This window comes from Vulpes vulpes, chromosome 1 (assembly GCF_048418805.1).
Source record: "Vulpes vulpes isolate BD-2025 chromosome 1, VulVul3, whole genome shotgun sequence".
In the NCBI taxonomy this organism is placed as follows: Eukaryota; Metazoa; Chordata; class Mammalia; order Carnivora; family Canidae; genus Vulpes; species Vulpes vulpes.
In genome coordinates this window covers 159,551,030-159,623,118 of record NC_132780.1, presented here as the reverse complement: position 1 = coordinate 159,623,118, position 72,089 = coordinate 159,551,030, and positions in this window count along the sequence as shown.

Genomic DNA, 72,089 nt, shown 5'->3' with positions numbered 1-72,089 from the left:
GAATAAATGTGTTCCTCCTATGGAGGAAAACACACACACACACACACACCTCTACCATGAAGTGAAAAACAAAAAGTTGATTTACTCCTGGAACTGTAAGGATTTCAGAATGGTGGAAGCAGAGAGACTAAGGATCTGGTGTACTGGTTGGGAATTAGGAAGGTGGGAAAAGCCACATGATTACAAAATTTTAACTGTTCTGTAAGAGGTTAGTGTATGCGTGTCTGTGTGTGTGTGTGTGTGTGTGTGTGTGTGTGTGTGTGTTTTGTTTGTTTGTTTCTATAGGCCTTAGGAAACCTACAATTGTTTTTAGTAGCTAATGGGCCGGAACACATTTCCTTCAAGGAACTTACCAGTCTGTAGTGAGATGAGGAATGCATTGAAATTAATGACCAACTGGGAGTGAAGGAAGAGTCACAAAAAAGAAAATTAGATAATTCTAGATTTGTGGCTGACATGATATGGTATATATGTCCAGAGGACAGGAGTATTATGTGTCTCAACTTTAGGAAAAAGATTTATGATATCAGCCTATATGTGGTAATTTCAGTAAAGGGAATGGATAAAGCTACCCATAGAAAACACATAGAATAAGATGAGAAGAGGCAAAATAATAGATCCATAGGGAAGTATCTAATTAAAACACATGGGGGTGATGCTGATGTTAGGTATATTTTATTTGCACAATAATTTACATATATGGGAATCCCTGGGTGGACCAGTGGTTTAGTGCCTGCCTTTGGCCCAGGGCGCGAACCTAGAGTCCCGGGATCAGATCCCACATCCGGCTCCTGGCTGGAGCCTGCTTCTCCCTCCTCCTGTGTCTCTGCCTCTCTCTCTCTCTCTGTCTCTCTCTCTATGTCTATCATGAATAAATAAATAAATATTTAAAAATTACATATATTTAAATTAAAAGTATATGATTTCATTATATTTTAATAAAATATATTCACAAAATTATTATTATTTTAAATAATGAATTATGGAATGGTATAATCCTTTGCTGTCTTACTAGTTGTAAACTTTGTTTTTGAGAAGGTATAGAGACATCCTAGATTGATGCCTCTAAACATTTTCATAATAACAAAACTTTTTACTTATTTGTACAATCCTGCTTTATGTCAACCAACTCCATCCAGAATGCCCAGCCAGGGCTGATGCTGAGTTTACTCATAGCATGTACTAGAAACTGCTTCTCCTTTCACGTGTTCTTCACACGAAAGCTACTGCAATCCATTTTTTCAGGTTGTGTAGTACCCTCTCACTTCTCCTTGGGCACTGCTGCTCAGACTCTCAGGGATATCTATATTTCCCCTTCAAAAAGAAGCTACTTCAAGAACTCAAAAGTGGTTTGCTCTCTTTCAGATGATTAGAGAGATTTCTTAGTGTAGAGTGAAACAAAAATAAACAAACCGAAAGGACAACCACATGTTTAATCTCTGGCAGACTCTAAGAAACTCAGCTGATCTAAAATGTCCTATGTTTTAGTCATCAGACTTGGAACCAAATGTAGAGTTTGATTGAAATAACTTTCTTAAATTCTCTGAACCACAGTTTACTTATGTATCACTAACTGCTCAACTTACGTCACACCATTCAAGTATTCCCTGACATATTTCTATGATGGTACTTTGTAACAAACAGATCACTTCTAAAATATTGGGAATTATTATTATTAAACTAAGTATTTTATATTCTAGCTCCTACAGCTCTATCAGTACTTAGCATACTCTTCATTTTCTCATTAAAAGAAATGTGTAGGAGCATGACACTCTTTAATGAAACTGGATTCTTATGGATAGTTAGCCACTTTTAATTTATTCTACAAAACTTGAGTCTTTATAATAAAATCCTATTTTTAATTTTATGATGTTGTGACAGTATCTGTATTTCAGATGCTATTCATATTCATGAATCAATTTGCATACCATTTAATATTCTCCTGCTATGCTACACTTGTTGTGATATGCTATCTAAATTACCAGCTCAATTTTCAAAGAGTATTGTAAGTGTGTAGTTAGAGGCAATGATATGCAGTAGCACTTATACAAAGAAATCAAAATATTTTCAGAGACACAGTTGAAGCATCTCATGCTAAGGGATTTGTAATGCTTTCATATCTAAGTCAGTTTCCTTCCACTGTAGGTGTTATGCAAAATCAGATTGCCTAATAATTTGGAAATAATGCTTAGTATTGCTCTTTCACAATGCCTGACTCTCTCTATTCAGTCCCCTTTAACTTTTGTTCTCATTAGTATGGTCTAAGCAGATTTTAAAATCTTTTCTCAATCTATTCTAAAACTGCTTTATTGAATATAGAAGATTAGTGAAGAGAGAAAGTGTATTCTAAAAATACAGTGCCCCCAAATCTTTGACAAGAAAGCATCTTTAATTTTTAAATTTTCAGTTATATTCTTTTTTATAGGACATCTCTTTCATTGTTTGATACTATCATGTACAACTCCAGAAGCTCAAAGATCAAGTCATTATTTGTTCTCTATCCTAATCTGCTTTTTCCTATCATGATGGATATCACCCAGGCACCTGGGGCAAAATCATGAGTTAGTGACTTCCCTTTCCCGCATTGCCCTGACCTCTGTGATCCAATCTAATCCTACATGATACTGATCGCACATATAAATAGCTCCCAAGTCATTCCCTTTTCTCCATTTCTGTTACCTTCACTCTAGCTTGAACTTTAATTTTTTTTAAATTTACATTAATGCTATCAATTGCTGTCATGGCCTTCAGTCTTGCAAACTTTTTTTTTTTTTTGAAAATTTTTTTTTTAATTTTAGATTCACAGAAAAATTGGCCAAAAGTATAGAGTTCCCATACCCCACCACCTCCACCCCATGGTTTCCCCTATTAGTAATATCTTGCATTGATGTGGCACATTTGATATAATTTATGAACCAATGTTGATATGTTATTATTAGCTAAATTACATAGTTTACATTAGTGTTCTTTCTTGCTTTCTTTCAGATTTTATTTACTTATTCATGAGAGACACACAGAGAGAGGCAGATACATAGGCAGGGAGAAGCAGGTGCCCTGTAGGAAGCCTGAGGCGGGACTGATCCCAGGATCCTGGGATCATGACCTGAGCCAAAGGCAGATGCTCAACCACTTAGCCACGCAGATGCCCCTAGTGGTCACTCTTTCTGTTGAATTATTTTTGTTTTTGTTTTTGGCAAATGCGTAATGTCATTTATCTACTATTACAGTATCATAAGGAATAATTTTGCTGCCCTACAACTCCACTGCACTCTTTATTCATTTCTCCTTCCTTTATTTCCAGGCCCTGACAACAAGTGTTTTTTTATACTATCTCTGTAATTTTACCTTTTCTAGGATATTGTATACTTGAAATCATACAGTATGTAGCCTTTTCAGATTGGCTTTTTTTTTCACTTACTAATATGCATTTAATGGTTCCTCCTTGTATTTTTGTGGTTTCATAGCAAGTGTTCTCACCCATTTTGATTTCATTTTGTTTACTTTAACATTGAATAATATTCCATTGTATATAGGTGTACCACAGTTTGTTTGTCCATCCACCAATAAAGGACATCTTTGTTACTTCTAAGTTTTGGCAATTATCAATGAAGCTTCCACAAGTGTTTGGGTTCAGTTTTTATGTGAACATAAGTTTTCAGCTCATTTGGGTAAATACTTAGGGGGTTAATCTCATGATTTAAATTCCTGTTACTTAGGCTTTCTGTTACATGAAAGAGATGTCCTAGGATCGTTAGATCATATGGTAATAATATGTTTCATTTTCTAAGAAATTTCCAATCTAACTTCCATAGTAGTTGTACCATTTTTTATTTCCACCAGCAACATATGAGAGTTGCTACTTTCCATATTCTTATTAGTATTTGATGATGTCAGTGCTTTAAATGTTAGCCATTCAAATATGTATATAGTAGTATCTCGTTGTTTTAGTTTGCAGTTCCCTAATGGAATATGATATTGAGCATCATTTTGTATGATTGTTGATTATTTACTTCCATGTGGTGTTTATTAAGATCTTTACCCATGTTTTAATTGTTTGTTTTATTATTGTTGAATTTTGTTTTATTTTTTCTTTTTTAATTTAAATTCAATTTGCCAACATGTAGTATGACATCCATGCCCTCCTTAATGCTGGTCACCCAGTTATTGTTGAATTTTAAAATTTCTTTGTATATTTTTGATACAAGCCCTTTATCAGATATCTAGTCACAGTTCGTGGCTAGTCTTTTTATTTTTTTAACAATATTTTTAAACAGCAGAAGTTTTTAATTTTAGTGAAGTTCCATTTGTCAGTTGTCTCTTTAATGGATCTTGCTCTTTGTATTGTTTTTAAAAGTAAATTGCTATGGTTTTATTGGAATTAAAAGTAAGTAAATAAAATGAATAACAAGATCATCACATCTGCCATGCTGATATCTGGCTTAAAAAACAAAAATACAACATTGACAAACCTATGTTATCTTCTTTTTTTTAATAATTTTTTTTAATTTTTATTTATTTATGATAGTCACACACACACACACACAGAGTCAGAGACATTGGCAGAGGGAGAAGCAGGCTCCATGCACCGGGAGCCCGATGTGGGATTCAATCCCGCGTCTCCAGGATCGGGCCCTGGGCCAAAGGCAGGCGCCAAACCGCTGCGCCACCCAGGGATGGATCCCCCTATGTTATCTTCTAACATTTTATAGTTTTGCTTTTTACAACTAAGTCTATCATCCATTTGGAATTAATTATCATGAAAAGAATAAGGTAAATGTCTAGATTTATTTTTTGCATGTGACTGCTCAATTTTTCCAGCAATATTTGTTAAAAATATTATCATTTTCCATTTTATTGACTTTGCTTATGAAAAATGAGTTGACAATATTTGTGTACCTCCATCTCTGTGCCCTCTATTTTGTTCTATTGGCCTATTTGTGTATTCTTTCACTAATACCACAATGACCGTCTGGATTACTGTAGCTTTATAGTAAGTTTTGAAATCAAGCAGTATCATTCCCTAGACTTTGTTCTTTAATATTGGGATGGCTATTTTTTTAAGATTTTATTTATTCATTCATGAAAGACACAGAGAATGAGAGGCAGAGACATAGGTAGAGGGAGAAGCAGGATCCGTGAAAGAAGCCCAATGTGGGACTCGATTTCGGGACTGCTGGATCATGCCCTGAGCTGAAGACAGATGCTTAACTGCTGAGTCACCCAGGCATCCCTGTATGGCTTTTTTGGACCTTTATCCTTTCCCTAGAAACATTAAAGTCAATTTGTCAATATCCACAAAGTAACTAGCTGAGATTTTCATTGAGCTTGCATTGAATCTATAGATCAACTTAGAAGAACTGACATCATAATAATATTAAGTCTCCCTGTCCATGAACATGGAATAGCTCTCCATTTATTTAGAAAACTTTGATATCTCTGACTTATTTTTCAATCTTCACACTAACATCTTAGTGTGCCTCTGAAATTTTATATATGATGATACTATTTCAAGTTCCTTTCTGGTTACCCCTGATCGTAAACAGAGTTTGAGTGTCTCTCAAATTCTGAAATTTGTTGCTTTCCAGCAACAAATACAATACTCTTCTCTTTTTAGTTCCTTGCCCAACAGTGCTGATATGTTTAATTTTCCTTAATGTACTGTTGGTAGATGCTTTGAAATGCTCTGAACAATTTTATAACTCTTTACTCTTGACTATCATTTATTAAAAGGCTGAAAAAATTAGTTTTATTCACTGATTTTTATGATCCTAAAAATAACAATATCATTCAGATATGCATAATACACTTAATTGGAAATTTACTGAAGTTCCTGTGAAAAATGTCTACTTCCTAATAAAAGATAATGAAAGTCTCACAGGAAAAAAAATGGATATGATGTCTGGAGCTGTGGTAGCCATCTTACAACCATGACAGGAATACTAAAACAATAATAAATAAACTAATCAAACGCCCTAAATTCATAGAGTTACTGAACCAACTGTATAACTACTTGTATTTCTTTATCCAAATAGTAAATAATCTCATGATTTAAATTCCTGTTACTTAGGCTTTCTGTTACATATAGCTGAAAGAACTCCTAAGTGATTCATGCACTATTTTGTTTGTGAATTTGTGGATATTATAATCTCTGCCTACAATGCAATTCTGTTTGTCTTTCCTAAGAAATTGAACCTATCTCAAAATTCAACTTAGTTGTCATGTTGTTTATGAAATTCTCTCTAATTCTCCTACAACACGGAGAGAATGAATCATTTCCTATCATTTCTTGCTTCTTTTATAGTTCTTTGTTTACATGCAAATCTATCATCTTAGAATTCTTTGTATGCAGGGATCTATTTTATTCATTTTTGAATCATCTCTTCTAGAATAATATGATGTATAAAAATGTTATTTGTCAGTGTTTGTGTCAAAGCATATTGTTCTTAATGGAACTTATTTAGACTTCCAACTTTAGAGCAAAATCAACTAAATGAATAAGTTTATGTTTGATATTTTCCAAGAATAATTACTGGAATCTTGATTCATATTTCTTAGATCTTAATAAACTCTGAATCTTATACATATTTTAGATATTCATGTTTTAAAATGTTTCAAGATTTTAAGTAATGACTCAATTTCTTCAAATAGAAACATATAGGGATCCCTGGGTGGCGCAGTGGTTTGGCGCCTGCCTTTGGCCCAGGGCGCGATCCTGGAGACCCGGGATCGAATCCCATATCGGGCTCCCGGTGCATGGAGCCTGCTTCTCCCTCCGCCTGTGTCTCTGCCTCTCTCTCTCTCTCTGTGACTATCATAAATAAATAAAAAATTAAAAAAAAAAGAAACATATAAAATAAAATGATAAAAAATACATAAAATAAAATACATGATAAGATTCCATTAAGTTTTAGTTTTAGCTCAAAAAATTATGTATTTAATTTAACCTGATTAGAACACAACTGAAACTAAATGATTACCCTGAATTAAGAAAAGGATACCTCAAAAGTTAAAAAAAAAAACTTTTTAGTATCAACTTTTTACTTATAAAAAAAACATTGTATAAAACTTAGAAAATACAGACAAAGGAATTTTAAAAAAGCACTTACATTTCCATATTATCAAGAGAATAATTGAAAACATATTGCTCTAATTATTCTATAGAATCATTGGTCTGCTTATTTCTGGTTTTTAATGCAGAGATTTATTTTTTTAAACAAATACAGCACCATCCTGTACATATTCTATAACCTGCATAATTATGCTTAAAAATGTATATGATGAGCGGAGCTCGTGGCTAACTTAGTTGGTTGGGCATCCAACTCTTGATTTCAGCTCAGTTCATTATCTCAAGGTCAGGAGATCAAGCCCTGCATCAGGCTCTGCACTTGAGTCAGCTTGAGATTCTCTGCCTTACCCTCAGTCCTTCTTCCCAGTCAAGCTCTCCTAATTAATTAATTAATTAATTGTTACAAAAAATCTATTTGATAAGCATATTTCCATATCATTATGTATTTTTTCAAAAGATTTAAATAACTTTCTATTTTTAAAAAATATATGACTTACTGAAAAGTTGCAAAAATAGTACAGAAAAACGCCATATAACTTGATGGGATGAGCACTGGGTGTTATGCCATATGTTGGCAAATTGAACACCAATAATAAATAAATAAATAAATAAATAAATAAATAAATAAATAATAAATAAATGCCATATATACTTCAACCACCTTCCTCTGATGTTGTATTGCCACAGTAAGGTTACTAATACTAATGAATTAATATTGACTAATCCTGTTAAATAAATCATATTGACTAATCTCGTTAAATAAATCACAAGCTTTCTTCAGATTTTACCAATTTTAGTTTTTAGATTTCACCAGTTTTTCTCACCAATATTCTTTTTTGTTGTTTCAAAGTCCGATCTGGGATTTCACCTTGCATTTAGTTGGTACAGGCATGTTTTTAACATTGCCTTCAGTGTTTTCCACTTCATGGCCCAATATGGTAAGGGATAATAACAAGAGATTGTCTTTATTTAATACTTTCTATGGTTCAGATACTTTTTACATACAATGATTTCATTTTGTAATTGAGGTCCCGAGGCACAGAAAGACCATACATATGATCAAAAATCATGGAGCCGAAAATTCTCAGAGCCAGTATTTGAACCCAAGTGATCTAATCTTCAAATCCATGCTCCTTGTTACTTCCTGATAATAGTTATATATATATGTAAGTTTCCCCAGCGTGAAGAATACAGCCATTCACAATCTGCACCTAAATATTTATATATCATTGATTATTTGCCCATCATAAACTCCCAGAAGCAGAATTTCTAAGTCAATTTCAATGTGACAAAGTTTCAGATTTTTTTTGTTTTTGTAAAATAAATAATTGATAATACTATTTCCCAAAGTGCTATTTGAACTCTACATCTCTCAAATTCAGGAGAATGATAATGATTTCAAAAGCAGGAATTACCCTGACCTAGTTTCTTTGAAGGTATAAAGGCCTACACATTTACAAACTTTACCTAAATATCCTGACCATCTACAACATAGGTTTCAGATAAATTAATTTACCTAATTTCATACCCTGGACTTTCATAGTTCACAACCTAGTGCTTTTCACTCAGGCATGTATGTATCTCTGTTTTATGAAAATTTTAACTGAAGGGCAAAATTAATGACTTAGTATCAGAATAAGATATTTTATAATATATTTTATAGCATCTTGAAAGGGTAAGCATAGTAGTGAATATTCCAAATACTATGAAATGGGTATTATTATCAATTTTTAAAGACCATTTCTTCTGTCCCTTTCTCCTACTCTGGCTACCAACCAGCCAATTGAATTATCATTCTAATACAAAACTTGTTCAAAAAATTGTTTTTCCTTTACATTATCAGGTTCAGTTTACTGCAGTAGAGCATTCACTCCTGACTCACAAGCATGAGTGCCCTCCTGCTGAACCAGTTCTGTTCACCTCTTTTTACTCTTCATTCTTGACATCTTTCCTACATGTGAAAACTAAAATCTTCCTTCTTGGCTGTAGGATTTCTTTCCATTTATGCTATCTGCCCATCTCTCCTTGCTTGCTCTTTCTCAGAAGCAACCATTGATTTATTCACTTTATTTGAAAAAATTCAAATGCATGTGAAAGAGTACAATATAACTCTTTATCTCACTACTCATGTCCCAAAATATATCAACATTTTGCTATACTTGATTTATCTATTTTGATTATCCATTTTTCATCTTGTTAAAATATGTTAAAACAAATTCAAGACATATAACTGTAACCTATGCATTTCAGTATATATCTTTGAGACATACGGACATTTCAATATCATTAAAGCACATAACATTTTCTTATATAACCAAGTTCAATATAACCTAGTTAACAGTGTCTAGATCTTTCTCAAATCTTCCCTTTGCTATTATTGTCTGTATGTTTGTGTCACCTCAAAATTTATAAACTAAAATTCTAACTCCCAAAGGTAATAACATTTGTAGATCGGGCATTTAGGGCCATTAGGTCATGAGGGTGGAACTGTCATGAATGGGATTAGTACTTTTATAGAAGACCCCACAGAGCTCCCTGACCCCTTACCCCCTTATGAGGATACAAGGAGAAGTCTACAACGGAAGAGGACCCTTATCTAACTAATCATGCTAGGACCATGATCTGGGGCTTGGAAGTCTCTCAGAACTATGAGAAATAAATTTCTGTTGCTTATATGCTTCACAATCTCTTCATTAGACACTGTGCAGAGACTGTGGTTTTCCTTTTGCCTCTAGAGCTGCATTATCCAATATAATACCTATGAGTCACAAGTGACTGTTGATCACTTCAGATATGATCACCACATGTACATATTCTAATCTAAATTCATTTGTTCTGTAAGTGTAAAATACATAACATATTTTAAAATCAATATAAAAATTAATGTAAACAAGCTCATTAATTTTTCATCGATAACATTCACAAATATTATTATTTTGGTTGTATTAGATAAATTAAATATTAATGTAATGTAACCACTTTATTCTTACTTTTTTAGTGTGGCTTTTAGAACATTTTAAATTATTATTACATGTTTTGCATTATATTTCTGGTGGACAGCATATTTTTAGAATAAACTCAACTTATTTCCATTTTGGACACTTTTCTTTTTCTTTCTGGTTGCCTTTTCTTTTGAATATTCTTCCATCAGATTTTTCACTTGATTGTTTATTATCTTTCAGATTTCAGTTCAAATTATCTCTGAAAGTGCCTTTGTTTAATCAGCCTAGGTAAAAGCTTTCAGTTCCCCAGCTCCACCTTATTTAATCTTTTTAATATTTCTTATTTTATTTAATTCTTAGCCCTTATGATCCTTTGATATTATTATTACCACTATTAAATTCTTCGAAGAGAGGAGCATTGTTTATATTGTTAGACAGAACTGTGAGAAATGAATTTCTATTATCTACAAACTAGTCAGTCTGTAACATATTTTGTTATAGCATCCTAAACAGACTAAGACCCCCTTTTATTCAAAAATGTCTTTTTATTATAGATTGGTTGAATCAAAACTCAACTAAGAATCACTCATTAAATTTAAATTTTCAATCTAGGACAGTGTATCCTCCTTTTTTTCTCTGACACCTAAGAGGTCAGGCTAATTGTCTTATAGAATCTCCCATCTTAATAAATTATGGTTTCCTGTATAGTTGTCTTGCTTATTGCTATAACATAATGATGATCTCTAAAGGCTTGATTATAATTTGTTTAGGAGGAGTGGATTAGGTAGGAATCCTTCACTGATATTGCTATGAAATGAATACTGTGCCACATATGTATTTGGTTTTAAATTTAAGTGAAGGTAAAAATAGTAAGTACATTCAGGTAATCAAGGCCTGATCCTTGCATTGTAAGTTTTCTGTTATTTTAGCTTGTGATAGCAAAATTCAGAATTTGGAATGATGACTTGGGTTGAGGTAGTTTATTTGGTAGGTAATCTAAGGGAATAAGAGTGAAGGGAAAGGAGCAGTGAAGTGGTCAAGGGAGAAAGCCACAATAAGGACCATTATCAGTGTTGCTACTGTGAGCAAAGATGCTAAATTCTGACAGACCTCTGAAAAGTACAGAATGCACTCAGAATGACCTGTTGAAATATGTAGTCACTGAGGCATTTATTCCCAATACTCTTTTATTTTATTGAAGTTTGCTTCTAGTGATTTTAACTCTCACTTATGTTCACTATTCACTCAATTACTCCCAGGAAGTATGATGTGATTTTTTTTTATAAACTTGCTGCTAAAAAGAAGACCTAAGATGTGTAATTGTATTTGAGGTGGGATGCTAATTGACATGCATGAGTTTTCTTGCCAGTATTATCAACAGTAAAACTACTCAGTAGACTTGAGGATTTCTAATTAAATTGTTCTTATTTTTCTCCAATGGTTAGTAAATTTCCTTCTATTGTTTTATTAACAGATAATGCCACAATTAATAATCTTATGCATAAAGATTTTCACATTTTTTCCAGGTGTTTTTGGACTCCATTTCTGAAAGTGCATACATATATATATATATATATATATATATATATATATATATGTATAAGTTTGCTATCTATCTTGCTATATAGCCCTTTGGTTTTATTCTTTTTGCATATTCATAGCAAAGTGTAAACTTTTCCCAATTTCACCAGCAGAGAATGCTGTTCAAATTTTTATCAATCTAATAAGTAAGAAATGACATGACATTTAAACATTAAGTTTTCATATTTTTAAGGTTTTTTAAATTACTTATCTACTCATGCAAGACACAGAGAGAGGCAGAGACATAGGCAGAAGGGAGAAGCAGGCTCCCCGTGGGGACCCTGATGTGGGACTTGATTCTAGGACCACAGGATCATGCCCTGAGCTGAAGGCAGACACTCAACCACTGAGCTACTCAAGCATCCCAAATTTTCATATTTTTAAAAGCCTTTCACCCCATGATCCCTCTCATCATGTTGGCTATCTTCATATCGTATGTCTTTTTCTTTTCATTTTAAGAGCCATTTTCTTTTGTTAGTGATAGTTTCCTATTCGTTGTCATTTACTATTTGCTATATATAGTATCTCCTGCTTTATAGAAGTTTACACATGGTATTATTTATTATATTCTTGTATAACTCTAATTTATTGTGTATTTCTTTAAGCTTATGGATTTTTTAGTTATTCTTAGAAATTACTATAGGTTGAATTGTTTTACCAAAAAAAGATACATTGAAGTCCTAACCCCTGTACTGCAGAATGTGACCCTATTTCTGGACTGGAGCTTTACAGAGATAATCAAGTTAAAATGAGGTCATTATATGGGCCCTACTCTGATATGACTGGTGTCCTTATAAAAGGGGAAATTCAACACAGAGACAGGCATACCTGGAGGGAAGAGGACATGAAGAGACACCACTAAGTTTGTGATATTTTGTTACAGCAATTCTACAAAACTAAAACAAATAAATCTTTTTCCTCTTGTAAAGTTTTAAACAACTTTGCTTCTATTTTCTATTTCTGCTTTAGTGGTTTTTGAGAATTCTTATTTTTTTATAATTATTTAGATTACTCACATTTTTATAGTGGGATATATTCTATAGAAGTACAAATTTAATTTTATCCCTTTCTTCAAATATCTTTTTCCTACATTATTTATTAGCAAGTCTCTCTCTCTTTTTAAACAGATTTGAGATGTATTTTTTTTTTACTTTTTAGTGAATTTCACACTAAACTCTTGGATCCATTTCTATAATTTCTATTACCTAGTCATGCATCAATTTCATATTCTTTAGTTATGGAGCCTTTGTAATATGCTTTAATATCTGACACACCAGCCTCACTCACTCTTACCTCTCTAGCACACACACACACACACACATATATTTTGCTTTTCTTTATAATAATATTTATTTAGAAATTTTGCCTTTTTCTTCCTTTTTCCATAGTAACTTTTTTTATTTATCTATTTTTTCTATATTAACTTTTAAATGAAATTTCTGCCTACTGAATAAAAGAGAAACATTTTTAGGACAATCGTATAACATTTCTGATTAATTTAGAAAGCATTGATAACTTTTAAATGTTGAATAATTTTTTATCCATGGGAATAGTACGCCTTTCTTTTTGTTCAAATCAATCTTTTTGTTTTTCAGGAATAACTACATTTCTCTTTTTATTTTATTTTTTGTGTCATATACAAAACCACAAACCTTCTTAGGTTTATGTGTAAGCATATTATTTTATATTTTGTAACTATTTGTCTCTTATTTTTTTAAATATTTTTAAATCTTTATTTACTTGAGAAAGAAAGAGAACATGAGTGGGGGGGAGGGGCAGAGGGAGAAGGAGACAGAATTCTCAAGCAGTCTCCCTGCTCAGCCCCAAGCCTGACAGAGGGCTTGACTTGAGATCATAACTGAGATCATGAGCCAAAATCAAGAGTTGGTCGTTTAACCAACTGAGACACCCAGGCACCTCTTATATATATATATATTTTTAATTTTTATATATTTATTTTTAAATTTAATTTTTTTCTTTCAAGTCTTTATTTAAATTCTGATTAGTTAACATATAGTGTAATACTGGTTTCATGAGTAGAATTTAGTGATTTGTAACTTGCTGTTTAAAATGGTATCTTTATAGCCATCCTATTATTCAGCTGGGTAATATTTATACATTTGAAGGATATTAATATTTGTACTAATTTTATATCTTACTATTTTATTAAATTATCTTATTTCTTAGAATGTATCTTACATTTTTTCTTAGGGAGAATTTTGCATCTTTTCTAATTTTTATGATTCTATTGCTTTGTTTGATTACATTTACAGATATATCCAAAACATTGCTAGTGATAGTTGTCAATCGTATCTTTTCCTTGACATTAGTAGAAATGACCTTAGAATTTCTCTCTTATGTAAAATTCTGAATTTTGGGCTGCTATCTACATAAGCATATATACCTATTTACTATGTTCTTTTAATATCCATTAAATATACATATTTAAATTTGTTTAACCAGGATTTTGTCAGTTTTTTTTTTCGAAAAGTCTTTGGGTATTTATAGAGATTAGCATGTGATTTTTTTCCTTAGATCCATCATATGATACATTACAGTGATTTCTTTCTTTCTTTCTTTCTTTCTTTCTTTCTTTCTTTCTTTCTTTTTCTTTTCTTTTTCTCTCTTTCCTTTTTAAGATTTATTTGAGAAAGAGAGAGAGCAAGCAGGGGGAGGGGCAAAAGGAAATGATATCAAGCAGACTTCTCACTGAACATGGACTCTGACTCAATTTGATCTTACAACCCTGAGATCATGACCTGAGCTGAGGTCAAGAGTTGGATGTTTAATTAAATGAGTCATCCAGGCTCCCCCATCTATTATTTGTGTGTGTGTGAAATTACAGTTGTTGATATCAAAGTTAAATTTCTTTATAAAATGAAATTGAAAGTGTTGTTCCTTCTGAAGTTTAACTTCAATAAGGACTACTATGATTTATAATGTTTTATACAAAGTTAACAGAAAATATTGTTACTGTTAGCTTTGTTAAACTATTCCATATGTACTTCAGATATAAAAGATTTTATTTTTCTTAAGATTTTATTTATTTATTCATGAGAGACAAAGAAAGAGAGAGTCAGAGACATAGGCAGAGGGAGAAGCAAGCTCCATGCAAGGAGCCAATGCAGGACTTAATTCCAGAACTCCAGGATCATTCCCCAAGCTGAAGGCAGACGCTCAACCACTGAGCCACCTAGGCATCCCTAGATATAAAAGATTTTAGTTGTTAACTTTCAGATGGTATCTGCTGATATCATATGACATTCATATCATATTATATTATGATATATTTATATATCATCATATGATATAAATTATATTTATGATATTTATAAATGAATGAATGAATTGCTATATATATTTGTTACTACAAATTAAGATCTTCCATGACCTAAGCATTTTGATGTTTTGCTCAATGGAAGCATTAAAAATAAAGTAGTCTCTATCCTTGTCTTGAGTTAAAAAATGAAATTACCTATCACTTAAAACTTTTAAGACTGCTGGCTAATAATAGGTATAAAACTGGCAAGCATTATCTCTTAAAAATATCTCCAATAGCATTATCTCTTAAAAATATCTCCAATGGACTACTTTCCATAAAATCCTAAATCACATTGCCTTGTAAGACAAAGCTCCTAAACACTCCTAGGATGAGGAGGATATAAATAATTAATAAATATATAGATTCACACATTCATAAATAAAATTGTAAAAATACTGAAGGGCTAATTAATTTTGAAGTAGAGATAACCACCTCCTGTAATGTACAGCAAAGGTTTCTCTCCAGAGACAACTCCATTCCCTACTGTATTAATTAACTAGGGAGAAAGTGTCTCAGATGAAACTTTTAGCTCAACAAGATATAAGATATTCATCAGTATATGAAGCATGACATCCTGTTGACAGATGGAGAGTCTGTGATCCTTTGAACCATTAAGATGAAAACTTTAAAGTAGCATTAGCCTGTGTAGTAGCGCCAACCAAAAACTGAACATCACTATATTTTTTATACATTGGAATCAGTGGCTTTGAATCAGTTTCAACGTTTGTCTTCAATCCATTTTCCAGTTGTATAATATGATGGTATGTATTTTGTTACTCAAGATTTTATTTTTTGAGGAAAATATAACCTTCCCTGAGGCTTTTAGCTTTTGTTTTCTGTTTTAATTCTTCAGTGATAGTAAAACAGAAGAAAAAAGTATTTTTAATCAGATTAATTTGGATGTGTGCATGGTGCAATTTCAAGAAAATTTAATAGTTAATAGCTTTTATTACTTATTATCGTTTTTTGCATGCAGTTAATGCTTATATTCTGTTGCATAAGGGCTTTGTACGTAAAGAAATTTTAATAAATTTATAGTGTAAAATAAAACATTTGCTTATGAATCCTTTTCTTTATTTCTTTCTCAAGAGATATGAAATTGTGTTCATTTAGTTCATTTCCTCTGTTGATCCCAATGAAAAGACCCTGTGAGCTTGCCATTATAGTCACACATTTTAAATTCTCTGCATTTTCTCTGCTATTATGTTGACTTAATCTGTGATTTAAATGATTAAGCCATGCAACAGTTTCTGCTTTTCCTCTCTCCAATGTTTGTCTCCAGCTGCTCCCTGTTGAAGGTTTTGTTCTCTTTTCAACAGGAAGGAATATCCACCCACACCAGCTTGAAGTGCTTTATTAATGTCAACCAAAGATGTAAAACAAAGTTTCAGTATCGGTTGCAGATGTAAAATTCTCAATATCAAGCACTTTTTTTAAAAGAAAATGAAGGTAGATTGGAGATGTTAGATACTATGCATTAAGTGACTTCTGTGAGTCTTACACTTTTAAATGAATTATCTCATTTAATTCTCATAACATATTGTCACATGATGTGCAATAGTGTTTACATGGGTGTCTACCTGTGGGAAAAATAATAGCCATAAAATTTTAGTATACTGAATTACCATGTAGATAGGAATTTCCCCATTTGGAATGCACACCACCTTATATATCTTCAGAATACATGCTCTTTCATTTATCTTATCACGATAGATATAGTGGGTATTTATTAGTTTGGGACACCCTGCATTTAAACTTCTGCTTCCGGAATACAACACTGTGCTCTGCCTTCCATTGACTGGAAAGTTCAAATACTTGCTATCTATAACCCTTAACAGCTGAATCAGAGTCCATGACCTAGAACTGGCACATCCAATATACCAGCTTGAAGCATTGACTCATCAATGAGTGGCACAAAGAAGCAGGAGAAGTTCAGTTATTTCTGGGGTGGCAACACTGCCATCCAGTGTCTAAAAAGTCCATGGTTGTCACTGGAGCAGTAGTAGCAACAAGTATCTAGGCTTCTGGCTGCTTCACCTCCTTGTTTCTCTGATTTTTCAGTGTCCAGTTCTCTAAACTATCACTTTAGTCACTTTTCCACCAATTTGATGGGCTACTCAAAATACACTCTTTGAATCTCTGTTCTGTTTTGTTATACAGAGTTGATGTTTATATTTTGCAACCAAGAATCTGGATTAATATCTGATAATAAATAAGAGTCTTAGTGGTTAGTGCCAATAGTAGATCAAAGGGTTATAATAAATAAAAGTGACATTATTACCTCAATTCCTAATGCTCAGAGTGTTTAGTATAGTGTCACAGTTATTAGAAAAAATGAAAAATGTTATATTTATATCAATAGATCATTTTCCTGGATATATTTATGCTTAGAAATTCAACATGTATGGCTTAGCAGCATCAATACCAGCGTACATTTACTCATGGTAATTCTTACAGGTTTATTCTTCTGAGCTAGTTATGGTCCTCATTTAATAATTTTATTTTATTTTTTATTTAGTAATTTTAAATTAAAATTTTAATTTCTTTTTTAAAGGTTGCTTACTTGTATTTATTCAGGAGTAATAAGAGTTGTCTTTTTCTTGAATAATAGGCTTCATTCTCTCTCTAAAAGACTAGCATATTAAAAAAAAAAAACAGTTCTAATTTTCTCTGTCCTGATTCTTTGCTTTCTAATCTCATTTTAATGTGAGTTTTAAGACTCTTAAGATAGTTAATTGGAATAGGAGTCAACAAATCCAATCCCCTCACTTAATAAGCACATAAATTGCTGGAGAGATTATATATCTGGCTATGACCAGCACCTCTTAGGGGTGAGTTCAAATCTCTATTTTGTTTATTTGTTAAATACTTACTATGTGTTAAGAATTGCCCTTACGCTGGGAACTGGTCTATATATAAGCACATATAATGCTATAATTATTAACTTTAATATTTCTAACAATAAAATAGGTACTATCATTATATCAACTGTAAGATAAGACAACTGAGGCATATTAGGATGCCTGGGTGGCTCAGTCAGTTGAGCATCTGCCTTCCACTCAGGTGATGATCTTAGGGTCTAGGATCCAGCACTGCATCAAGGTCCCTCCTCAGCTGTGACTCTGCTTCTCCCTCTGCCCCTCCCCACTGAATGTGTCCTCTGTCTCTCTGTCTTTCTCTCCTCTCTTTGTCTGTCTCTCAAATAAATAAATAAAATCTTCAAAAAAAAAAAAAAAAAGGAAACTGAGGCATATGAAGGTTGGGCAACTCGTCCAAGTCATTCAGCTAGCATGTGTTGGAACTAGTATTCACACACAGGGAGCCTGGCTTCACACTCTGCTCTCTCAGTAACTGGATTCTACTGCCTCACAGATTTTTTGGGTGCTTTCCAAAAGAGCAAACTAAATTATTTGGCCACATATTTATTAGACTTCTTTTTCTTTTTTATTCCCCAACGATATGTCTTATCCTCTTTGATTTTATGTCACATTTCAAAATATAATCTCCAAGATTGATTTTAAGGATGGCATATTTTAAACAAATTAGGATTTATGTCTTTGAAAAGGCATTACCTTATAGCCCTCAAAGTAGCCAATTAAGCCACAGATACTCCTTTGCTTAAGATATATATGAATTGTGGGCCACCTGGGTGGCTCAGTTGGTTAAGCATCACAACTCCAGGTCATAAGATAAAACCCCACGTTGAGCTCTGTGCTGGGTGTGGAAGCTGCTTGGGATTCCCTCTCTCTCTCTGCCTGTCTCCTTCTGACCCTCCCTCTTCCCCACAGTCTCACTTCCTTAAAAAAAAAATAATTATGTATATATATATATATATATATATATGAATTGCTATTAGAAACTCTTTATTCTTTGAGATTAAATTTCGTTTTTGCAAAGGAACATTTTTCAAAAGTAATTCATTTGTTGAGGTGATGTCAATATACATAATAGTATTATAGACAGATTATATTTAGAGTGATAAGATTCTATTTATTGTGTTTGGATGTGATCTGGAAGGCATTACAAAGGTGAAGTTCTCTAGATGTTTTGAAACATCATTTGAGATATCATTTTGCCATTAGTGGATATTGTTCCAATTTATGACACTGAAAATGACAAACTTTGTCCTTTGGAGACCATCAGTTATATGTATACTGATAGTATATTATAGTGCACTGAATATGAACCTTCTCTCAGCCTTCAACCACATCTTCTTCATTTGTTCTATACTTCCAATGTTATAGATGTGGAGTATGTGACACAAAATAATTCAGTCCATTTTTGGTAGATTAAGACATTGGAAGGAGTGTATAGTATACCAGGAGATACAAACAATAAGAGAAAACATGTTTGATTACCTTTATTTTTACTTCTTTAGCCTAAAATAGGCAATAAAGTGATTAATGCAAAATTATACTATTTTTACTAATGGTTCTTATGCTCAAAGATTTTGACTGAATTTTTTGGAAATTCGTGCTTTAAGCCTTTCCAAGAACACATTTACCTTTACACTAGTAGTCTGTGAAAAGAAATGTGGTTTTCTAAGTATATTTACAAATAGAATCTCTTCAAAATCAGGAAATAAAGTAAAAGTGTGGCTAGGTAAAAAAAAAGAAAAACTTTACAAAATATCTATTTAAATGGGGCAAATTTTAAGAAATGCAAAGTACTAGTGACTATTGTGAAATAATGACACACTTGGACAAGAATACATTTTCCATGACTTTTCAGCCGATTCCAGAGTCCATTTCATCCACCTTTATTATCTAATTGAGTTTAGGACCACTGGTCAAACCAGAAAAAAAATTATGATTCTGTTACAAGGAGAAAGGGGCTTATGTGAAATGTCCAGGTACATTTGAACATAAATATGATAAACTTATTTTATGTGATTTAGAAATCATTACCAAAATGAATGCTCTAGGTATAACAAAAGTCTAAAATACTCAAGTAACTTTCCTTAAGTTATAAAAACAAAAACCTAACAAACCTTTATGGGGAATTTACTTTTTGTTACACTATCACTTTTCTTCCTATTTCTGTTCCTTAGAAAATCTAGTACATCTCATTAAATGAGGTCATCCTGAGCTTGCTTATTATGGTCAAATATTTCATTTGCTTCACAAGCAAAAGTGTGAAAAAGATAACTCATTCACTGCAGCATATGAATTCATGTTTCCCAAGTCATATAAAAGTTTGTAAACTTCTTTGGAATTTATAGTCTAGTATGTTGTGGTAGCTCTAAGAATACCTTTTATATAGTGCCCTACAGAATAAACTTAATAACCCATGGTTTAGTGTTTTGAATAATTTCAAAAAAAGAATAATTTTAGAGTGATTAACTTCGTGGACATGACATCACTTTGTTCCTTTGCAGCTGTGTTCATATACTGATTTTGCATCTACTGGATTTAATTTCCCAAATGTTTTGTGGAATGTGTTCACATTCAGGGGACTGACAAGATCCCTGAAACTACTATATACTGAAAGAATTTTAGAAAACTTTTATCATTTATAGACATTAATTTGCATACAGCAAATAATTTCAACAGATATTTCAGAATGTATCTCTCAAGATCTGTCCAATTATACTTTCTTCTGATTAATCATTCTTTATATGAGGGTTTTTCTTATATATCTTAAAGTGATACATTTTGTTTCAAATTATTCTAAAAGACACTTATTGAGCAGTTAATAGTCCAAATTGCCGTGACCAGGCAAGGACTTGCTTCTTTCTTGGGGCCAGGGGTAGTGGGGGCAATGTTTTAGGGCTTTGAGATGCTATTGCTACATTCCATCCAAGTCCAAATTATTCTTCTGCTACTTCCCTCTAAACAGTGACTTTCTAAAGTAGCCTTTCTTTCAGCCAGCTGACAAAGATATATTCATACATTCAAACATTTATTCACTGTATATTTTACTTTACTCATACTCAAAGATTCAAAAGAGATGGAAAGTATCTGCTTTTGGCTCAGGGTGTGATCCTGGAGTCCTGCCATTGAATCCTGCAGCCAGTCCTGCATCGAGTTCTGAATTGGGCTTCCTGCAGGGAGCCTGCTTCTGCCTCTGCCTATCTCTCTGTGTGTCTCTCATGAATAAATAAATAAAATCTTTAAAAACAAAACAAACCAAAACCAAAATAGACATCAAGAAATGTAAAATAATTGGATGAGATAAGCAGTTAACCAATAGAGACAGACATATACTACATTAAAAACAAGTCTCTCTCAAAAAAAAAAAAAAAAAAAACAAAAACAAACAAAAAAACCCAAGTCTCTCCCTTTCTCAGCATTATATACATTTTATTTTATTTTTTAATTTATTTTTATGCTTTTATTGGAGAGAAAGAGACAGAGATAGCAAGAGAGAGTATGAGCTGGGAGAAGAGAGAGAGGCAGGCTCCTTGCTGAACGGGGAACCTGATGTGGGGCTCAAGCCCAGTACTCTGGGATCATAACCTGATCCGATGGCAGATGCTTAACTTACTGAACCACCCAGGTGCCCTTATTATATAAATTTTTTTTAAATAAGCATATTAAGCTAAATTGACGGATTCCTGTTGATGTAAGGCAGGAAGGAGAAATGGATCCTTATTTCTCCTAATGCTCTCAATTTGTTTCCACAAAGTTTTCTATAGGTAAAAGGCTGGACTGTTCTCTTATCTTCCTAGATAATTCCCTGATTAAACTAAATGATAACAAAAAAAAAGTGTCTAAAAATTGTCTTAGCATAATTGAGCCATCACAACTGGAAAACATATAAGTAAGTAAAGTCAGTAAATGTAATATCTCATGAGAGATTGTGAGGGGCATCGAACATGACATTAACATTTAAAATGGTTTTCATAAAAATTGTTTAAATATGTATGTTGAAACAATAACTGCTCTTAATATTAAAGTGATAGGACACTTTATACATGGGAGCTCAAAATCTCTGAAAGGAAACACTGATGCCAAATGACATAAGGTCAAAGGAACAATTGAATAAATGAAAATGTTGTTTCTAAACTGATATTATGCAGAAGAAAAATATATATGCTACAAAGGACAATCTGTAGCATATGGGAATTTGATATGACAGATTTATGACAGAAGTTCATAGAGGATGAAAAAACTATGAATATTTTTCAGTTAGTTAAGGATTATTGGAATTTGAGAGATCAGGAAAAGAGTCCATATATAATATAAGGCTTCAGAAATGGAGATGTAATGAAACCAGACTAAGTCACTTTTCTGAGGCATTGGACAAACTCCAGGCTACCTTCCTGGTACTGCATTGGGACCTGAATCTCCTTCAGTCATTTTCTGGAATCACCTTCTCCAGGGTGCACATGGAAACCTGGATATCAAATTCAAATACCATATTACCCTACTATAAATTAAAACTTGAAGCAATTTTAGAAATACTAAAGGAGTATGAAAAGAAGAAAGGAAAATAGGGGGATTGCTAATTTTACATAATCTTTTATCAGAGATATTACCAGACATTACTAGCTCAGTGCTTTCCTAAGTTGCTTTTCCTGTCAACACTAGTACTACAAATGCTCTTATAGGGGGAACAATGATTCCGTTTACAAATTACTCTTAAATGCTATGTAGTTTATGTCTCTTTTGAGTAGTGACATGTACATTTATTTAAAGTTCTGAGGGAAAAAAAAAACAAAAAAAAAAATAAAGTTCTGAGGGGTACTACCTCAGAAAAGCCTTAGCTTTGCTAAACTAGGTATTTCAAATTTTGACGAATGAAACCAGAAAATCACTTAATGCTTATTAGCGCTTTCTTGAGTACTGAGAATATGCTTTGGGAGGCCTTGGTCTGATTGTTTCTGATCCTAGGATCCATCAACATATTTCAGAGGAAGGATCAGTTCCTCAGAGTGCATACAAAAATTTGTATGTATTTAAATACTTTCATATGGAGAGAGATTTTTATTCATTATTAAACGTCTATGACTGTAAATGTTGAAAAGTCATTGACTAGAAAAACTGGATTAAAAAAGTGCCAAATGGGGCACCTGAGTGGCTCAGCAATTGAGCATCTGCCTTATACCCAGGGTGTGATCCTGGTGTCCTGGGAATGACTACCACATCGGGCTCCCTGCATGGGGTCTGCTTCTCTGCCTATGTCTCTGCCTCTCTCTGTTTCTCTCATGAATAAATAAATAAAATCTTTTTTTAAAAAGTGCTAAATACTTAATAATAGTTTAATAGTTTTTAATTATTATTACTATTAATTAAAAATTGATCTCATTATTATGTATTATTTTATAGCAGTCTTTGTATCTGCAGATCAATATCTTAATCTAGAGACATCTCTTCTTGGGTTAGACATATTCCAAGATTTTCTATAAGCCCAATTTCTATAAAGCCAAATTAACAAATATTATTTTGCCAAAGAAATTATCATTCTTGAATTAGAAGAGAACAAATTGAAGTAGTTAATTTCTAGCTAATTACGTAAGAATTCACATAATACTCTAAAATAATTTTAAAATTAAAAAAAAAACTTGCTTTGTCATTGTTCAGTATTATACAATGAACCAGAAAGTATAAAAATACTAGCTGTTAAAATATGCTACTAATCAATGGAACAAAATAGAGTACAGAAATAGATCCCCATAAATCTAGTAAAATGATCTTTGACAAAGGATCAAAGGCATCTCAGTGAAGAAAGGAGAATCTTTTCAATAAATAGAAACAAGTGACCATGCATGTGTAAAAAATTGGATCTAAAGAAAAGTGAATCTAAACACAGATCTTACATCCTTCCCAAAAATGAATTTAAAATGGATCATAGACCTAAATATAAAACATGAAACTATAAAACTCCTAGAAGAAACATGGGAGAAAATCTAGGTAACCTTGAGCGTGGCAATGTCTTTTTAGATACAACACCAAAAGTATGATACATGAAACAGACAAACAAAAAGTTGGACTTAAAACTAAAAACTTCTGCTCTGCAAAAAATAGTGCTAAGAGAATATAGAGACATGTCACAGACTGGGAAAAATATTTTCCAAGTACATAGCTGATAAAGGGTTCCACCCAAAATATACAAAGAACTTCTAAAACTCAGCAATAAGAAAAGAAATATCTGAATTAAAAAGTTGGGCATTAATACTAACAGAGATCTCACTGAAGCACATATACAGATGGTTAACACACATGAAAGATGATCAACAGTATATATCATCAGGCAGTTGCAAATTAAAACAAGTAAGAGACTAAACTAATACGTAAAATGGGAATCTTTGATAGATTTAGCTCAAATTGGCTTCATATTTTGAAATGAACCTTAGGACACATGTGTTCATGAGTCTCACATACAGTGGGTGTCATAAGTAAGTTGTTCCCTTGATGATGCCAAAGCATGACAAGGGAAACTCCCATTATGCTGGGCCAGATGAATCACCTATTAGAATGGCTAAAATCCCAAACTCTGACAATATCAAATGTTGACAAGAATGTGGAGCAACAGAAACTCTTATTCATTGCTGATGGAGATGCAAAATGGAGTGATCACTCTAGAAGACTTCTTTGGCGATTTCTTACAAAACTCAATATAGTCTGCTGATACAATCCAGAAATTGTGCTTATGGTATGTAATCTAATGAGTTGAAAACATATGTCCATACATGAGTCCACACAAGAGTATTCATAGCAGCTTTGGTCATAATTGCCAACCTGGAAACAACCAAGATGTCCTTTATTCGTGAATGGAAAACAAAGTGAAGTACTTTTGGGATAGTGAAACTATTCTGTATGATACTATCATGGTGAATACATATCATTACATTTTATCATAACCTAAAGAATGTACAACACAGGGTGATTATTGATGTAAACTATTGATTTATTTTAGTAATATTATATCAATACCAATTATTAAAAAACCACACTAATACAAAATATTAATAATAGAAGAAAGTAAGTGTATATGAAGGTCAGGGATTATAGTGGAACTTTCTGTATTCTGTGCTCAATTTTCCCTAAATGTAAAACTTCTCTTAAAAATAAAATCTATTAATTAAAAAACACAAATTATGGCAACAAATATAATGTAGTCTCATATACTAGGTACCTTATTGTGAGAAATGATTCCTAAAATAGAAAAATTAAACAAATTCACTGCATGTTTTCTTACAATTTCTTCCATCTTCAAAATTAGTTTTTATTTATGTGTTTGTTTGCTTATTACACATTACCAAACACCTGCAGAAAATTTTGTGTTTACATTGGTTGTGTAGGCAGTAATGCATTAAACCACAAATTGAGATTTTTATTTACATCTAGCCAATGAGATCCACACATAAGTAGATTAAACTCTTTCTTTCCCCAAACAAAACAATTTACTGATTCAAATTATGGTTAGTATACTAAATGCCTCATGCGATAGCAGATGTTTGAAAGTATTACTTCATAGATTGGTTTATTATCGATTACTTGTAGAAAATTTAAGGGTTGAAGAAAGAAGAACTGTTGACTAAAGAATTTTGATAAGTCAGGAACTTTTTAAAAGATTTTATCTATTTATTCATGAAAGATGCATAGAGGCATTGGCAGAAGGAGGAGCAGGCTCCCTGTGGGGGGCCCAATGTGGAACTCAATCCCAGGACCCTGGGATCGCTCTGAGCTAAAGGCAGTCAATCACTGAGCCACTGTGGTAACCCAAGTCAGGGGCTTTTAACTGGAAATCATGCCACCCTCTCTGATTTATCTGGTCTAGCATAATGGGAGTTTCCATTCCTGTGCATTGGCATCATCAAGGGAGACAACATACTTACAAGGCCCACTGTGAGATTCATGAATACATGCATTCTAACGTACATTTTAAAATATGAAGTTGATATGAGCTAAACCTATCAAAGATTCCCATTTTACAGATTAGCTTATTGTCTTACTAGTCACTTTAAGGTAACTTAGTAGGTGTCAGCACTATATATTTTGAGAAATATATAATATTCAGTGCATGGAGGGTGGGAAGGTGAATAAAAATAATAAGATGAAATACATGAAAGATCTTGTTTAGGAGATATTATTTTATACAATGTAAACTTGCATGAGCATCCTGAAAGTAGTAATAACTTATCATTGCGTGAAGACACACACACACACACACACACGCACGCACGCACACACACACACACTTTAAGGCAAGGTAACACCATAGAAATCCAGACTAACAAATAGAGAAACAGTTTTCTCAAAACATTTTATGTAGTTATTTTTTTCTGAGGTGAAACTTTCTGGGTTGAGACATCACATACATTTATGATCACCACCTATGCCAGTCAGCTTAATATTCTGCAATTTCTATCAATTTCTTCTTTCTGCTACCCAGATGGTAACCTCCAATGCAAAATTTTGCTAAAAATTCTTGACAAGTCTGTGTGAGGTATCTCTTTTGTCTCAGAGGACAGCAATATCCTTAAAGAATTTGAACATTGAACAGCCAGTTTGCTTGTTTCTCCTTAGTTCTTATAAAATAATAGCTATTTTCAGTTTCTGAAAATAAAGCTGTCTTCTGATGTCTCAAACTCTGTACTTTCGTTAGTTCAATTGTTGAAGTGTTTGAGGTCATACAAATGATCAAAAATGTATTATTATTTGTTTCAAGTCTTATCTTGTTTAAGCCAATTTTGGATATAGTTTTATTGGCTGTGAACCTTTCAATTTGAAAAGCTTTGATATTTTCAAGTTACCACACCTGAAGAGACCCATAGAAATTAGAATTTAAGCTCAGAGAGATTGTTTCAAAATATTCACACCAGTTGGAAAAAAAAAGTCAGGCTGTTATATAGGTTGAACATTCCCTCTGGGTCTGATTTTATTTCTTGTTTATAGTGGCCCTAGGCCATGTCAGGTCTTGTCTTGAGGGGAAATCCATGGGACTCTGAATACAATGGAAGGTTAGAAAGAGTAACATCAACTCAGGAAGAGAGTGTTGTGAACTATGACCTTGGAAGAGTTTATTTCTCTATCTCACTTAAATCTATTGTGCTTTCCTTAATTTTAGAGGATCTATATGAACTCAAATTTGAGGAAATGAATATATTTTAAGTATTTAAGTTGAAATATGCTTTACATTATGCATTCCACAAAAATCTACTGGCACATCTATTTCTTACTCTTCTAATCTCTTATCATCTTTCCATATACAATATACTATCTAACTATGCCCACTGGAAAATCATATTGGAGGATACTAATTTTTAAAAGATCTAATCTGTGCATAATTGGAATGATATACTGATTGATTGCATGGATATGCTTACGAATTACCCTGAAACTAGTTGGCAAGGAGAAGGTCAGTATTTCTCAACATTTAAACATTTATGGTTTCCCTTAATGACTGCCAAAATCTGGTTTACTTCCCTACCCTCAATTCAGAAATGCTAAAATACTCCCTCTTAAAATCCTTCCCATCTAAGTGCCAATATTCTATCTAGTATATCTTAGAATCAGACAAGACGATCTTGTGAAAGTTTATTTTGCCTATTGTGTAAATAATTGTTCTTCACTTCCAGTTACAGAAACTGAAACCTGGTATTTATAATACCTTTTCCAACACCATGGCACTTTTTTCTATGAATGAGAATTTTTAGACTAGATGACTTTCGGATTATCCAAAATTCTTTGAGTGTTTTCTTTAAAATAAAGATCAGATTACACTTTCACTGCTTGTAGTATGTTTGGAAGCTCGATATGCAGTGTTGTATCTTTGCCATAGAAAGTTCTAGACTTTAGCGTGATGTCTGAGTCTTTGTGCAGAATTAATTTCAAAGTACAACAAGGTATAAGCAGGTATTGAAATGTACTTACATTAAATCAGGTATTCCTTAGAATATATCCTAGGAAATATTTGCATAAGTAGTCAGATCTAAACATTCTTTTTTCCTCAATAAATTGAGTACATTTTTCTTATTCTTATTTTTTCCTTTACCTGCATAAACCTAGCTAAGAGATTATTTTACTTACCTCTTGTTGGGAGTTTGTTTTTCAATGGTGCTAAATTAATCTAGCTAAAAAACACAAAGTTGCCTTACTTTGAGTAATCATATGAGCAGTCAAAATTGAGTCTCTACTTTCAACAAGTTATGCATTATCAGTAGATCCACTGAATGAAAGGCTTATTAGTGCTTTTTGCCACTAATAGTGGCAAATAGTGCCAAGCATTCTGCACTATGTTTCTGTTCTTATTACTCTGTTTATAGTTTTTCAGAATATATGTAATTGCAACCATATCACTTGATTCAGCTACAGGATAGGGTGAGTTTAAAAGGTAGAAGGTTGTCTTTTAAGAGTATAAGTAAAAAAAGGCGTAATATATTTAAGAGCAAGTAAATTTAGGTTTTATTTCTATCCTATGTGGGGGAAAAAAAAAGCAAGTAAATTTAGGTTTTATTTCTATCCTATGTGGGAAAAAAAAATGTTGCCTATGCATGATGAAAACACTGATGATGTGTTAGACTGAAGGTTCAGGGGAATATTTCCATACAACATGAAACCTTATACTCTATACCACTACAATGATTATAAATTAAGTCAACTGTATGTCAGAGATATGTATAGGTAGTAATGTGGAGCTGAGGCAAGGGGAGAAGAAAGAACGATTTGCAGGCTTGATAAGGGTCATCATGCAAGCATTTAGATGTGTATTTGCTACTCTGCTGACTCTAGGAAGAATGGGGGCAGTGATGAACATAAAGCCAATGTGATGAGAAATTTAGATTATAGTTGAATAGTAGTAATTTTGCTCAATTGTGTCAAAGCATTTTTGCTATTATAATTTAACTCCCTCCCTCTCATCATTTCCAAGGGCCTGAAAAATATATGGTTTATGCATGTATATTATCAAAACAATGTATGATTATATAGTCTTCTGAATTTTTAAAAATTTCTTCTTTTTCTGTATGGCTATATAGACAAAAAATTGAAATAAGCTATTCCCTAGATGTACCAGATATTTTCAAAGAATATTTAGAATAATTTATATATATTTAAGTGTCTGTATTATCTTTTTGTAATTCTTGGAATCAGAAGAGTTATTACATGTTGTGTAAATGGGTTTGTGAGAGAAAACACGAGGGGAATTCTAATGTTCTATATTCTATTTGTAATCTAGGTTTTGCTTACATTGTTGTTCAGTTTATAGAAAGAAATTCATTCAACAATACCTTTATTAATTTAAGTACTTCTCTATATACATGTTGTACTCTAATAAAATGTTCAAAAATTTAAATACTTTGTAAAGGAGGACATTTTATCTGCTTATATCTCTATTACTAATAAAAATCATTTAATATTGTATATAATTAGTATTGTGCAATTTATGTTCACTGCCTGAAACCAACAACCAATATCTATTAGAGACCTTGATTAAAAAGAAACTAAACTAAAACTTTTTAAAAAGAAGAGGAAATAATCACATTAAAAAAGCATTAGGTTTTCAACATATAAAATTGTTTAATTTTTTTAAGTAAGCCCCGTGAAGTTCTCATGATGATGACTATTTACACATTGAATCACAAATATTGCCTTTTGAAGACTCCTTTTTAAATATCTGATTTTTAGTTACTTCAGTACACCATTAATTCTTATAGTATTTGAGTATACTAACTATTTAAAATAATCAGTTCATGAGACAGTAGTAATTCCAGAGTTGGTAAAATCTTCCTGTGAATGGCTGCACTGCATGTATTTTAGGCTTTTGTGTCAGATAGATTCCATCTTCCCTCTTGAACTCTGCCACTGTAGAGCAGCCATAGGCATTATGCAAATGAATGGGCATGGGCATGTTCCAATAAAGCTTGATTTGCAAAAATTAACAGCAGACTAGAATTATCTAAGGGGGCAGTGGCTTACGTTCCCTTAATATGCTGTTACAGAAATGAGCTGAAGATCCTAAATTTTTTGGAAAAGCCATTGCAGCAATTCTCAGTAAAACTGATATGCTGCTTAATCCAGTGTGGGTATTTAGAGTAATACAGTAATCCAGAGTCAAAATTCACACCTCGTAGAGAAAATAAAAACATTCTAAAGATCCTTGGTGTGTTTGAAGTCATAATTAGATATGTAAATCCCACAAAGAGTAAGAACTGAAATAAATGGTAACCTATGAACTATAGATGTTCTTTCTGTTGTTTAACCATATGGTTTTTATCTTAAAATAATAAAAATAATACAACAAAATATCTGCTTTTAAATAAGAGGAAAGATAGGTTTAGGGGTGTTAAGTGCCTCCCATGGTCACAGTTGGTATTTTTATTTAGTTGGATAATCAACTTACTTGTTTCCAATTAAACAATAATTATATTCTCACTCATTCACCATAATACTCCTGGAGATATTTGTACTTGTCTTTGGGTTCTTTGTTTCTGGATTTTGCTACTGTAAAGTCTACTCCATTAGCCTTTGTAGCATGAAGTACTACATAGCAACTAGAATAGAATGTGATCCCACATCTCAGACTTATACAAACAAAATTGAAAGATATAAAGGCAATTCTTTGGTAGCAAAAATAAGTGATTTATAAGTCTGATTACATGTATCATTTAGGGAACTTTTGAGAAATATAGCCTCTGGTTCCTGTTGTGGGTCCTATACCTAAAATTTGAATATAATAGGATGGAATAAAGCCTATAATCTGCATTTTATAAAGCTCCTTGGGCCATTCTGATGAGCAAAGATTAGGAACTTTCAAACAGAGTCACCATAGTGGCTAATTGCTGACTCAGCCAAGCTTTATTCCTCAAACCATATTAATATTGTAAGATATTGGCCCAGATGTCCTCAATGCCTGTACTTTTCATTTGTTTATATTATAAAATATTGTACCAATTCAAGGAATATATAGTGTATTGTGATAAAAATATAAAATGAACACCTACATACCTATCATCCAGCTTCAGATAGAGTGTTAATGAGGTAGATCTTTCTCTAATACCATCTTTCCCTTCCAAGTCTAAAAACTATTGTGCATTTTGTTTACCCTTTTCTTACTTTTAGATAGCATATTGGCACATGAAAGTTTTATAAAAAATACTTTCTATTTTTTTTTTCTATTTTTGAGCTCTGTGTTTAGGGTATCAATTTGATTTTCCACTTTGCTTTTTTTTTTTTTAAGATTTTGTTTATTTGAGAGATAGAGATAGTGACTGATATAATGAGAGGGAACACACGCAGGAAGGAGAGGAAGAAGCAAGCTCCTTGCTAAACGAACCCAGGGCTCAATCCCAGGACCCTGGGAATCATGATCTGAGTCAATGGTGGATGCCTAACCACCTGAACCATCCAGGCGCCAATTTGATTTTCCACTTTTTATTATTCTTCCTTGAACTTCATTCATGATGAGGCAAAAAGCTATTGTTTATATTCACTAAACTATAAAATTCCCTTGTATGAATATAAGACAATAGTTTTTTCCTCCTTTTGTTTACAGACTGTTTTGTTTACAGATCTCTTATCTTTGGCTTAATTACAAGCAAGTACTTTTTTAAAAACCTATGAATATATATATTTTAATGGGTTTCTGGTACACTTCTGCAGTATGTTTTGAATATATACCTCTTAGTGGAAATGTTATATCTTGAATATGTCCATATTTAGTTTTTCAAACAATAAAAAATTGTTATACAAAGTAGTTATATCAATTTAGTCTCTCTCCAGCAGATTATTATTATTATGAGATACTCCATGTTGTATTTACTCATCACCACTAATATTATCTGACTTGAAAAAATTATTGTCAATCTTAGTGACTTAAATGATAATTCATTAAGATTAAAATAAGTAAACGAGTTAAGACTTTAATACTTCACCAACTATTAATACACATTTCATTCAGTTTTAAAGAAAATTAAGAATTTTATTTAGAGTTTTGTATTTCTTTCTCTGTGTCTTAATCCCATAGAAGTGCCTCTATGTAATTTTTTCCCTGTGTATTTCATATGTAGGTTATTAGACTTTTTTCCTGAATAAAATTATATTTTACATTTATTTTTGGTTGTAAAAACATTTTTCACAAAAAATTTATACTCATGCCCATACTCATGTTCATACTCATTACATGCTCCAAGAATGTTACAGTCTTGTGCACCCTAGTAGGTTGAATGTACCTGGGATCTGACACAAGGAAGATTTCTCTTCTCTGTCCTTCATGCTATCTCATTCTTTCTTCTCTGACCTTTCTTTCTTTCCTCTGCTGTTTCTTCTTTTCCAGAGTAGAAGGCCTTCTTCTCTTATTATTTCTTTTCTTTCTTAGAATTATTGGCAGTCCCCAAGAATATAGCATATTTTCTTCAATGACACTCAAGAAAGTTTTTATCTTGTAAAAATATGATAGTAAACATACAATTAGAAATATTTAAAAATGTAGGTTCAAATCAAAATTAGCATCAGATATCTATACCTTTTGTCATTTCCAGCCTTATGAATATAGAATTTTGATACCTACAAAATCATATATGATAGTGTCATAGGTTTTCCTCGTGATTAATAGATTGAAAAATAAACATTTTATATTTATGGAGTTAATCTGCAAAGATGTGGACAAGGAAACATCACACCATGATATATTTTTTCATACATGCCAATCAGTTATTGACTTGTAATATTTCCACATTTATGCCAGGTGATCTCAGTATTATGTCTCAGAAAGGCAGTATCTTTCTATATGTGAATTATATTTATTGCTATTATCTATAAGCAACAGAAATGTGAATCTTCTATATTGAGTTTGTATAAAAAGTTTGCATACAGTTTGTGTTTGGCAAGCCAAATTTATTTAGATTCACACTTAAAATGTTTTAACTTTAATTAAGGAGGCAATTAGTTCCTGATGGATGGAGAAATTAATGATGTTCTTAAAATATTTTTTAATCATTCACCTTATAAATATGTTTCACTGGAAAGATAGGGGGTGTATAAAATATCATGTCAACTCAAAGAGGCTACACTGAATCATTTTTAGATTTAAAAAAATTTGACATTGGGATGCCCGGGTGGCTCAGCGGTTTAGCACCACCTTCAGCCCAGGGTGTGAAACGGAAGACCCCGGATCGAGTCCCACATCGGGCTCCCTGCATGGAGCCTGCTTCTCCCTCTGTCTGTGTCTCTGCCTCTCTCTCTGTATCTCTCATTAATAAATAAATAAAATCTGATAAAAAATTTAAAAATTGACATTTAACATTTAGAATAGTAGTAATCATGTCAGTGATCATTTACATTGCCTCACATGTGGTGATTTTAAAATTGTAGTTTTTTTGGAGTTTTGTGCAGTGTATCTAGAAATGAGGAAAACTCCTACAGTATAGGGTCCCATCAGACCCTCTTTCACCCATAGTCCCTCAGCTCTGATCTGGATTGATTATAGGTTGGTCCTTTCTTTTATTAAAGAAATTATTCTATGGATTACTAATAAATATGATTATCATGATAATATGAATATTAGTTAGCATTTGCAATATGAATGCATTACTTGAAACTTCCACTTTACATCTCAAAAGAAAAAATATGTTTTTTTTTCCCCTATAATTGCCATTTTCTGGCTGGAAAAATCCATCTCTCATTTTATTTTTTAAAATTGTTAGATAAATATGCATTAAACTCAGTTTTTTTCTACTGAATTTATTATGCAGTATATCATACTGTGTAACAATACCACAAAAATGTTCTTATCAAATTTTCTCGGCAATTGAACATTTCAATAATCCCACTGGTCAATTTTTAAAAGCCAGTTAATAGAATTGAACAATTATTTACCTTGATAGATGAGTGAAAATAAATCATTTAACTGGTAGTGTGTGCAGACACAGTTAGAAAGTCAATTTCAGCACAGCAAATATTACTACTGTCAAATACAAATGCGGTAACTCTTATGAGGATTTTGCATTTTGTATACACTTAAATATGCTCAAATAAGTATTAATCCCTGAAAAATAAGAAGGTGAGTAGAAGATGAGACCTTTAAAAAAATCATTCTCCCAAGTAAGAAATAATAACATAATCACCTAGTTGTTAAACAATAACCAGAGATAGACCTTTAGAGTAACAAATAAAAAATAGTTACATACACATGCACACACAGAGCTTGACAGGTTTGACTGTTTCCTAATGTAAGGGCATACATATACACTTGGAGGATAAAACAAATATGTTTTATCAATTCAATTCATTTTTACATAATCTCTATGCTTTTGTGAAATTTCTTAAAGCATGTTAGCAAATTGATACTCATAGGTTTTAAAATATGTCATTTCTAAAAAACTTCAATAATGTTTAATACATTTATACCTAAACCACAGTACATAAGAATCAAGAACCACATTAAACAGGATACCATGTCTTTTCTCCTTTCATGTTTTGGATCAAGAAATTTGTTTTCCTCTTTGGTTTTCCATTTTCTAATTGTCAGGAACTCTTGGCCACAGCATTAGTCTTGGAATTCTGATGGATTTTTAAGGCCATGGCAATGCTTTGGACTTTGCGAATTAATTATGTCTTCTACATATCATTGAAAGATCAAACTGTTAGACTTTAAGAACTACAAGACTGAAGATACAGAGACAGAGACCATAGTGATGCTATAGTTTAATTTTCTCCTTTCATGGAAGCCCCAAACTTACTCACGATATTAATGAAAGTGTAAGGGAGAGGAAGGCTAGAGAGAGCAACAGCAAACCACCTTGGAGGAAATTATGAGGCTGACTTGCTGCCCTAGGAAGACTACAAGTAACTTGAATCTGTATAAGAAAGGGCAGTTTGATATCAAATCCAAACTAAAATTTAGAAGCATTTTAACTCACACTCATGAAAGAAAACTTACTTCTATCTAGTAATAATAGTCATGGCACTCAGCAAAGGTTATTACCACGGTCTTCTGTATCTGCTGGCAACAGCCCCTATGTCATTACCTGGACAGATTCAAATTCTCATGAGCTGGGGGCAAACATTTTAGTGGTATTTTGAGGCATGTATACATTTTGTAAAGTCTTTCAAATAGAATTGTGCATATATAGTGAGAATATTAGCTGGACTACTTTGAAATATTAGTGAAAATAAATAATACATATGTAAAAATTATGACTTCATTATTAGTAATTCAAATGTTCTATATTATAAAAGTAGAGAAAAAAATTAAGTTAGCATTTAAAAGTCTTAGCAGAATAGTAAAATGTTTAAGAATTATGTGAGGGTCAAAGCAATGCCTTTGCAAAGAAAAAATCAAATGTATTCAATACTAGCTATTAGAAGAAAATATAAAATATAATTTTGTTGAGGAAAATTATATGAATGAGCCCTCTATACATAAAAATTTATAATGTGCTGTTTAGAAAATAAACCCTTTCCTTGTGTAAATAAGAAAATTAGAATTAGGGGACAGGACAAAATGGTGAAGGAGTAGGGTCCCCAGGTCACCTGTCCCCACCAACTTACCTAGATTACTTTCAAATCATCCTGAAAACCTACAAATTCAACCTGAAATTTAAAGAGAGAAGAGCTGGAATGTTACAGAGCAAAGAGTTTGCACTTCTAACGAGGTAGGAAGGCGGAAAAAAAAAAAATCAAGTAAGGGAGGTGCCCCCGCGTTGAGCCAGTTTAAGGTCTGGCAGCAAAAGACTCCTGGGACAGGAAAGCCCAGTCCCGGAGAAGCAGGAACTTTAAAAATCCACACCGGATTCCTCTCCAAGGGAAAGGTGCTTAGCAGGGTACTTGGGCAGAATAACAGGAGGGACAGTGGAGCCTCCAGGTTCCCAGGGTCACTAACAGAGGAGATATGCCCAGGGGAGAGTGTGCCACAGACTATGGGCCAAGCTCAGGAAAGGGCTGGAGTGCCCCACCGGTGGGGCTTGGGAGAAGCTCAGTTGGCGGCTCCAGACAGAGGGGGCTGTGCCCTGCTGCCTTGGGAGCCATGGCCCCGGGTGAGTGATTCCAGCAGCATAGACCCTGGATCCCAGGGCACTGGGGGACACAGCCCAGGATCCTGCACTATTCCCAGGGACAGGTGGAGATGGGGAGGGCACAGGATAGTGAGGACGCTCCTACCGCCAGTGCCCCCAAGCTGTGCCGGTCAGCGACTCAGCCCTGGGAGCATCCAGGCCAGTGTGGACTGGGAGACTGTGGTAGTTACTGCCGGAGCTGATTCCATAGCTGGAGAGCTGACGGTGGCCAGTGTTGTTGTTCCTCCTGGTGTCACACTGTGCCTGGGGTAGAGTGGGGCCACCAGGGAACAGGGGCCTCACAGGATGAGCAGCTCCCACTAAGCCCGGAACCTGGTGGGAGGCAGGGAAGCACCCCCAGGTACACACACCTGAAAGTCAGCACAGCAGGCCCCTCCCCCAGAAGACCAGCTGGAAGGACAGGGGAAGAGCAAGATCTTGACCAAGCAGAACTGGAAAGCTCCAGGGGAAGTCAAGGGATTTATAGTATATAGAACCAGAGGATACTCCTCCTTCTTTTTTTTTTTTCTTCCTTTTTCCCGTATAACTCATTTTTAGTCACTCGGCTCTGAGCAAAATGACTAGAAAGAAGAACTCACCACAAAATAAAGAATCAAAAACAGCACTCTCTGCCACAGATTTACAGGATTTGAATTACAATTTGATGTCAGAAAGCCAATTCAGAAGCACAATGATAAAGCAACTGGTGGCTCTGGATAAAAGCATAAAGGATTCAAGAGACTTCATGACTGCAGGATTTACATCTAATCAGGTCAAAATTAAAAATCAATTCAATGAGATGCAATTGAAACTGGAGGTCCTAATGACAAGGGTTAAAGAGGTAGAAGAAAGAGTGAGTGACATAGAAGACAAGTTGATGGCAAGGAAGGAAGCTGAGGAAAAAGAGAAAAACAATTAAAGACCACGAAGAAAGGTTAAGTAAGGGGGAAAAAATGACAGCCTCAGAAGGAAAAATCTATGTTTAATTGGGGTTCCAGAGGGCGATGAGAGAGACAGAGGACCAGAAAGCATATTTGAACAAATCATAGCTGAGAACCTCCCTAACTTGGGGAGGGAAACAGGCGTTCAGATCCAGGAGATAGAGAGGTTCCCCCCTGCCCAAATCAATCAAAACCTCAACATTAAATAGTGAAACTCGCAAATTCCAAAGAAAAAGAGAAAATCCTTAAAGCAGCAAGACACAAGAGATCCCTAACTTATGTGGGGAGAAGTATTAGATTACCAGCAGACCTCTCAACAGACACCTGGCAGATCATAAAGGACTGGCAGGATATATTCAGGGTACTTAAAGAGAAGAATATGCAGCCATGAATACTTTATCCCCCAAGGCTCTCATTAAGAATAGAAGGAGAAATAAAGAGCTTCCAAGATAGGCAGAAACTGAAAAAATATGTGACCACCAAACCAGCTCTGCAAGAGATATTAAGGGGGATGCTGTAAAAGAAAGAGTAAATCCAAAGAAATAATCCACAAAAACAGGGACTGAATAGGTATTATGATGACACTAAATTCATATCTTTCAATAGTAACTCTGAATGTGAATGGCCTTAATGATCCCATCAAAAGATGCAGGGTTTCAGACTGGATAAAAAAGCAAGACCCATCTATTTGCTGTCTACAAAAGACTCATTTTAGACCTAAGGACACCTACAGCTTGAAAATGAAAGGTTGGAGAACCATTTACCATTCAAATGGTCTTCAAAAGAAAACAGAGGTAGCAATCCTCATGTCAGATAAATTAAAGTTTATCCCAAAGACAGCAGTAAAAGATGAAGAGGGACACTATATCATACTTAAAGGATCTATCCAACAAGAGGATCTAACAATAATGAATATTTATGCACTTAATATGGGAGCTGCCAAGTATATCAATCAATTAATAACCAAAGTAAAGTCATACTTAGACTTCAACACGGCACTTTCTGCAAATGACAGATATTCTAAGCACAACATCTCCAAAGAAACAAGCTATAAATGATACACTGGACCAGATGGATTTCACAGATATTTACAGAACTTTACATCCAAACGCAATTGAATACACATTCTTCTCAAGTGCACGTGGAACTTTCTCCAGCATAGACCACATACTGGGTCACAAATCAGGTCTCAACTGATACCAAAAGATTGAGATTGTCCCCTGCATACTTTCAGACCATAATGCTTTGAAACTTGAACACAATCACAGCAAGAAATTTGGAAGAAACTCAAACATGTGGAGGTTAAGGACCATCCTGCTAAAAGATGAATGGGTTGACCAAAAAATTGGAGAAGAATTAAAAAGATTCATGGAAACTAATGAAAAGGAAGATACAACCATTCACAATCTTTGGGATATAGCAGAAACAGTCCTAAGAGGGAAATGCATTGCAATACAAGCATCCCTCAAAAAATTGGAAAAAAAAAAAAACTCAAATACACAAGCTAACCTTACACCTAAAGGAACTGGAGAAAGAACAGCAAATAAAACCTACACCCCACACCCAGCAGAAGAAGACAGTTAATAAAGATTCAAGCAGAACTCAATGAAATAAAGACCAGAAGAACTGTAGAACAGATCAACAAAACCAGGAGTGGGTTCTTTGAAAGAATTAATAAGATAGATAAACCTTTAGCCAGCCTTATTAAAAAGAAGACAGAAAAACTCAAATTAATAAAATCATGAATGAAAAAGGAGAGATCACAACCAATATCAAGAAAATACAAACGATTTTAAAAACATATTATGAGTAACTATACGCCAATAAATTAGGCAATCTAGAAGAAATAGACACATTTCTGGAAAACCACAAACTACCAAAACTGGAACAGGAAGAAATAGAAAACCTGAACAGGTCGATAACCAGGGAGGAAATTGAAGCAGTCATTAAAATCTCCCAAGACACAAAAGTCCAGGGCCAGCTGGCTCCCCAGGGAATACTATTAAACATTAAAGAAGAAACAATACCTATTCTACTAAAGCTGTTCAGAAATATAGAAAGAGATGCAGTACTTCCAAACTCGTTCTATGAGGCCAGCATCACCTTAATTCCAAAACCAGACAAAGACCCCACCAAAAAGGAGAATTATAGACCAATATCTCCGATGAATGTAGATGCAAACATTCTCACCAAAATACTAGCCAACAGGACCCAACAGTACATTACGAAGATTATTCACCATGACCAAGTGGGATTTATCCCCGGGATGCAAGGCTGGTTCAACACTAGTAAAGCAATCAATGTAATAGATCATACCAACAAGAGAAAAAACAAGAACCATAGGATCCTCTGAATAGATGCAGAGAAAGCATTTGACAAAATACAGCATCCATTCCTGATCAAAAGTCTTCAGAGTGTAGGGATAGAGGGAACATTCCTCAGCATCTTAAAAGCCATCTACGAAAAGCCCACAGCAAATATCATTCTCAATGGGGAAAGACTGGGAGCCTTTCCCCTGAGATCAGGAACACGACAAGGATGTCCACTCTCACCACTGCTATTCAACATAGTACTAGCAGTCTTAGAAGCAATCAGGCAACAAAAAGAAAAAAAAAAGGCATTTAAATGGGCAAAGAAAAAGTCAAACACTCCCTCTTTGCAGATGACATGATACTGTACATAGAAAACCCAAAAAACTTCACCCCAAGATTGCTAGAACTCATACAGCAATTCGGTAGTGTGGCAGGAAACAAAATCGATGCCCAGAAATCAGTGGCATTTCTATACACTAACAATGAGACTGAAGAAAGAGAAATTAAGGATCCAATCCCATTTACAATTGCACCCAAAAGCATAAGATACCTAGGAATAAACCTAACCAAAGAGGTAAAGGATCTATACCCTAAAAACTACAGAACACTTCTGAAAGAAATTGAGGAAGACACAAGAGATGGAAAAATATTCCATGCTCATGGATTAGAAGATTAATTAATAGTTAATATTGTTAACTCAACAGCAAAGAAACAAAGAATCCATCATGAAATGGGCAAAAGACATAAACAGAGATTTCACAGAGGAAGACATAGACATGGTCAACAAGCACATGAGAAAATGCTCTGCATCACTCACCATCAGGGAAATACAAATCAAAACCACAATGAGATACCACCTCACACCAGTGAGAATGGTGAAAATTAACAAGACAGGAAACAACAAATGTTGGAGAGGATGTGGAGAAAGGGGAACCCTCTTGCACTGTTGGTGGGAATGTGAACTGGTACAGCCACTCTGGAAAACTGTGTGGAGGTTCCTCAAAGAGTTAAAAATAGAGCTACCCTATGACCCAGCAATTCCACTGCTGGGGATTTACCCCAACAATACATATGCAGTGAAATGCCGGAACATCTGCACCCCAATGTTTATAGCAGCAATTCCACAATAGCCAAACTGGAAGATGTGATCTATGTATACAATGGAATATTACTCAGCCATTAGAAATGACAAATAACCACCATTTGCTTCAACATGGATGGAACTGGAGGGTATTATGCTGAGTGAAGTAAGTCAGTCGGAGAAGGACAAACATTATATGGTCTCATTCATTTGGGGAATATAAAAAATAGTGAAAGGGAATAAGGGGAAAGGAAAGAAAACAAGTGGAAAATATCAGTGAGGGTGACAGAACATGAGAGGCACCTAACTCTGGGAAACGAACAAGGGGTAGTGGAAAGGAGGTAGGCAGAGGGTTGGGGTGACTGGGTGATGGGCACTTGATGGGATGAGCACTGGGTGTTATGCTATATGTTGGCAAATAGACTCCAATAAAAACAAACAAATAAATAAATAAAATCTTAAAAAAAGAAAATAAGAACAACACAACCATATATTTTATGCTAATATTCCCTTTTATTTATCATCTGGTGACCTTACTGAGATAAATGGATAGGTATATATACATAAATATATATAAGTTGTAATTTTTATTTTTTATATTTTCTACTATCTAGATCTAAAAGTTTTGTTGGTACACACTACACAAAATATGGAGAACGGTCTAAGTATATTTCTTTCCTGTGTAAAAAGAGATTTATAACAGTACTTAGCCCATAGTGCTACTATAAGTCAAAAAGGGAAAGTGTATATGTGATGTGATTAGCGCAGTTCTTGGTGCTGAACAAACATTTAATAAATGTCAATACAATCTTTCAGATTAATGTTTCTTTATTGAAATCTAAAATTCTTTGTTTAAACCTACATGTTTTTCCATTTTGTGGCAAAGTCTTTTTTTTTTTTTTGGCAGTGATATAACAAATTTTTATTCAAAATAGAGACTGAAATAATATGTTAAAAAATAAATTTTGGAACAATATACTCTTAACTATAGAGGACAAACTGGTAGTTATCAGAGGAGAGGTGGGAAATAGGTGATAGGGATCAAGAAGTGCACTTGTGATGAGCACTGGGTGATGTATGGAATTGTGGAATCACTATGTTTTACATCTGAAACTAATATAACACCATATATTAACTATACTGGAATTTAAAATAAATACATATATTTAAAATACGTGTTATATACATATATGCATGTATGCATGCATATATACACATATACACACAATAAAATATTACTTGGTTATAAAAAAGAATGAAATAGGGATGCCTGGGTGGCTCAGTAGTTGAGCATCTGCCTTTGGCTCATGGTGTAATTCCGGAGTCCCTCATTGGGCTTCCTGCATGGAGCCTGCTTCTCCCTCCGCCTATATCTCTGCCTCTGTGTGTGTGTGTGTGTGTGTGTGTGTGTGTGTGTGTGTGAGATAAATAAATAAATAAAATATTTAAAATTAAAAAAAAAAAACTTCAACAGGCTGTTTTTTGGATTTACAACAGAGTACACCAACAATCACAGACTGGTTTCATAATTGCCTCAAAAATGCACATTTTAGCAGTACATATAAGTATTCTATTTTTTTTTCAAATCCAGATAGTAACATTATCTTATTTTCCAGAAACTGTCATATCCTCTGAGTATGTTGTATAGGTTCCTCTGCTATATATTGCCAGGAATATAATTCAAGTTCTTTTTTTTTAAGATTTTATTTATTTATTCATGAGAGACAGAGACAGAGAGAGAGGCAGAGACACAGGCAGAGGGAGAAGCAGGCTCCATGCAGGGAGCCTGATGTGGGACTTGATCCCGGGTCTGCAGGATCAGGCCCTGGACTGAAGGTGGTGCTAAACCACTGAGCCACCCGGGCTGCCCTATAATTCAAGTTCTAAACCGGCTGTTTTCCATTGCTGGTTCTGGTTCTTTATGTTATTTTGTGTGGGGAATAAACCCTGAGGTTTAACTGTCCAAAGAACAGTGATACGATGGAGATCTTTAGCAATACCCTGTTCCATTAACCCAAATTACTGGACAATAGGAAAGCCCATTTCTCCAGAACAAATATGTTTACCTCTAAGAAACTGTCAAAGAGTTAATATACCTACATGGAAATAGCTCTTGCTTTACTCATTTTGCTTTGTCCCCTGAAAACCTATGTCTACATTTCAGTTAGTATCCACACTTTGGGGAAAAATTTTATTCCTAAGTAACACAGTCCTTCCCTTTAATTGGTTTATGAATAGTCAGGTTAGAAGGAGTGTTTGTGTATATGTTCAGCATTTAGTCTAAAGACACTAGGGTTTTATTGTCTTACTTTTGAAAGCAGCAATGACTTACCACCATATCAAAAAAATAGGAGAGAAGGGGTACCTGGGTGGCTTAGTTGCTTAAACATCAGCTCTTGATATCAGCTCAGGTCATGATCTCAGGGTCTCTTAGGGTTGAAAAATGGAGGCCTGCATTGGGCTCTACTCAGCAGGGAGTCTGTTTGAAATCTCTCTCTACCCTCTGACCCTCCCCATGCTCATGCATGCACTCTTTCTCTCTCAAATAAATAAATATATAAATCCTTTTAAAAAGCGGGAGTGGGAGAAGTCTACACTGAAAAATATTTCTTGTGGCAAAATCTTCTAAAGGTGATTTTCAATAGCCATTTAGAATATTGGAAAGAATATTGGGTCAGAGTTGTGTTTAGTACTGATGAATAGTTTTGAGCAACTGCTTTATAAGAAGCATAGCAGTGAGATCCTGTTTTAGCTCCTAGAAGCATAACCTATAAGACACAATTCCTAGCCTGGAGAAAATCATATTCCTGACAGGAGAAACAGGTAAATGGGGAGACCAGCAGAGTGTGATGCAGAGTAATGCTGACAAGTTGGGCACAATGTTGCCCAAGGGAAGGTCACAGGCTCTGGCTAGAGAGGCAGCAGAAACAGACTAGGAGAGAGTTCCTGGATGAGATAAAATCTCATTCAGAAGCATTGTGGAGATTGGTAAGAGAAGAAGGGAAGATCTATTTGAAGCAAAGAGTTCACATGGGGTAGGTATGGAGATATATGGGTGTGTTCCAGCTAATTTACGTAGTAACTCCCAATTTATGTGCAAGCCATTCAACACCCTTCCCCTCACTTTTAAAAAGATTTATTTATTTATTTATTTATTTATTTATTTATTTATTTATTTATGAAAGAGAGTGAGTGGGAGAGAGCAAGCCAATGTGTGAAGCAGTGGGGGAATGACAGTGGGAAAGGGCAGAAGGAGATGGAGAGAAAAGAGAGAATCTCACAGACTCCCTACTGAGCAAGGAGCCCAATGTGGGGCTACATCTCAGGACCCCGAGATGAATGACCTGAGCTGAAATCAAGAGACAGAACCTTAACAAACTGAGCCATCCAGCCTCCCCTCAAACCTTTGAATGAGTTTGCTCACTGTAAATTGAGAAGGCTAAAACATTTCTGCTATTTCTTCCTGATTAATTTCATGAAGAAAGAGTTCACATGAAATAATACATGTATTTTTTATCTTAAAGTCCAGTGACACTATTGATCATAGAATTAGTATGATTAGTATTTATTTTAGCCAACTAGTTGTTCAGTGATTTCTTAGTGAAATGCCACTGAAATATTTAAGGTTTACTGACTTCTTACTCTTCTTCTTACTTATTTCAGTATTTTTTAAATTTATCTTATTTATTTTATTTTTTTACTTATTTCAGTGTTAACTCATCTGATTTACACAACTACTGAGCAGACTTTAATTATCCAAGATCACACAGCTAATATTTGATAAATCCATGATTGAAACCCACTAGTTTGACTCTACAACCCAAAAACTTAACTCCTAAGCTTACTGTATCACAATATTATGCTACATCTATCCATTACTTAGTATACAATATATCTAGTGTCAGGGATAGAGGCATAAATAATGTGGCTATTGCCTTCAAGGAGTACCCTCCCAGTCAGTGGGCAGTCAAAGAAGTATGGTGATTAGGACAAGGGCATGATTGGTATTACCAGATAAGAAGGAGGGTTGCCTGGTTTAGACCAGGGATAATAAAAAGCCTATATGAGAGTGTGGTACATGGACTAAAACGTGAAAGTTATTTTGACAGAATCAGGCAAAGAAATTAGGAAGGACATTACAGGCAGAAGACCTAAGGATAAAGTGACTGACCATTCATTCTTGTTTGTCTGGGACAGTCTCATTTTACAATTATTAATAACATCCACTTTAACTCTCAGAAGTGCCCTGGTTTGGACAATAAATTATATAGCCAACATACCTAAGGGCAGGGACACAGAATTGTGAGCAAACATAGCATATTTGAGGAAATGCAAGTGATTTATCATAGCTGGAACTCGTGATATGAGATGGGAATTGTGAAAGATTAGAGCATCTGGGAATAAAGCAGGAAGAGCCTTGCTCCTCACATGAGGGGAGTTTAAGTTTCATCTTAGAGGTGATGGGAAGTCACTAAAAGGCTGTAAGCAAAAGATATAGTGTGGTTTCATTATACTTTGAAAGATCACTCTAGATTTTTAAGAGCATGTATCCCCTTGCATCATATGCAAGATTAGAGAGAGGAAGACAAAAATGTTCATTTGACACATACTTACCCAGGCCCTACTATGTGCTGGTATCATTCTAGATTCTTAAACATCAGTGAATAAACTATGCAGGATCCCTGCTCTCATGGTACTATCAATCTAGTAGGGAAAGGCAGACTAACAATAAATATAATAAATCAGTAAATTTAGAGAACAGTGTAAAAGAGATTGGGGTTATGTTGCAATTTTATATGAAATGACCAGGAAAGTTTTCCAGTTTCACATTTGAGCAAAGACCTGAAGATTCCAGGGAAGTTAGCCATTTAGATATTTGAGAAATGTCCCAGCTGAAAGGAATAGTTGGTGTAAAGACTCTCAGATGAGAGTGAGGCTGGGAAATCCCAGTAACATCAAAGTCACTGATGTGGATGGAGTAGCAGGGAGCCACTCTAAGGTAAAAGAGGGTGCCAGAGAGGCATTGAGTCAAGACCACTTAGGACATTCCAACCATCTTAAAGAATTTGAATTTCACTCTGAATAACACAGAGAGTCATTGCAAACATTTGATCAAAGAAATGATACACTATGATTTAACATTTATAAGGATTGCCCCAGCTGCTATGTTGAGAACGAACTGTGAAGCAAAGGGTGGTGCTTAAAGGACCAGTTAGGATACTATCACAGGAATCCTGGCTACAGATGCTGGTCCATAGGTGAAGGTATCCAGGCAAGCTGACACAATACAAAAGCACATACTGTGATCCTGCTTTCAGACAAGATAGAATTGAGGACAAAATGAATGAAAGAATGAAAAGAAATATTTTATAAGTCAAAAGGGCATACTTTATAGTGGATATATAATGTTTTTGATGATCTATGGGCCAAATATAAAGGAAAGCTTCCTATGCACAAATACTGTAGAAAATACAGTGAAAATTGACAGAATATTTTAAAAATAGATTTTAACTACTCTTAGGTCAAGTGCACAATACCATTAAATGTATTCAGAAAGCTTTAAAACTGTGCCTCAAAATCCAAATGCAATAAAAAAAAAAAAAAGATGTTGGCAATTTAATTATATTTTTAAGTGTTTGTATTGTGTCAACAAACATTACAAATGAAGTCAAAAGAAAAGTGACAAAGTAGAAAGATATATCTGCATATAGTTCACAAGGTGATAATCCTGCTAACTTAAAAGAGAATCCTTATAATTTGATGGCAAAAATTATCCAAAAGCCTATTAAAAATGGGCAAAAATCATGAATAAACAATTCACAGAGACAGATTAAAATTAGCCTTTAAACATATAAAGTATTATGGGTTCTATTCGTAATTTAAAAAAATAAAATTTAAACTACACTGAGATATTACTTCTTAATAATTGACAAAAATTAACTAACATTTGAGATACCACAGTGTAAAATTTTATTCCTTAGCCAGTTCCCTGGTCTGAGCCAATATTTAGATCCAGAAATTGATGACTGAAGAAGACACCCGAAAGAGGACTTTACAGTGCTACTTTAAGACTGTACAGTAAGTATTCCCTTATGAGTGAATCTGAGCAATGCAAGGAGTAAATGGTAGCCATCTGAGTCTACTTTTCTGAGCCATATCTCCTTGGTTCACCTCTGATTTCAACAACAGCGATATGGTGAACAGTTCTATGCAAATCAGGCTTACTTTGAATTTAACCATGACACCTCAGGTAGAGTATCTTTCTGCCTCTGGTCCTTCTTTTCCAAGGCCATGGAAGCCTATGTGGCTCAAATACACTTCAGCCTAGGGATTCTGAAGTTAGTGCTCTTGGGGGTGTCTTCAACCAGTGGGAGATAAGAGCTGATAGATTATTTTAGCCTTTCAAGCAGACAATTCTGCAAAGCACACTGTACATTTCAGGATATGCTGGCAGAGTCCTACTCCATTGCCCACAGCAGGGAAAGTGAAAATGCACTCTTGTATTGCATATTCATCCTCCTCTGACTCACTTTTCCAGCTCTTTCAGTTCCTGGGATCATCTCCAAATAAACTACTAATTCTACATATTTTTCCACCCCTAAAACACTCTTTAATATATTGATCTCTTAATCTACTTTGTGTTTTTTCTTTTGGAAAACTCTCTTTTTGCCTAGAATGTGATGTAATTCCTTTAAAGATTTTGTCCACTTTCCTTATAACCAAGGACATTTTAAATTCAGAAAAAAAAGTGATTTTGGTTCCACTTGGTGAGGAAAAATATATTCCTTGCTTTCAGCAAAAATAAATGTATTGTCCTTAGCTAAATTCTATCTTGAATTCTATCTTGTTATTATCTAACTTGAAATGACTTTTATTATTTACACATTCCAGTTTCAAACTGTGAAGACAATATCTTATCAGTGCTAAAGCATTTATTAACTTAAAAATCCATTGTCTTCATTTTACCCATGGATAACACTGAGCTAGCATTCCTACCTTGCAACATTTTTATTCTTCTAAGATCTTCTATGCTGATTATGAGGAGTAAGAATCATAGGAACTATATTTTTCAGACTCTTTTAGCAGCAGATATCTGGTTTAGATTCTACTGATGAAAAGCTTTTTCCTTAAGATGTGGAAGGCAGTAACAAAAAGGGAGGAGTAACTGCTATAACAGTACCAGGCATGTGCATTTCCGCAAATGGTAGGCAAGATGGTGTGCCACTGACTCTTAGACATCCACTGTACTCAGCTACTTAGATACTTTAGGCATTTAGTATCATTGACAGTTATTTTCTATGATTCTCTCCTCCTGTCTTGATGGAGAGTCAGTAGCCCTTTACCTTTACACTTCCCAAAGTCTTTCAAACTCTACTTCTCTGTGTTAAATCCCTTCCTGTTTGAAATACCTAGAATATTTATTTTCCAGATAGTATCCAATTGATAGTGAAGCCATTAAAAAAACAATAGAAGACTTGGGCAATTTTTTCTCATTTTGTGATTGTAACTGTTGTTGGAATCATCTTATTTATACACTATTTGGATTCATCACACACTTTTAATAATTTTTATTCAACTTCTCAGGTTATTTTCTAGCTTGAGGTCTGCAAACTACCACTTGTAGGCTCAATATGGCCTGCCCATTCATATGTACATTGTCTATGGCTATGCTTGAATTGCAGTGTCATAGTCACATAATTGTGACCGAGACTGTATGGCTCCTCAGACTGAATATACTTACTGTCAAGACCTTTACAGAAAAACTATGCTGACCACTGTTCTAGACCAATCCATTTTTGTCAATAAATTGCACATTCCTGTATAGTGTAAGAGATGATTTGATTGTATTGTAACATTCTTGTGGCAAATTTAATAATAAAATCCTGCTACCCTAAAAGTGACAAAACTTGAAGTTGTACATATCAGGGATGGGAAATTATATGTTAGAAAATAGGAGTCTTAGAAAATGTACTTTGAGGATGAAGGCCTAATATATGTGGTGATGATAGAGCTAAGATTTGCTGAGTGGTTCAGAAGCACCAAACTTTGTACTAAAGCACTACACAAGCACACGACATTGAAGTCATGTGCTTACATCACTTTGACATAGATGATATTTAACCAAGGAAATGAGAAAGAAAATTAAGTTTCCCCTGGTCATATAGGTAGTTAGTAGCTGACAGTAAACTCAAGTCTGACACCAAACTTTGCAGTGTACCTATTGCTAATTATTATAATGCTTGCCAAGATAAAAATCAATGTATTTTTTTGAAAGAAATTCTGCACTACCATATTATATTTTATATCATTTCACACTGAAATAGAAAATACCACTCTCAGTTACATGCTACTAACATCACATACACTCTTTGTGTAGTACTAGTGACTCAGATTCACATATTGTAACATTTCAAAAATGAGGACTGGGTGTGATCCCAGAGAGCAGCTGGAAGAATGGATTTCCCATTCTGTCAGGGCTGTAGTTAGATGTTTCCTCTGACTAGGCTCTTCTCATTACATATCAGGTTGATGGTGGTAGATGAGTTTGTGACTAATTAGAGGACTGCCACCAATCTGGGGAAAATGAATCAAGGGCTTTTAATGTCAAATTCTGGCTACATGCAGAGGACACTCTGATAGGGTGCAATTTTCTATGCTGATAAAAACCCAGCATCTTTTCCTTGAGATTGGAAAAGTAATTTCTACATACAACACCTGAAATCATTTGAAATAAAATCAGAACACCAGAGAACAATTTGGCCGCCTTAACTGCTTGGCTGGAAAACACTCCTTTCTCAGGATTTAGATTTTCCCCTTGGGAGTATATTGTTAGGAGGGGTTGGAGAAGGCAGGATGACGTCAAATTAGACTGCTGTTGCAGCTTTAGAATGCTGACATGAACATGCAAGTTTTTCTAATTTTATTGTCAACTTCTTAGTACATGAGGGCATTAGTGATGCATCTTGAAAATGGGTAGATAAATCAACAGCTTAGTAGCCTTCAAGACAATTATACTGTATTAAATACATACCAGCATATACACTTTGAAGAAATGTTACTGTGTAGATCAATTGATTTTTTTGGCAATTGAACAAATAAGTAAACAATATAGCTAGATCAAATCTTAGGAAATTCTAGTTACAAGAAACCATCTTCAGAAGACTAAACAATCAATAAAATATTGATAAACATTCTGTTCAATGGAATAACCAATTCTCTGGAAATAACTAGGTCATTCTTAGCAAAACCACTAGAGATACGTATAATCTCCTCAGCATATAGACAGATGGAGCAAATGCTTTAAATTATAAACTCCATTGTTGTTACTCAGCATTATTTTTCAGAGCAGTTTATATTTCTGCTCATGAACACGATATAAATTCCTTCTTTTATTAAGATTTACACATTATTTTATTTTTTATTGTGATAAGTGTTCTCTTTGATCCCCTTCACCTGTTTCACCCAACCCCCACTGACCTCCCCTCTGGTTATTATCAGTTTGTTCTCTATGGTTAAGAGTCAGCTTCTTGCTTTGTCTAAAGATGATCAAATTACCAATATTTAGGGCCATTAAGTTCTCACCCCATTTGTGTAACAGTTGGCACACAGAGGCTGTTAATGATTTGAAACCCTTACGTTGTTCTCCCAACTAATTATTCTAAAGTGCTATATATAAGATTCTTTCCATTCCTGTTGAGAAGATGCACACTTGATTTGCTCTTATTAGAATCATGCACAGCATAGGAAAAATGTCAAAATTCCAAAAGATAAATTTCATTTGATTGGATAGAAAGTCATTCATCTTAATTATTTCTGACATCTTCTGCATTATGCTATGAGTATCTCAAGAGAAAAGAGAGAACTCATCTCCTTTAACAGTAGTTCATTGAGAGTGACATGCTATTGTCATTATCTGAGATTTCTAAAAGCCTACTTTAAAAATCTAGGAAAATAATGAAAATCACAGTCTAAGTGAAATTAAGATGTGCAAAACGAGATATTATGTAAAATATTGGTAGCTAACAAAAGATTTTTCTTAAATGCGTGTAAAATTGCATCCAACAACCATTTTCGTTAAGTACATGTGAAAAATAACTTCCAAATTGTCAAATTTAAAATATGAAAAGATTGTCAAACAATTATATTTACATGTGAAGTAATTTATGTATATTATGGTTAAGGCATAATATCGATCTTAACTTCAGAAAATGTTCACTTGCCTCATATGATGCTATCAGCCTTCAGCGGTTTGAAATAACATACCTCTTAGAATGTCACACGTTAGGTAGGGTTATGATGCCAACTGTTTATTCCAGGATCTATCAATGAGGATATAGAGCAAAACATGATTAATAGAAGGCAATTGTGAATGCCCCAGTAGATAAAATTTTCAACAGTAACTAGAATGGGTTAATTTTATAAATTACTCTAAGCTGTGTGAAAAAGGTTGAAGACAGGATTAGAAGTGAAAGTGACTATTGAAAATTTGCACAGTGATCTGAAGCAATGGAGGATGAGGATAGGTAGTGGAAATAAACAAGAGAAAAAAAGACAGGTTAGATATTTCATCTAAGTTAAACAAAAAATATTAGAAGCAGAAGCTGGAATATCAATTATGTTTTTCACTATATATATGGTTATATAAAATGAGCAAGACATACAAATGCAATTATATTAGAATGTAGGGAAGGGAGTTCTGAGAACTCCTCCCTGAGGTACCACCAGTTTTAGTACATGAAATCTAAAGGTCTTATATTCATTCGTGTTCTTCTGTCTCCTTGATTCATCATGTTCTCATCAGGAATAATTGTTCCAAATATCCTCCACTTTACTACAGGCTGCTTCTGAAGCCTGTAATATCTATTAGTCACCATATGGATGTCAAATATCTTATGCACATTTTTTGCTTGATCTTAATGCTCCTTATTTTTGCTTCCAGACATTTCTTACTTGTGACTGTGTGTTACCCAGCTGACTTTATTACCATCTGCTCCAACATATACATGCTGATCAAGATACATCTAACTCTTTCCTACATGTTCAAGTTCCCATCTTGCTGCGGAACTTGAACCTTTTTTTTTTGTTTTCAAAAAAAAAAAAAAAAAGAAAAAAACAAAACCTTTTTTTTTTTTTAAACCAAAAAGGAATGCCATGGCTTTTCCTTACTCTGTCCTAGTCTTTCCCACCCTTCAACAATCAGCTTGGCTCTTGTTTCTTTAAGAAATACTACAGCTGTCAATCCAGTCCATATGAGGACCACAGAATTGTAGAATTACCCAACTCTAGAATGGAAGGAAGCTTCAGGAACACCTTGCAATAATCCTGTTATTAGCTAGATATGAAAATGAAACTTAGGTATGAGTTGAACTCACCTAGTTAGTGGAAAGTTATCCTTTCCTCTTCAATAATTTCTGATGACTTCTATTACCTGATTAGTAAGGAAGGCTATATAGTATTCTGAGGAGAGCCCAGACACTGGACACAAACTTGTGCTTGAAAACCAAATCTTCTAGTTATTGGCTTTGTGTTCTTAACGAAGTAGCTTTTGACTTTTTTATCTTTAAAATGGCAACAATAATAAATATTTCCAAATGTAATTGTAAGAATTTAATAAGAAAATGAAGTTGTTTTCTCTGTCTTGTTGCTTTGCAACGTTTAGTAAATGTTTAATTTGTGCATGTTTATTTTTCCCAACTTGCATACACTTTTCTAAGGCCTGAATAAGTACTTTTACTTTTTTTATTGTATTACTTTCATTAGCTAACCCAATGATTACATATTAAGGACTTAGTACATCTTTTTAAATGGATTTAACATCTTTTTAATGGATTTAACCTTCTCTTTATGTTTCTACTTGCTATTTTTTTATGCAAAGTCTGTTCATAAAGGACATAGAGAATAGAAATGCTTATAAGAGGGCTACCCTTATCGGCTGAACACACATAGCAAAAGAACAACTAAAAAATCAGGGATTTTACCACCTCAATAAAATATGTATACATACAAATACTGAACATCCATTTACCAATATTGGCCAAGAATTTGAAATACTCTTATATGAAATAATAGCTATTGTCTTTTTCCATGTAAATTAACCCAAGAAAAAATGGAGTTTATGATACTGGGGAGAATTTTTCATGGATCTGATATTGTTAAGCATTGGAAAGTTTGATAAAATTACGTTTTATAAACATTTTACTTAAATTTTTTAAATGAAAAATTCTTATTTTTTAAAATGAAAGATTCTTATTTTTTCTTAGAACTCTTTAGTGGCAGGCCTCTTGGCAATTAGACTAACATGCTTCATGGATTAATGCCACTTTGCCACAGAGTGACAATGTGGGCAGAGGTACTACAAAAAGATGTGATAACCTCATCATACAGAATTTCTGTGACTAATTTTACACAGTATTTCCTTCAATATTGTTCTGTAATGTCAAATTAGTAAAGGTGGATTTAAGGATGGAATAAATTATATGAGCACTCAATATTCATGTAATCTCTAATTCTATAGCCTAGTATCATAAAATTAATATAACATCCCCATAAGAATTCTTGGTAAAGAAAACTAAAGTATAAATTTATCTGTTAGAAACACTTCAAAATAGCTGTAATTCTGCGTTCAGAAGTGGTGTCAATGCATCACAAATATAAATAAAATGTAAATTCCAAACTCAAAAAGTAAAATGTTTAGTAGTATTCTATGCTTCTATGTGCACAGATAGGACTTAGGTATTTTAATATGTGGTACTGAAACTGAACCTGGGATTGCAAACACACTGATGTGTTTTCTTTAAATGTAGACACTGAATATAATAAAATTCCCACAGTTTAAAACAAGGGTCAAGCCAAAAAACAGCAGCGGTTCTGAATATTGTTTCCTGATGTCAAGATGGGAAAACACACTTTCAAGTTTAAGATATCCTTCATTGCCTCCTCCCAAACATTCTGCCATTTAATACCAGCTGAACTTTTCCCGAAGGTAAAGAAGACCTGAGAGACATTTTTAAAGTTGTGAAGTTCATGACCTTTGTAGCATAGTAATAGATACGTGATTATTTAAAGCCAAGATATTTAAATAAAGATAGTTAATTTTTTTTTTTTTTTTTTTTATCAAAGGAGTATTTTCTTCCTTGCCAGTTGTCAAACCACATCTACTTAGGGCAATATTATGGATATTTGTGGACACCAAAGATGTGAAAATCTTTTGTAATATGTTTTGAAAGATTACAAATATTCTAGATAGCCTCCTTCACCTTTACTTATACAATTGTGACAGAATTATCAGTAAAGATGTATGTACTTAATGAGAAAATGATAACAGCCTCACAAGGAAACTACAAAGAAGAGACCTAATCCTCAATCCATTAAATCAAGACATCCTTTCTCAAGCCAAACACTTTGCCATAAACTGTATCCTCACTGTTACTGCCTGGAAAAAACACTTGCTCTTCGTCACTATCAAGAGCCTCTTCACTATTTATCGTGTTTAAGTCTCTGCCCCAAGCTCTAACATTCGTGTCTCCAGGCTATGCTAACCTGGTTCCTTTAGCCTTTTCTCCTAGGACCCATTTCTTCAGTTGTTAATCATTTTTATTATTCCTCTTTGGTTTCTTTCCAAATTCTTTTTATCATGACTCAGTTAAGGGATGTCAAATGAAACCTACTATGCTAATAAATATTTGACCAGTGCTGGAGTTAAGAAGAAAATGTCCTTTGTGATTTATATAGACACTCCTCGCCTGAAGTCTCCTTAGCTAAGGACTAAAGATAGAGGAACTTTGAGTTCTTGAGGTTTAGCTCAAAAATGGCAAAATCAGGTTACTGTCACTGTGGGAAGGGTTGGAATTGTGAAACTGATTCAAATTATGTAGGAGGCATAGCATTAGGACACAATGCCCTAAGGACAGACTTAAAAGTAAAACAAGACACTAAGTAGCAAAATCAAGAAGAACTTGAAATGCAGTGGGAAAGAGGTTCTAGATGAAGTGATGAGGTCTTTCACAAACCTGTTGACTGAAGTTGAAGTAACCCCGGATTCACCATTATTGATCAGTTGCCTGTGTGTTGAGTCAGGGCAGAGCGAGTCCAATGTATATTTAAGGCAGCTATTATTTTTGTTGCAGATTCAGAATACCTGGATATTTTATCAGTTATTAATGATATATGTAAAGCTGACTTATTTGTAATTATTCCATATATTGGAATAAAAAATTCCATAATAAAATTTTGACCTACATAATGCAAATCTTCTGTCTCCAAATTCTCACCTGAAGAACCATTCATTTTGAGATTTTACCAAAGTAAAGATGTTATTTTACCAATGTGAGACAACTAAAATGTGGGACAACTTCTCCTCTTGCCTGTCTTATATAAACACACGTTTGTAATTTTGTCAGTTTATTCACTGTTGTATCTTCAGTGCCTGTAATATTGTGGCAGTTCAGTAAACATTGTGGCAGCTCAATGAATGAACGAACAGTATTCTCCTCTGGTTTCCTGTCTTTGTGAGGGGCAATGCTGTATCCACATTAAGAAAGAAGACTCCACCTTGACAGCTCTGTTTCCTGTGCCTCCTTCTTCCATCCAGCCCTTTACCATGTCCAGAAGTTCAATTCTCCAATCTGACCCCACCTTTCCCTTTGTTACATGTTTGACTTAGTTCATATCCTTTGAACTACTTCACCTGATTCATTAACATTTGTTAGAACTCTCCCTTTCTCACTGTAGACAATTCTCCAAAATACTGCCAAAATAATCAGCATAGTCTTTCTAAAATACAAGCCTGATTGTGACACATCCCTACTTTACAGTTTCATATTTGATATTGAGAAAAACTACTTGTTAAACACATGGGTTCCTTGCTATATCTATGTGTCATTTTCCTGTTTTTCTTTTTTATAGTCCTATTGTACCACCCAAAATGATATAATCATACAGAAAACTTACCAGTCACTATACATCATTGTGCTTTTGTACATGCTATTTTTATCCATTGAAAATACTTATTCCCTTTTTTTCTTCAAGTGCTATTCAATTAACATCTTTATGTTTCTCTCAGCAGCAGTTAACTCTGGTGACCACACATCTCTGCTTAGAAATTTCTATTCATTTGGATTTCAAAGATTTACATTCTCTGGCACCTTCTTATACTCCAGTAACAGCTTTTTTGAGTGTCCTTTTGTCATTCCACCTATTCTAATATTTCATCTATTAAAACATTAAATACTCACAGGTCTCTGAGCTCAGATCTAAACCCTGATTTCATTTAGTTCTATATTCCCTTTGCAGTAGATCTAATCCAAAGCGTGTCTTCGATTTCTTTTTTATGTTTAAAAAACAATTTTTTTAGCTTTGTTGCGATGTCACTAAATTATCTCTGCTACTCAGACATCCTCCTGAGCTCTAGACATGTGTATTCAACTTGATCTATCCTCCTAGATAGCTCTCATGCACCTGAAACAAAACATATTTAAACATGTATTCAACCTGTTTTTCCTCTGTATTTGTCCTGTTTTAGAAATGCAACAACATCCTGTCAATTGCTCATCTAGATACTCTCACTCTCTCTTTCACTCTGCTCCTCTAACTTTTGTCTATCTCTGTGGCCACCTCCCCAGTTCAAAGCATCAGCATCTCACTCTCTTACCTGGAAATTCAATACTACCTCCTCTAGAGCCCAAGTTATGTTTTGAAAATACAAGTTTGCTTATGTCAAATCACTCCTTAAATCCTTTGTATGTCTTTCCATTTCTCTTAGGTTAAAGGAAAAATGTGAACATGGCTTGTAGGACCTACTTCTCACATTTAACCACCCAGATCCTGCCTCTGATGCTTTTTTTTCTCTCTGCATCTGAACTTCACAATAGCGATGCCTGGGTGGCTCAGCAGTTAAGCCTCTACCTTCAGCTCAGGGTGTGACCCCAGAGTCCTGGGATCGAGTCCCACATCGGACTCACTGAATGGAGCCTGCTTCTCCCTCTGCCCGTGCCTCTGCCTCTCTCTCTCTCTCTCTCATGAATAAATAAGTAAACTCCTTTAAAAAAATTTTTTCACAATAGTACATAATCTGTACTCTGTAGACCAGTGTTGTAGCTATCATTTAAGTATAAGTTTCTTTCCCAAATCATAAGATTTTTAAGTTCAGGATATGCCTAACATAGAGTTTGGTATTTATTAAGTACCAAAAATATTTGGTAAATATTTGTTGAATGACTGAAAAATTGAAGCCTGAAGGCTTTAAAAGGAAATGCATTAGTATTATGCCTAGAATTTTTATGCCTTAAGGACACAATTTAAGCATTCTTTATTATGAAAAGAATATCTCTTTTATCAGAAAAATATCAGTTTCAATTTTTACCACAATGTTTAGCATCTATCATTATTATCTTCATTATTTTTATTACAATGTTTTTATATGCCTACCATTGCACTAAGCCCTTTACAAATATTATCTGTGATTATTCATACTCACTCAGTGAGGTAGGTACTATTATTGACCTCATTCTATAAATGGTGAAACTAATATTCAATGAAGTTAAATAACTTCCATTAATATCAAATGTATATTCAATATTGAAACCAAGACATGCATATTTCACTGTAGAGCTCCTATTCAATCTCTTTGCAATTATTTTATAAACATAGGATTTTTTTTGTTTGTCATTTTAATTCTTTCTTTTTCTGCTGTAACATGGAATAATTCAGGATATTGCCTTATTGCTCTGCCTCTGCCCAAATTTAACTTTTATGTGAAAACTTGTTTTTCTTATTTGTAGGTTGGAAATAACTCCACTTTGTTTCCCTCGTATCCTCCTTCCATTCTCTCTGTCTCTTTCTCTCTCTTCCCTCTATCCTTCTCTCTTTCTTTTACCTCATTTATCACATTTTTATTATTAATACATTTACCAGGTGCTTCACTAAACCCTACAATGAAAAATATAAAAAAATACTGTCCAAGCCAGCCTCCCCTCCTACCACTACTCCTCCTGTTCCACATTGAGTAGTCACAATTCTTGGGGATTTTAATTAGAACCTCACATATTTTTAAATAACAGTTGTGCTTAAAAACTGTCCACTGCTTTCCACCGAATTCTGAATAAATCTGAGTTGATTTGCACTTCTTCCAATATCCCCTTGGGAACTTAGCTACCTCCTGGTCTGGTGTCTTATCACTTTTTTGCTCTCTCACTGTGCATAAGTCAAGCAGATTGCTGTACTAGGCCAGGCTTCTTCCCCTTCAGGCCTTTGCCAGTGCTTGCCCCTTTGTATGAAACATCTTCCATGACATTTTGACTACTTGTGTCTTCTTTCCAGCCTAGGTATCAACTTCAACCTTTCCCTCAGAATAGTTCTTTCTCACCATCCATTGTAAAGTAGTGTGGTAACCTCTATCCATTCTGGCTTAGCATTCTTCTGGATTCTTTTTCTAAGTTGTCACTGTGTATTTATGTGTTCATTTACCTGTTTCTTAACTGTCTCCTAGCCTAGACTGAAAACTATAGGAAGTCAGGGACCAAGTTTGTTTTGTTTACCATATTATTATACAGGCATTTCACACTGGGTCTGGCTAATAAGTATTCATTGATTAAGTGAATAAATTAGTTTTGCAGTTTCAGATGTTAAAGTGAACTTGACACCTCCTGCCTTTTTTTGCATCCCTGAAATAAGTATGATTCAAGCTGTGCAAAGAAAATGCTTTGGTCCCTTTCTCTGGCTCATAAGTTGACAAGCCAGCATGGACCCTCAGGTCCTGGTGTCAATTCAGAGGGCTCTGATTTTGCTCTTTATCAGATATTAAGAGCAACATCACAGGACAGCATGATGTCTTGTGTTCTTTGGCATGGCAGACTCTGAACAGATGGGTTGAGTGGCATCCAGCCTGATTTAGACCTTCAGTGAAGTTCCAGGGGACAATCAGGAATGGTCTGGGGGCAGGCAGAGCTATAATATAGAGAACATTCATTGGTTGAGACAATTTTCACAGTTAAATCTTAGAAAACTTAAGCAGAAAAAAATATTACCCTGAATACTTGTGTGTAAACTTAGTAGTGTTACTCAAAGCAGACCAAACTGTCATTCTCTTTGTATTACACTCACTAGTAATCAAAACTCATCCCCTACCAGACGCTCTTTCTAGCTAATGTTCATTAAGATAATTCATTTATTTAACATCACTTTAATGCCTACCTATCGGCAACATAGCCATCACATTATTAAAAAAAATAATAATTTAGGGATCCCTGGGTGGCTCAGTGGTTTACTGCCTGCCTTTGGCTCCAGGGCATGGTCCTGGAGTGCCAGGATTGACTCCCGCATCCGGGTCCCTGCAATGGAGCCTGCTTCTCCCTCTGCCTGTGTCTCTGCCTCTGTGTGTGTGTGTGTGTGTGTCTCATGAATAAATAAATAAAAACTTTTAAATAAATAAATAAATACATAAATAAATACATAAATAGTTTCAGAGAGAGTTAGAATATATTAGATATATCCTTATATTTTGAGCCAGGAGAATGCCGTTTTGTGACTTTGGAAAAATGACTTCCGCTGCATGTGCTTCTATTTGTCCACTTAGAAGACTGGGATTTATAGTGCTGCTTACTCACAGATTTCTATGTAGGCTAATAAGATAAAATCTGAAGTGTTAAGAAGTATAGCAAATACCAAAGGTCAGCTTTTAAAACTCCATCAGTATGAAATCAACTGTAAGCTCACATTCTATCTTTTTCTGGATTTACTATTATCTGATGTTTTAAAAATGGACCAAGGGATCCCTACGTGGCTTAGCAGTTTGGCGCCTGCCTTTGGCCCAGGGTGCGATCCTGGAGTCTCAGGATCAAGTCCCCTGTCGGGCTCCTGGCATGGAGCCTGCTTCTCCCTCTGCTTGTGTCTCTGCCTCTCTCTCTCTCTCTCCCTCTCTCTCTTTCTATGTCTATCATAAATAAATGAATAAATAAATCTTTAAAAAAAATAAAAAATAAAACTGGACTCCATAGTTGGAGTCTCTTCTCTTATCTCTTTGACTTACTCTGGAGTTGAGTTCCCTCAATTTCTGTTGCCCTGCTCCCCATTAGCTAGAAAGATTTACATGGTAGTTAGGCTTTGAAGACAAAATGGGCTTAAGGTGATTTTTCTGTCTTCCACAGACACTCAACAGAATCTGTCCCCCCCCCCCCTTATAAGTTTCCTACCACTGCTGTCACAAATTATGGCAAATTTAATGGCTTAAAAAATACACTTTTTTTTTTTTTAATAATTCTGTAGGTCAGAAGTCCCAAATGAGTCAACATGGCTTCACTCCTTTTGAGGCTCTGAAAGAAAATCTGTCTCCTTGCTGTTTCCAGCTTTGAGTCACCACTCACATTCCTCAACTTTTGGTCCCTCTTCCATTCTCAAAGCCTGTGGTGTAACACCTTCAAATCATTTTCTTTGTCTCTGATTTCTGCTTTTCTCATTACATCTACTCTTCTGACTTTAATTGTGACCCTCTTAGCCTCTTCTTATAAGAATTCTAGTGATTATATTGGCTCCACCTAGATAATCCAGAATAATCACCCAATTTCAAAATCCTTAATTTAATCACATCAGCAAAGTCCCTTTTGGCATGTAAAGTACCAGGAATTAGGAGACATTAGAACATGGGTAAAGGGACAATATCCAGCCTACCAAATTCTTCTTTTCTTCTTTACCAAATATACAAACTGGTATGGGATGTGTATGACCACAAGGTATCAACTCAAGGCTAAACTCACTAAGCATCATTATTACTTTTCATGTTGATGCACTCAGTTAGGTTGCTTCTCTCATCATCTCACTGTTCTTTGCCAGTTATAACATACCCAGAATTCTGTGTCCACATGACACACTTCTGGGTGCCCAGCCTTCCCATAACCATGTTACCTGCCAGCACTTTCAAGAGCCTCTGTGGTTGAAGATCACTTTTCATTGAAGTCTGGAATATTGCTGATATTGCTGATGGTATGTACTATTATTTTCTCTAGGTCCAAGAGTATTTGTGGCAAACTTCCATTTGATCTAAGTATCTATTTGAATAGTAATATGAGAGATTCCTTAAGAACAGAATTTTGCATAGAAAAGAAAAAAGATCAATATCTTAATTCAGGGCTAGAATGTATATTACATAACATTTTCTGACTAAGCACATATGCCTTACATTGGGATCTAGCAGCCGTTTTCATTTTTTCTTTACTGAAAATCTACATAAAATTTTGCTCGAGTATGATTGAAATTTTTTAATATTCTGTTACTGTATTATTATTTTTAAAGCTTCTTCCTGCACTGGTGGATATTCTTCTTTTCTTTTTTGCATGTTTCACACTGTTCCTGTTCCACAGTGGTTTGAATTTAAAAAATGACTTCTATGTAAGAGACTTTGTATCTGTAGCAGAGAATTTTCTCTGTCTTTATTCAGATTTCGGATCTTAGATAAGAGAACCCTCCCTAACTGACTTCTTAGCAAGCTATGTGTTTCCACAATATACTTTCTAAAATGTATTCCTTTTCTCTCTCTCTCTTTTTTTTTTAAGATTTCAACTTATGTGAGAGGGAGAAAGAGAGAAAGAGAGAGAGAGAGAGGGAGAGAGAAAGAGAGAGGAAGACAGCATGGGCAAGTGGAGTGAAGGCAGAGGGAGAAGCAGACTGCCTGTTGAGCAAGGAGCCTGATGCAGGGCTCAATCCCAAGACTCCAGGATCACCCCCCAAACTGATGGCAGACATTTAATTGACTAAAACAGCCAGGCACCCCAAAAATGTATTCTTTACATGCATTCTTCTACTCCAGGTTCTCCAAATTCTTTTCCTTAAGCATTCAGCCCATTTTAGATGTCCACTTTGTGTTGCCTATAAGCTTTGATCTGGGGTCTCAGTGGTTTGTACAAAGAATCATGACCACTGCTTTGATGAAGCCTAAAATCCAGTGAGCGATCAATTACATACATTGATATAGTATGTTACAAGAAATTGTCATTTCTACCCAAAGAGAAACCATTGGAGGTCATGCACGGGCCAGGTCTAATGTTTCTGCTGTTTTTCAACAACACCATATCGAATGTCCTTAGCATAGAGTGGGAATGAGATAAATATTAATGACTGTCCATGAAGGAAGACATTTGCCTACAGAACCATGGGACAGATGTATACACAGTTTTCTGAGATATCAATGCCCTCTTGAAAAATTAACGATATATAAACACTAGGCATTCTCATGATAACCTGATTTAGAGATTCAGGACTTGATAGGTATAACATTCTAATTAAAGCTCTCTGCTTTCCCTGGACCTCATTTCTTTCAGCAAAACAAGTTTTCATGACTACTTATGTCTATTATTAACCTTCTATTCTAGGATAAAATAGGACTTGTAAAATACAATTCAAAGGTGCATATTAATGTTAAAAAAGGATAAGCTTTGGAGCTACATGATTTATAATGAGCAGGTTATGAAACGAAAGGTTTTGTAAGTGATAGAGGTACAGCACAGTATACAACCACCATAATTTGGGGAAAAGCCAGCTGCTGTTTCTGGAGTTTTATTCACCAAATGAACTCAGTACTTTGTTGCTTAATTGAGCTCAAGATAAGAATACATAATCTAATGCGAGACCACAAATTTTGTGACAGGAAACACATCATAATGCCTAACTTGCAATTCAAATTATAAACTAGCCAACCATCATAAAGCCATTTTTCCTACATGGTGAGTCATCTAATTTACAACTTAGAAAAACAATGACAATTCATGTTCTAATTTTATTTGTGATGCTTAACAATGTTATAGAGCATGTAAGTGTTTTCTCTGTGCTAAATTTAAAATCAATATAAATCAGATGTGTTTGAATTACAAGACTTTTGCAATAGAAAAAAATAACAGCTGCATTTCTGATGTTGATATTTGACAAAGTTTTCTTTATATAAATAAATAAAATGTGAAAGCTTAATTATTGCTTATTTTAACATACTACTTGATATATAAATACATACCTGATCATTCATGTCTCTAAATAGAAGAATGTAAGTAAACATGCTAACACAGGACTCTCAGTTTCATTTTAGAGTGATTATATTCCTTTTCCATTATTAGATGAATGCCACTGTAATGGGCTCATGCCATTAAGTAAACATATTGCTCCCACGTCTGTGCTCTGCTCCCAATTAATTCTCCATGCAGTAATCAAGAATGTTTAGAAAATGTAAACCATTTCATAACACTTCCCTACTTACACATCACATTACCCTTACCATTATTTACAGGATCCCACTTCATATGGTCCTTGCCTAGTTCTTTAGCCTTATCTCCTGTCACAAACTTACCTTACACATCATGACTCAGCCTAACAGGAATTTTTTAGTTCTTGGAAAATTCCAAACTCTTTTCAGCCCCAGGGCCTTTGCACAGATCAATCTGTAGAACACTATTTTGCCATAGCAATGCCTTTCTTAATTTCTCAGTTTGAACATTGCTTTGTCAGAGAGTCTTTCCATCATCACTTAGTGTTAGGTAGGTCACCACTGCACATACAGATATTTATAATCTCTCTTAGAAATCTTTGAGCTTTTTTGTCATGGGAATTTATTAGTTTATTTGCTCTACTCACTAAGCAGAGGGGTAGGAGCCAGATCTGTCTTATTTAATGATATTTTTAGCTTTAGTGTTGTGATGAGATTCTTATATAAAAATTTTAGATTTTATAAAAATTCATAGATTGAATGAATGAACGAAAGAGAAAGCTCTGTTGCATTTATCCTGTAATGCTCATCATTTGCTCTCTCTGAGACTGTGAGAGAATATGCTGCAGATGGGGAAAATAGAGGACTGTTGGCCAGCTCAGCATGGGGATTCCAGCAGGTGTGGATGATTGGAGTTTCTGTTGAGTCAGAGTGCATTCTTCAATTTTTGTTAGGGTTCCAGAAGATGAACACTGTAATTCATATATTATTGATTGTAGTCCAGCCTTCACTAATTAAGTAGAGTGGTTGATGAATACACAAGGAGCGTTATGGATCAGTAGGTGCCAGATGCTTTAGTTGGATCATCCTGCTATTGGTATAATTGTTGGTCCTCGAGGCTCTTCAGGGCTGTATACATGTGCTGGAGTACTCTGGTCAGGGAGGGAGGCATATTAGAAAATCATTGAGGTAAGCACTCAGTCATTGAGGTTTTCATTGAGGAAATCTAGTTCACCAGCCAAGTCATGAAAAATTGCTCATATGATTATAAATGAAACTCCCTTTGAATGAGAGCAATGTAGTGAGTAAAAGGAAATGATCTATGCTTAAAAATCATTTCACTGAGGATACAGAATAATAAAATATAAATATATGAAAGACTTCTGAGAAAAGGAAAGGTGAATTAATTTTTTTCTGTGGTTTTTACAGCAAAATCTTAAATTCTTGCCATTAATGATAGTATTGGAGACCATAAGGACTCAAAAGTGTTGGCTAAAAATCTATAGCACAATTAGATGAGAGGAATATTAGCATCCCTACAATCAACTACTTTCGACATTTCATTTTACTTATAAATAAAGGAGTCCAGGACTAATAATATCAACGATTAAATCTAATATTTGAATATAATGTACTCAATAGACTAAAATGATAAAGTTTCAAAGGCAACCTGGGTGAGTCTGAAGGAGATCACTACCACTCTATGATATTTTGGTGAAGTAGTAAAGTTGTTTTGCAAATGCTCATTGTTGTCTACAATCTGAGAGATGGTTATGAAACAACAAATGGTATATTATCTTACTGATTGTTCATTTATTTTTGGATTTTTGTGTCAAAATATTGTAGTTGCCACAAAATATTGTAGTATAGTTTCTTTGTGTAAAATCAGCTTTTATAGCTTTTGACAGCTGTAACCATCAATTTTTATTGCTGGAATATTAAAGTTGTTTGGATACAATTTTGAATTATGTGTCCAACTACAGTCAATTTCAAGTACATTTCTGCTCTGAAAGTTTCTTAATTTAGTAAGATGATTACTTTAACAATATGCTTTACCAAAATGTGTATTCATATAATCCTTATAATGATAACCTTATCTTCAATATTGAACTTAACTATTTTGCAATAGCATTTTTGCAATAATACCTGAAGATTACATTAACCATATTAACTTCCAAAATATAAAATCAAGCCAGTATTAGAAATAACTGTTTTCCTATTTAATTTTGTAAATTATATAGGTATAAATATGTCATCATTCAATTATTTGCAAAAGTATTCTGTACATGAATCTAACACCTTAATAGCCATCACTTTTTGTTTTGTAAACTTATAAAGAAAACTTTTAATCAAAATAAGTAGAATTAATTAGAATAGTCATTTGATCTCAATGAAAAGTCATGCCTTCTCTATAGACAACTCCTATAGTTGCATGTGTTATTCCTATTTGGTTTCAGTACAATTGTCTTAAAATAATGTTTAACATGAACCAGTTGCTACTATTGTTACTTTAACTTTTTTGTTTCTTGTGATCTTCATGAGATTAGTGATGTCACTTTGTTGCCCATGGTAGATGATAAATATCAGCATACATTTGGGGAAAGTTACTTCTTGATTTTTGACATTTTTAGGAAACAAATCCAGTGTTATTTTTCATTAAGCTTGCATGGTAATACTTTCATTACATTACTAGCTAAAAGATCTGTTGCAAAATTTTTTTTAAATATTGCAATCAGTAAAAATAAATAAATAGTCTTATACCACCATTCAGATAAAGATGAAACTTTTGAGGCAACAGCATTCAGATTTTAAGAATCTGAGTCTTATTCGGTACTGAGACAAGACTACCGAAGCCCTATTTCGCAAATGCATACTATATATATATATATTACCCTATAATTCCTCATTTTCCCTTCTGGCCCTCTTAACCTATGAGCCTGGTGGCTTCATTCATTTCAAAAGCCAAGATATGGGCCATCCCCTCACTGGTCAGTATAGCATATTTCCTACAGCATAATTCCCCCACCAGCCCAGAGTAAAGAGGCACTTAATACTGAGTTGCTCACATCTGAACACAACCATTTTGTAAGAATCTTTCCTGCCATTCTTGAAAGAGAGATATTAGCTAGAAAGAATTAAGAACAAAATGCTTTTATCTGCTTATCATTCTGTTTTGACCAGTTGTAAAATTGGGGACTTTGTTTAGTTTACAAGTGTCTCACATTACCAGATAAGACCATGGCAGAAGTTGGAAGTACAAAGTGGAAGGTTACAAACTTAACTATATGATAAAAATATGTTGTTGAATGTGAAAAGCCTGTAACAAATTCTAAACTTGATAGGACAACAGGACAAGAATTGTAAAATGCAACTGTGCAGGCCAATTGTAAACACATGGAGATTCATCAAGCTGAGGGAAAATCTAAATCTATTAAATCAGCAAGATGTTTATCAGACTATTCCTAGGAACATGCTTTTGTTTTTTTGTGTGTTTTAGTCTTTGAAAGTGGATCCAGATCCTGAAATGGAGAGACATTTATGGCAAGATTCTGTATAATGTTTGGAATGACCCAATAAAAATAGAGTTCCTCGATATTTGGTTTGACCTCTTATAGTTTTTATGATATCACTGAGTCCCTTTCCTTTATTTGCCTCTGATGTATTTCCATCATGCATCTGTGCCTGATTTATTCACTAAATACTGTAACATTCTCCTACATTTGAGGGATAGCATTCCAGCCAAGCAACCACATTGTAGCCAAGCTGTCTCTGTTGGAGTTGGAAATACTCATGATACTCATTTCATTTTGTCTGGAAGGTTAGGTAACTGGGACTACAATATAAGATTATTTGGACTAATCAGATTCTCTAGTGCCCTATTTAGATCTCTAGGCAATAACAAAATCATAATTTGAAATCTAAAATTTATTAGAGTATTAGGTGGTAGGAGTTCTTACATGATGTGAAGTCTAGCACCCAGGGTTAGTCATTTCATTTCTCCCTCTGTACTTCAAAACCTGATCCATCAAGGTTTTCTCCATTTGTTAACTTACTCTGAACTTAATCTTACTACTTCATTACCTCCTTAATAGGGAAAATAAAATAATGGATCTATTCCTATTCTAGACTTCCTAAACTTCTTTTAGAAGCCATTATGGTTTCATGGACCATAATTTAAAAGACTGCATCCTAGGGCACCTGGGTGGCTCAGTCAGTTAAGTGTGAGATATGATTTCAGCTCTGGTCATGATCTTAGGGTTATGAGATCCACCTCCACACTCAGCTGGGAGTCTGCTTGAGATTCTCTTTCTCCTTCTCTTTCTGTCCCCTCCCTGTGTGTCTGTGTGCTCGCTCTCTCTCTCTTTCCCTAAAATAAATAACTCTTTTAAAAAAGACTTTGTATCCTATGATTACTTGAAGTTGCTATATAACATAGTAGTGCTTCAGATTTCTAGTCTTGAACTGAAAATTATCCTTCCTTGCCTGCTTCAGGGAAACCTAATGGGTAAATATATGTAATTGTCCGTAGAAATTACATGATACAGAGAAGGGATTGAATAAAGGAAAGTTAAATTAAAATCTAATTCTGAAGCAGTACTGAGCTTTTGAAAATATATCTAAAGAAGTTATATATTCATTCAATCACATACATTTATTGAGCATCTACTATATGTCACTGTGCAAGGCATTGGACTGGGGATACATGAGTAACATTTTTTTAAAAGGACAGTATCTCTGTCCTCACAAAGCTTAGAATATTAGTGAGATTCTAATAAAATTCTAAACAAAGCTTAAGCCAAATTTCTTGTAATGTAAGACCTTTCACTAAAAGGTTTTTCTCGGGATCCCTGGGTGGCGCAGTGGTTTGGCGCTTGCCTTTGGCCCAGGGCGCGATCCTGGAGACCCGGGATCGAATCCCACATCAGGCTCCCGGTGCATGGAGCCTGCTTCTCCCTCTGCCTATGTCTCTGCCTCTCTCTCTCTCTCTGTGTGACTATCATAAATAAATAAAAATTAAAAAAAAAAAAAAAAAAAAAGGTTTTTCTCATGCCAGACTTTCACAATTGTGGTTACAAATATAGACAAGAATACCTCCATAACAAACAGAGGGTAGCCTTTAGCTTTGACATATAATAAACAGGTTTACATTGTCAAGCCACTGATTAGGAGGATTGGTAGCCTCTAAAAGACATACTAAAGGATAATAAAAGACAAAGGGAAAAGAAGATATCCTTTATCTGGTAAATAAGAGTTTCTGCACCTGCTCAAAAAAAAGACTTTTGGCTGGAACAAATACTTAAAATGTCAGGATAATTCAGAGAGGCAACTGGTGAATATCCAATTTTTCACATGGTCACCTAAGCCAAACCTCAGCTTCTCCAACTCTGTAAGTCCATCTATCACAAATTGAAAAGGAGGAGCAAGCTCAGATAATGTTTATAACATTTCAGTTCAAAATTCTAGATTCTAAGCTGCATTACTTGCCATAGATACAGGTTTATTCTGGAATACAATAACTGGTATGTTTTCACTTTTTCTAGTTGATTAACAAGGCTCAGAAGTTATATTTTCACTGGAATTCATCTCCTTTGTACTTACAATCTTAGGAGAATTTCTACCTGAGATATAATCATGGAGCTACATTATTTTTTCACTAAAAAGTGAAAATAATAACTATATCACAATAAACCTAAAATCCAATCTTTTAAAAATCTGATTGCCAAACAACATGGTAGGCAAAAAATTGTCTATCTAAAATATGTTTCTAATCTTTAAAATTTTATGAACAATACTACCCCAAAGAACTTTTATTAAATCTTGCTTAATTAAATTAATTTAATTTATTGTTGGATAAAACATTATCCAATGTTTTCTATATATTACAATGTTAGGCTTGTTTCCTCATTTAATGAACACTAGATTTATAGTAAAATGTCAGTTTAACTTACCAAATCACTAAAGAAAATGTACCCAAGAAAAGTAAATTATCCAAATATGCCCCTTTTGCTCTCCCTCACCCTTTTCATCTTATTAACACAATGTTTTCCAAAAAAGCTTTCCTGATGTTCAATTTCTGAAAAAAAATACAGATTTGAGACATCAGTTTAACAAAATTAGCAACAAAAAAAATAAATTATCATTATATTCTCATGAGTTGGATAAAATATCCAAACTGTTTGAATAGGGAATCATTTGCCCCAATAATTTCAAGAGAATTTGTATAAATTCAAGTTGAAATAAACATTTATGGAAATATTAACATCAATCCACAATATAAATATATATCTTTTATTAATGTCATCATAGTTGCACTCATAGAAAGACATAATGCAATTAGGTAAAAGATTAATAGAGACTTCATATAAATGCATCAAACCCAATTTTATCATCCAGATATAATCCAGTAAACTTCCATGGTGGTCTTCAGTCAGAATTTTTCCAGGGGAGAATAGGAAATAGGCTGTGATGCTGTCCGTGCGAGTTATACAAAGGATTGTAGTCAAAAGATGAAAGGTCCAGACACAAATCTGCCCCAAGCCATGACCATACTTCCAAGCTCACCTATTCTAATGAGAATATAGCATTTTCTTAATTATTTAGTCCAGAGAATGAATCTTTATCTAACTAACTTGGCCTTCGGGAAAGTATATGACAATTGACAATTTAATTACATCTAACTATTTAGCTTTGGCTAATATTTATGGTGTCTACATGGATCCTGGAAGAAAGAAATATAATAATTATTTAAGAAATAGGTCAACAGATCTTTGGTACATACATATGAGCAGAAGAGAGCAATGCCCTTAATAAGAAGGGTTTTTATAAGACTTTCAAGTATAACCTAGACATGCAAATTAAATAATTCTTGAACTTAACCTTCCCCCTGAGCATGTCCAAGCACTAGAACAATGCAATTTCTACCTGCTATGAAATTATAATTCAATTTATAAAGCTCCTATTGTGCTCTGGGAATATCCTAGTCATGTGTCCACCCTAAAACAAAACAAAACAAGCAGGTGGAGGAGAGAAAGAGAGAAAGAAAGATGAGGGACAGAAAGAAAAAAAAAAGAAATATTATATGGAGATTTTCAAATCAAAACTGATCCAGATAATATATACAATGAATAAAATTAAATGGATCATTATATAGGATGCTCTAAATAATAATACTATTATCTGTATTAAAGGCCTGAAATTTATTAATGACAAAAAAGAGAATTTATTTGTTACTTATTATTAGTTTCACAGATTGGGTTCCTCTAAGAAGCAGACTCTGGAGCAGCCTGGGTGGCTCAGCAGTTTAGCTACACCTGCAGCCCAGGGTGTGATCCTGGAGACCCGGGATCGAGTCCCACGTCGAGCTCCCTGCATGGAGCCTGCTTCTCCCTTTGCTTATGTCTCTGCCTCTCTCTCTCTCTGTGTCTCTCATGAATAAATAAAATATTAAAAGGAAAGAATGGCTTTCGTTGAAGCAAACTGCTTTATTCAAAGTCACAACTCTTACCAGTGGCAGCCCGTGACCCAAAACCACTAATCATGCAGAAATGTAAATGTCACTCCCCTCTCCCCAATTCAAGACAAGTCTGATGGGCCATCTCAGCATTAAAGCCCTCTGGGATATCTGAGTCTTTCACTGGGATTACAACACAGCCCAATTTTTCCCTCTGCCTACCTCTACTTCTTTCCCCTCTCCCACAGGTGTTCATCTGAAGAGAACTCCTTAAGGACCTCTTGCACAGGAAACTTTATTTCAGTCTGCTTCTTAAAGATTTTATTTTATTTATTCCTGGGGCAGCCCACGAAAGCCATTCTTAAGGATAGTTGATAGTTGAAGACTGTTATGGCAGTTACCCCAGGAATTGGAGAAAATAAATCCTCTATTCCTAGAGAAGGATTTGGGCCAGGGCAGAGACCTGAGTGAGGTGAGTAAGGTACCAAAGGAACAAAATTCAAGAGTCCACTGACTTGGGTTTCTTTGAGGATGAGTACCTCCTTCAATTGTGTGTCCTCTGTGCGTCATTGCCTCGCTTTAGTGTTGACCTTTTTCAGGACCATGCATCAAAGATTGCACCACAAACTGCATATCCTTCTGTAGGGTTTGAAAGTAACACCTATAGGACTCCAGAGAGTTCCTCTTCCTGGGGAAACTTTAAATAATAAAGCTTAGTGAGGTGGCCTGGGTGGCTGGTTGGTTTAGCATTGCCTTCAGCCCAGGGCCTGATCCTGGACCTGGGGTCGAGTCCCACGTTGGGCTCCCTGCATGGAGCCTGCTTCTCCCTCTGCCTGTGTCTCTGCACCATTCTCTCTCTCTCTCTCTCATGAATAAATAAATAAAATATTTTTAAAAAATAATAAATAGAGCTTAGTCCTACCTTTCACTGTTGTGAACAACTACTGTTGCTACTCACAGGCTATAAATGATATTCCTCATCTTCCTTATCTACTATTCATTCTAGATACCTCCCCCCCTCCCAGATAGCAACTCTGCTCACTGTAATTGACCCTTCTGGGGATATCTTCCAAATCCTCAATCTTGAATAATCTGTGCCCTTGGTCACCATGTCCCTTTCAGGACACAGGGCCTACTCTTGTTTATTTTCTGTCAATCAAGCAAAAGAATAACAAGAAATATATGAGTGAATTATCTACATGCTGAATATATTCCTCCTGTGTCCTCTCTGTAGGAGAACCCTGTCTCCAATTTCTCCTCCTTCTCCTCAATTATCCCTACCAAGACTGTGATGCTTGTCCTTCTTTGCTGATCCTTGTTGTGAAGATCCTAAAGTGCTCAAGTGGTAGCTATGACTTAGAGTTCAAAGGGATTCTTGCTTTGCTACTGGTGGACATAATCTCCTATTAGGAACCAGGGTTTCCTAATCCCCAAAGCCTAGATGGGAAGCACAAATTATCTAAGTGGGTCATTGGCAGTGGTAGTAAAAGGAACCACTCCTGCTCTTAGTCTTTGTTTCTTAGACCAAAATATTCTACCTGCTGGGACACAACACAATGTACTTAATTTAAAGTGCATATTGCTTATTATCATATAATACAAAGATCCCGATATATTATGCTCACTCTTACATGCCCTACCACATGTTTCTGTCCTGTATTTATTTGACCCTGATTTTTAAACTTTATCCTTCAGATCCCTGACCAGCCACCCAAACTATTGGGTCTTGTCCATGAATTCATATATACTCTAACCTTGAGTCACTTTTGCTACACAGAATAGATGAACAGATAACCAAATAAATAACAAAATTCTGCCTATTGGGTGGATATTTCCCTTCCAAATATATTTCAAGAAAACTTCTGAATGAAACTGTTAATGGCTGTCCATTTATGGTCAGTACCCATCCTCTTCTGTCATAGTCATAATGTATCTCCCATGCATTGTGAGTTGACAGAGAGATACTTGTACAAGAGTGGTGTATGACATAGGGTTTTGGACTACTTGTTTGTGCAGATTGCTTGTGCCTTTTGATCCTAGATATGCTACTTCCATTTTATAATGGACTGTTGCCAGGCCTACCAGGTCAACCATAACTTTGAATTCTTATTCTGCAGTGCACATTTCCAAGTGTGCAGCACGCTGTCTCCATAATCCAAAGAAACCTACATTATATTGTTTTTCCCATAGGGTAGGAGGTATGAAATGCAAAAATTTCTCCTTTAAGAGGGAAGCAATGTCCTGGAATGATGCAGACCACAGAACCCCTAAAAACTGGATTCTACTCCTCTGAATCTTTGCAATGTTTATATCCAAATCTATGGAATGCTTCTACTTGCCAAGGCTTTGTATTTGCTGGCCACTTTTTGTTCTGCACTATGACTTTAATATGTCAGAACAACTGATTTGATATGTATTTGATGTTCTGTGGGATGTCCCAGTAGTCCAGCCATCACAGTCCATATCATATTACAACAGGGAAGAATAATAAACAC